At 35.4% G+C, this 72,089-nt stretch overlaps 1 protein-coding gene across 3 annotated transcripts; it reads left to right on the forward strand.

Moving 5' to 3' along the window:
- Positions 1-30,576: 30,576 nt before the first annotated feature.
- Positions 30,577-53,825, forward strand: LOC145685964 (barrier-to-autointegration factor-like). 3 transcript variants are annotated; one of them, XM_081758758.1, is made up of 4 exons: positions 30,616-30,729; positions 34,442-34,652; positions 47,989-48,123; positions 52,152-53,825. In XM_081758758.1, exons 3-4 carry the CDS (start codon positions 47,998-48,000, stop codon positions 52,296-52,298), a joined length of 273 nt encoding a protein of 90 aa, XP_081614884.1. In that variant the 5' UTR covers positions 30,616-30,729; positions 34,442-34,652; positions 47,989-47,997; the 3' UTR covers positions 52,299-53,825. The 3 variants fall into 3 exon arrangements, with proteins under 3 accessions (XP_081614882.1, XP_081614884.1, XP_081614883.1); XM_081758757.1 differs by having other exon boundaries at positions 34,442-34,643; XM_081758756.1 differs by lacking the exon at positions 34,442-34,652 and having other exon boundaries at positions 30,577-30,729.
- The last annotated feature ends 18,264 nt before the right edge of the window (positions 53,826-72,089 follow it).

A 72,089-nucleotide genomic window follows, 5' to 3' on the forward strand; every position in this document is an offset into this window, starting at 1 on the left:
GGAGAAAAATTTTCCTACCCGGACTTTATTTTGGGATTCATTTAAACATATCTTAATTAATTTAATTAGCTTTCTCGGTATTCCAAGTTCTGTAAGAACGTTGTATAATGTTTCTCTCCTAACCGAGTCGTACGCCTTTCTAAAATCAATAAATAGTTGATATACCGGTGTATTGTATTCCCAGTTTTTTTCGAGTATTTGGCGAATGGTAAATATTTAGTCGATAGTTGATCGATTTCGTCTAAATCGGCACTGTCTAGTTTATTCTTACTAGAACATAATATTCATTAGTGAACCTCTTTTAACGTTGTACGAATCTAGTTAGTTCTTTAATTTCAGGGCTTGTCATCATAATGGTTACCGTACTTTGCACTTCAGGGCAGGATGTAATGGAGGGTATACGCGGATATACGGAGTATACCCACCTCTGATTTTTGGAAACTACCGTATAGCCACGTAACATTTAGGAAGTACGCGGGTAAATGCTATATTCGATCCATGGTATAGTCACTTCATTGGAACAAACCACAACTTCTTTTCATGTTCTGTATTTCAAAACAAAAATTCTCACTAAACAGCTGGTCGTCAGGATGTTGCTGCGAATGATGTCTAAATTCTTTTAAAATGCGTTTTCGGGGTGTGGAAATCGAACTTTCCGAGAATACCTTCTATAAGGGAAAACAGCACTCTGAACCTGCAGTGTTTTCCCTCAAGATGTTACATGTGCTGTCCCTATCTCCTGAAAGCTGATCTCTGGTATTATAATAAAATAAAGCCAAGCTGTTTCCTAATGTTTTTATTGGAAGCTCTTTTGTTTCTAAAGATCAGTGAGAGATAAGAGTTGAGAGGTGTGGAAGGAGGAGAGTAAGGAATAGGGCCTATATTCATGTGGTAACATTGAATTTGTTCTGTTTTGACATAGCAGTGACACACTGTTCACTTCATCTTTGATCCAAATTCAAAGTTTGCCAATTGGATACAATTAGAGAAAAGGCATTACGGGATGGAGCCTGTTCCTTTCTAATCGCGGAAGGAGGTTCCAAAAAAATGTGCTCTTCACTTTAGTTCAAGGGTTAAGAGGAAATTAAATGAATATATTTGAGCCAAGAAATCGTTGAACTCCACAAAAGTAACAAAACAGGTGACCTATCGTCGGTCTAGTTTCAAGTATTCACCATCGTTCCCAATACCATTAACTACAACGCTAATGTTAGTGTTGCAGCGTTGCGCAACGACCAAAGTATTTCAAGAAAAAATATTATTAGCAATAGTAGTAAAGAACAGAAGAAATACTTTCTACTCACATATATACTTTAAATAACATTTTTTTTTACTTCTGTAACTGTCCGTTTCGCCAATCCGTTTAAAAAAGCGAAAAATAATCCGTCACAGAGTCTCTAATTTATATTGTGTTGCAGCGAGCATACAACGACCAGATTCCTTCAGCGCGGGAATTGGAGCAAATGTTAAGTCTCCTTTCCCCTATTTCAGAAGTTAAAGGGTCTGGTCGTTGCAGTGCTTCTGCAACACAGCAAGATTTCCAGTGAATGAGAAGATTTTTTGCGCTAAATAAGCTTTCTGAATTTTATTTCACTAGCAATTAACAAATGGAATTTGTTTTTATGCATTCATATTTTTATATTACGGTACTTATACTGAAGCAAATCAATATAATGACAATTAAAAAAAAGTGATAGCAGAATTACAAAATAAGAAAGAAAATATTTAGTAAAGCAGAAATCAAATGAAAGTAGATCCGCATTCACAAGTTAATTCTTAGCTTATATAGATAATGAAGGTTTCTTCTACAGTAATTTGTGAACTAAATATTAATAAGTCAATATGCAGAATTCCCCACCCCTATGTGGATAGTATTTCAGTATATACATATTTCTTTTATAAAATAAGTATATTTTATACTCTTGAACTGTAAGGTGGGGAACGCCACATTGAATTTGGAACTAGTTAGCAATGCTCAGAGGCGTAGCCACGAGGGGGGTCCACCGGGTCCGGACCTCCCCAAAATTTCGAAACTCAACTAGTATTTGTAGACTTTCTTAACGAACTATATTTGTTTAACAGAGAAATGATTGATGTAAGCTAAATACTTTATTTTACGCTTCATCATGTACTTTTTCTTTTCTTATAGAAATAATCGTTCTATCATTTTTTCTAAAAATATAGGTGACAGTAATTAAGAACTACTTATCTTTTCGGGTACAGTAAAAGACAGGTTCGTTATTAAGTAGACGTATTAGACCTTCCTCAAATACTTTGGACCCCTCCCAGCTAACATGTTGTTCCTATATCTGTCGGGTTTCAAGGTTGCTTTCCAGAACGTTGATAAACATTATTTCGCCTCATGTGAAAGTATATTGTGTTCATCGTGCATTGCGTAACAACCAAGACGGATGATTTGGAATGTAGTTTTTTTTCTTTTACGCATGTGTGTGTGTGTGTGTGTGTGTGTGTGTGTGTGTTGATATATGAATAGGGTTGAAAACTCCGTAAAATAAAAAAACCGGCACTTTCTCAAAATTCTCTATGATATAGGTCTTAGCGTGAAGTATCTCTGTTCGGACTTATCCATGGAAAGGAAATGTACTATCGTGAACGAAAGTGCATTAACACATATATTCTGTATGTCCTTAGAACTTTCACCAATAAGCTTAATAGATACATTGTGCTATAAATGAGAAACTGAAATTGATCGATCGGCATTGATCAATTTATTGTATTTACCAGTAACTACCATTTCTTTAAAATTATCGAAACAGATGAACAAAAGTATAATAATCTTTATGTGACAATTTTGGATTTGGAAAATGAAATTCACTCTTTAAACATATAGTCTCTATTTCAACTATAGGAAATTGCTTTAAGAAGTCCTTTTCCACTCTTAATAAATGTACAAAATTCCTTGAAAGTAAATTTCAAATTTTCCCTGATACAGTCCCTATCATCTCTCTAAAATTTTCTAAACATGTGAACAAAATATATTAATCGTTGATAGATGGTGAAAAGTAACAGTTTTGAGTTTACAGAATGACAGCTACTTTTCAATATCTACACTTCGAACTAGATACAAATTTGAAAAAAAAAAAACGGTTATAGAGGGGCTGGTGAGAAGTTTGGATCCGTCACCGGCTTTAATCAAAATAACGGCAATTTTTCCGGCCAGGCCAATGAAAAGCCGGCCAGTTGACAGCCCTATGTATGAATATGTGACATTCGCAATTCATATACTAGTATCTCTTTTGTATCAGCTGTTTTGGTTATTAGTTATTAGATTTAATTTTATTGTATGTGCTTTAATTCTGTACATAACCTACAAATTCTGAATAAATTGCATATCATGACTTCTGTAAATAACTTACAAAAGATTACCCAGCTTTCAACTGAGGAAAAACTTACAATTAAGGCTTAGGCAAAACAAGCAAAGTGCAATTCAGGAGAGTGCTCGAAAAAAAAAACCGGTTTAAGTTTACTGGCCATCTTATGGCAGTAATGTTGTATGCACTAGGTACATGTCCACAATTTATTTGAAATTTTCCTAGATAAATTGTAAATAAAGCGTGTTCAATGTACATTTTTTATAACATTAATCTCTGCTACGGACTCTCTTCAGTCTACACTGAAGAGGAATTCGGATCACTGTCAGGGACTGAGTTTGCTTGAATGAATTGTTCACAAAAATAAAGAAAAAAATATTTAGTGAATCTACAAAGCTTCTGCAATTAATATTAACTGTACCTATGGCGTCAGTAAAAGAAGAAAAATTTTTTTTCACATCAAAAAGAATTTACACTTTCAAGAAATTGAATGTCCCAAGAAAGGTTATCACCATTGGTTATGCTTTCCATCGAAAAAGACCTGACAATAAGAATACTAGAGTTCAACCAGCATGTATTAGGCAGATTTTTTCCAATCAAAGAGAGAAGAATGAACTTACTAATTAAATAAGGTGATTAATCGGATTAAATGTTCTGCATTTTTTATTTTTAAAAACACAATTTTATTTAATTTAACATGTCACATAGCATTTGCATCTAAAATTATGCTGATTAGTCAATAATTATGCTGATTACACTTTATATCTTCTGTCTCCGATCGTTCGTACTGCAACACCCGAAACCACAAACCACCGGCCGCCACTGCTACAACAGCGAATCGCGGATTAGTACTGCTCATTTGTAGCCACAATCAATGGCGCCGATTTCTCTGTAACTTTAGGGGGGGCATTATAAAAAATAATATAACAATACATATAACAAGAAAAATACATATAAAAATACATATTCATAAAAATACAGGGGGACCCACATGAGCTTTGGGGGCGGCCCCCCAGGATCGGCGCCCTTGGCCGCAATTGACATCAAAGAAAGCGGCGATTGATTTCGATAAATATTCAGCAGCTAGTATTAGCAATAGTGTTTCCGCAACCTACTGGGCAAAAAAGGGAGGGGTAAAAATAAACATTTTTCTTTGTTTTTTCGTTCAGATAAAAATATTTGAACAAAATTTGTTAATAGAAGAGGGTAGAAAAGAAAAGTCAGAAAAGATTTGTAGAGTATGAGCATGTTATAGCAATCTTTGATCATTTCAGAACAGCCGTTACTTCCAAAATATTTGCTTAGTAGTTTGGATTGACCAATTAAGATTTGATTTATTTATTTCATATTATAAAGGTTGTTATGGCATCTCCAGCTTGATGACGAAGGTATCAGAGGGATAACATCTTTCGTTAAAGGTATTAGAAATGAGGCTACTTGAGACCTGTAAGTGAATTATCATTCTTATATTTGTCTGGTGTGAATAAAGAAAAATTTCTCTTAGGATACCTGATCTGCAGAGGCTTTTTCACATCTTCTTGACCGATTTGTTATTATTATTATTATTATTATTATTATTATTATTATTATTATTATTATTATTATTATTATTATTATTATTATTATTATTATTATTATTGGAATTTACATCTGTGCGAACGCCCCAGGTTTAAATCTCGCTGGAAACAGCTGTTCAAGTAATTCTACTTTTGAATAAGTGGCCAGCCATCCTCACTGGTCTATCCAAGCTTTTCTTTGACAGATTAAGTGAATCCTGGAATCAGTTGTTGAGTTGTTGAGTTGATTTTAGTTTAGCGTCCCTTTCAGCAGCGAGGCTATATGAGACGTGGACCTACTGATTAACGTGGAATCCGAACCACATGAGCTCCCGCCGGGAATCGAACCCGGGTCTCCCGAATCCTGGAATCAGACATCACCTTATAAGTCCAGGCAGCGTCCCTTTCAAATCCTTTTGTCTGACAGCGTGCTCAAAATTTAATAATTTAACAAGCAGTCATGAAATATCTTTCAATATCTGAGAAAATGTCTAATCACCGAAATTGTAATCTACCTAGAGGAGCTAGACTTGCGGGTTTTCTTATTTGCTTCCTCAGTTTTAACTTAAAAAAAAAAAAACTAACTTAAAAATTCAAATTTGAATTTATAAAGTGGAAAAGCTCCAATTTTTTAGTTTACAATTTTTATTTCTTTTAGAAAAGACTTTTAGGAGGAACGCGTTTTAATCTTTAGCGATTTTTCCTTTTCTCCAGGGTGAGTATTTGTTTTATTTGATTTTACTTTATTTTCATCCATAAATCATACATAATGCTCGAAGGAAGACGAGCGTATGAATCGAACACATCAATAAATAAGATACAAAGAAATAGTTATTACATACTAAAAAAACAATAACGAGACAAAATAGGAGACATGTTACATGAGACAAAATTACACTATACAATCTACAAGCTGCATTTAGCAGACAGGTATTCATCCACTGAATAAAAAACAATTGTCCAATATATACTTCTTTGTAATTGATTTAAATACATTCATTGATTGAATGTTACGAATATCTGTAGCAAGGTTATTATATAATGTTGGACTTAAGTAAATGGGACCGTTCTCAAACAATGTTGTGTGGTGATTTTGCATGTGGATATTTTCCCTATATCTAACATTATGACAGTTTCCTTTATAGACAAAGAATGTATTAAGATTCTGACCCGTGAAAATTAATAACTGTAATACATAAAGACATGGCAGTGGTAATATTTGTTGTCTTATAAAAAGTTTTTTTACATGGTTCGTTTACTCTCGCATTGGCTAATACTTTAACTTTTTTTTTTTTTTTTTGAATACGGAAGATTAATTTCCTTCTTGAATCATTTCCTCAAAAGATAATGCCGTACATTAACAAAGATTGAAAGCTACCAAGATAAATGCTTCTAGAGCTATTTATATCCAAAATATTTTTAATAACTTTCAAGGCATAGAAAACATTATTAGGTTTTTGTGCTAACGACATTATGTTGGTATTGCAAGTAAGGGTATTACTTATATGAAGACCTAAGAAATTTCTTGAAGTTACATACTTTAAGTCAGAATTCATGATTGCTACATTTATGTCATGAGTAGAGACCGGATGTTAGGCAAAATGCCTATTATTTAATATTAAACATATACTCAAAAATAACATTTTAAAGTTTATATGGGAAGTTATAGTTTCGATTTAAGCTAATTTTATTTTGCCTATTTTGCCTATTTCGACTTTTACTGCCTAAATAATTGCTTTAGTGCCTAATGTTGCCTATTCTATGCACTTTCTTCAAAATAAGCCTTCACTGTGAAAATATATAATTTATATATCATAAATAATATTCACATATATACGTATATTAGGTGTTTGTAAACACAAGCACGTTGTACGTTACAATATATGTTACATTATGTCATCATCAATATATGGTGTCACAATATATATATACAGGGTGAACATGAAAGATGTGTACATACTTCGGGAGGTGATTAATGATATCAAAAGAAAACAAAAAGTCATCTTGTAATTTGTCGAATTCCATGTCTTGTACGAGTGACAGTGGTGCCAACATGGAATCGAAAATCGAATCTTGACAATTGGAACGGAACAGATAGATGTGCACATATTTCGAGAGGTGATTTGTGATATGGGAAAAAGACAAAAGTCCTCTTGAATGTCACGAATCACCTCCCGAAGTATGTGCACACTTTTATGTCTCGTTCCAATTGTCAGGATTCGAATTTCGATTCCAAGTTGACCCTTTGTCACTCGCACACGACGTGGAATTTCATAACATGCAAAAGGACTTTTTGTCTTCTTTTGATGTCACGAATCACCTCCCGAAGTATTTGCACATCTTTCAGGTTTACCCAGTATATATGAAATGCATAAAAAGCTTCGTTTTTATATATATAATAAGATATTAACAAACAAGTACGTTTCTATATTCTTTGAACATTATCTATGACTCTATGACTTGAATCTATTTTTTAATGATATTTATCTTCATTATTTCGAGTTACATTTTAGTGCCTATTTTAGTGTCTATTTTTTAAATTTTTAGTGCCTATTTTCCGGGTTTTTAGTGCCTAAACATCCGGTCTCTAGTCATGAGTATGTTTGTTTCGTAAGTGGTGAAAGTTCAAAGCCACCGATTTTTCTGTATTTACTTTTAAGAAGTGTAAAGTAAACCATTTTTGTAATTGATTGTTTATGTTTTTTTTTTTTTATTATTATTTCCTGTTGCAACGTGTCGTAAATTTCGCCTGTAATGAGAATACTTGTATCATACGCATATAACGTTGACTGTACTGAGTGAATGTAGTTAGGAAGATCATTAACGTATAGCAGAAAGAGGACAAATGCTTAAAGTGAGCCGGTTATGCATCCGAAAGTTAGAAAATCGGCTGGTAAAAATAACTGATTTAACTTGTAATTTGAGTGTAAAAAATACACATAGAAATTAGTACGACGTTAGCATTGAGTCAACAAATATATTTTTGTATTATCAAAGATTTTATTACTGCTGCTTCGAAAGTAAATAACAGTTCCCTATCACCCTATTTAATGTCATAATTTGTTGCTCCTGATATTTTTCAGCATTTGTGCGAGCAATTCCACCCACACCCCCTCAGAAAATTATAACTACCGTACCGCCCGCCAAAAATGTTTAACCTGGATCCGACCCTGGCATTGACACAACTCTTTTTAAATTCAAAATTAATCTTTTCACGTTGTATGGACTTCTGTAGTTACAATTGTAAGAAAATTAGTGTTGACCACGAGACGAGACGAAACCAGAAGAAACTTTTGAAAATGGAAATGAGATAGAGACGAGACGAGTGTACCTACAGAGCCTTAAAAACGAGACGATAAAGCATATGGCCATATATTAGGCCGCGTTAGATCATTATGTTATTGTAAATGCAATATTTAAGTAAACGTATCATCCTTCTTCTTTCACATTTAGATCACCGATATGCTCAAGCAAAATCTCACGAAAGCAAATCATTTATAAATATTTATTTCTGCTGGCGGATGATAGTTGGAAGTAAAACATTTAAATATTAGTCCTCCCTCTCCTCCCCCCCCTCTCTCTAGATTTTCACGTCAAAAATGGTGCAAAAATGTCAGGAGTAGAGATGCTCTTTAGAGTTCTGTCAGAATTACTGCTTTAAGTGGTCATATTTGTTCCATACCGTCACCTCATCTGATGTCACTTTTGGCACCTAAGAGGACTTTTCCCAAAACCGAGCCCTGTGGAACACCGCTTAAAACTGGGTTGGAATGTGACAAGAAATGACTACGGGATGACGTTTCTTTATCCTTGTATATTATTTCGACTGATTGAGTCCGGTTTTCTAGATAGGATTTTAACCAGTCATTTACTATTCCGCGTAAGCCATGGACTTTTATTTTCTCAATTAGCATATTGTGGGGTACTAAATCAAAAGCCTTTGACAAATCAAAAAAAAAAAATACCTAAACATTTCTTTCCATTATCCAATGCTTCCCGTACCTGTTCAATGTAATTATACGTTGCTGTAGTTGTTGATTTCTTATTTTGAAATCCATGCTGCGATGTAGAAATAATGTTCTTGGAAAGAAAAGCAACAATTTGGTTAAGTATTGCAGGTTCAAATATCTTTGAGAAAGGAGAAACTGTTGAGATTGGTCTAAAATTATCTGCATTCGTTTTTGTGCCTTTCTTAGGTGGAGGTTTAATTTTTGCATATTTTAATGTCAGGAAATTTATTGACTTGGAAAGACAAATTTATTAAGTAATGTAACAGCTTTGCTAAATTAATACTAGTTCTTTTTACTATGGACATTGATATTTCATCTAGACTCGTGGACCATTTATTTTTAGATCATTTAATTATTGTTAAAATTTCATTTTCCGACACTGGACGGAGAAACATTGAGTTATTTATTTTGTTAAACAATAACTGCTCTGAAGGAGACTGACTATTTGGATGCATAGTTTTCTGAATATTTATTTAACAATCATTATATACCACTCAGATGCCATTTTATGCTGGATATCTAACAACAATAACAATGGAAATGATTTGGGAAGGGAAAAATGGAATCTTTGTTTTACATCCCACGATTCTGACGGCTAGGATAAAGGATACGGTAATAATGAGAAATGAATGAAAATTGATCCCAGCCTCCGCCAAGTGAACTTTGTGGTGGACAAACACCGTGCTCGTGGGTTTTCTCGGGCTTCTCCCGTTTCCTCCCACTTTCTTCATTCCACCATTTCACTCATCTCTCATCATCACTGTCTCCTTTAGCCTAACCGGTATATCCGTGGGACGTAAAACTCAAATATTTCATTTCATGAATGAATGAAAATTGTGAAATGAAGAAAGTGGGAAAAAACAGGACAACATCGAGAAAATCACGCACATGGTGTTTGTTCACAACAAAGCTCACTTGGCGCGAGCTGGAATCGAACCAAGGACCCTACGCACCAGAGGTAAACGCTCTACCACCGAGCCACCGCGACTCCACAATTTGGAAAAATATCGGCCAGCCTGTTTAGTAGGTGCTATCCCGGCATTTGCCTGGTAGAACTAAGGAAAACCCTAGTCAGGATGGTCGACAGTGGGAATCGAACCCGCGAACTCCCGAATGCGAAGCCAAAACTCTAGCTCTTGAGCTACTTCGCTCGATAAGATTGTCGTTTGTGATGTTTTCTTTTTGAATCGCGGCAGATGGAAAACCTCGAAACGAAACAAATTATTGAACTAAAGTTTTAGATGCGAATAGCGATACTACCCGACTCTAACTTAGCACCATGGCTTAATAAATTGGCCTCGAATTAGAAGTACAACCACTTCTACAGCCTGACGTACTCAAAACAGAAAGCCAAATAAGGTCTTAAATTAATCTCTAATACTGAAGGTAATCTTTTTCTTAGCCTCTGGTTGATAGGTTAAGTGGTTCGGTAACTATTCTCCAAAATGCAGATTTTCATCAAGATTTTTATTCTTGTTACCTCATACACATATCCAGGTTGTTATGCAACCGATACACACAGAAGGCCAGTGTGAGTTGTCTATAAACAAGGATATTTCATAACTTCTAAGATATAACTATCTGATAACTATAAGGACCGATTTTTCATTAGTATTAAATGAAGAAACACTGAATGGTAGGGCAACTTAAAAAAGCATAACAGAATTTTTTACTCATGGTTGGTACCTTATTTCTAGTTTTGACAGTTACTTATGTGTATGCAAGTTTGATATCTTTAAGAGCATAATAAAGGATAATGTTCCAAAATAAAGCATAAAGTTTAATGCTTTATCCCTTCATTTGAGAACTGTGTTCTCAATTACTTTCAACAAAAGAAAAGTTTATTTAAAATGACCTTTTAAAAAGAATGCTTCAATGATAGAAACCACCAGAAGACACGAAAACAAGCTGAAAAGTTTATTACATCGAAGTTGAAAGCTGTGTCATTTCAGAGTTATGAGCGCGGGAAAGTGCAGAAATATTTAACTGTGAGCATTAACAGCGCAAAGACTGATAATGTTAGAAGAAACAGTGTGGTGAATTTCAGACGAAACACATTTGTGTTGTCACGAAATGCGAAGTTCAAAAGAATGGGGAAAGTAGATGCATAATTTCACAAATTAAGATGTCAAAACTGATTGTGGATTGAATGGGGCATGGTTTAATTAACACTTGGACCGCCATCTCTAATTTTGAAATTTTACCATTTACGCCATGCATGTTAAAATTAAAATAAATAAAACGTTTAGCATAAAAAAGGTTCTCACCTTAAAAAGTACCTATAGTTTTTTTCTCCGGGTCATGCGTGATGCAATCATGCTCCACGCCCCACCGGTCAATCTGAACGGAAAATAAGCCTACAACTATGACCACCGGCCTTATACATGTATCCAAATGAAACCTTCAATTCTTCAAACGCCGGTCACATATGACAGACGCGGCTTGAGCTGAAAGCTCTATGCCGGGCCCAGATGACCCCCATGACAGACAAAGTTGCGCAATTTTCCGAATATCTTGAATGTGACATTTTTCGAAAGTAGAAGCAGTAGCGTAACAAGATAGGGGGCAAGGGGGCATTCCCCCCTCCTAAGATCTGGTTGAACTTATTGGGGGCCCCGAAGGCGCCTAATGATTACTTTGCCTTTTTTAAAGCCGATTGAAGAATGAAAAGTTTATGTACAAAACCAGTGTTTTGTATGCACTGCCAAATCTACAAAATATAGAGTGCTTTTTATTATTATAACTATTGGACATTTTTTCTGTTCCTTTTGGTGTTGATTGTCTAGGGCATCTTTCATACAATAAAATAAAGAAATAAAAATTACCTATATGAATAAAAAATAGATAGAATAAAAAAGAAACAATATTGCGCCGAGGGTTGCTGTAGATATATTAATTATTCCTTTCGTCGCCCCTGATTGTATAGGAGCGCCTTTGATAGAACAAAAAAGGATGTAATATTGCACCAAGAGCGCTGTACATATATTAATTATTCCTTTTGTCGCCCGTAATTGTATAGGGCGCCTTCGATATAACAAAAAAGGATATAATATTGCACCAAGGGCGCTGTAGACATATTATTATTCTTTTTGTCGCCCCTGATTGTATAGGGCGCCTTCGATAGAACAAAAAATGATAAAATATTGCACCAAGAGCGCTGTACATATATTAATTATTCCTTTTGTCGCCCCTAATTGTATAGGGCGCCTTCGATAGAACAAAAAAGGATATAATATTGCACCAAGGGCGCTGTAGACATATTATTATTCTTTTTGTCGCCCCTGATAGTACAAGGCGCCTTCGATAGAACAAAAAAGGATATAATATTGCACCAAGGACGCTGTACATATATTAGTTATTCCCTTTGTCGCTCCTGGATGTAAAGGGGCGCCTTCGATATAACAAAAAAGGATGTAATATTGTACCAAGGGCGCTGTACATATGTTAATTATTCCTTTTGTTGCACTTGATTGTATAGGGCGCCTTCGATAGAACAAAAAAGGATATAATATTGCACCAAGAGCGCTGTACATATATTAATTATTCCTTTTGTCGCCCCTAATTGTATAGGGCGCCTTCGATAGAACAAAAAAGGATATAATATTGCACCAAGGGCGCTGTAGACATATTATTATTCTTTTTGTCGCCCCTGATTGTATAGGGCGCCTTCGATAGAACAAAAAATGATATAATATTGCACCAAGAGCGCTGTACATATATTAATTATTCCTTTTGTCGCCCCTAATTGTATAGGGCGCCTTCGATAGAACAAAAAAGGATATAATATTGCACCAAGGGCGCTGTAGACATATTATTATTCTTTTTGTCGCCCCTGATTGTACAAGGCGCCTTCGATAGAACAAAAAAGGATATAATATTGCACCAAGGACGCTGTACATATATTAGTTATTCCCTTTGTCGCTCCTGGATGTAAAGGAGCGCCTTCGATATAACAAAAAAGGATGTAATATTGTACCAAGGGCGCTGTACATATGTTAATTATTCCTTTTGTCGCCCTTGATTGTATAGGGCGCCTTCGATAGAACATAAAAGGATATAATATTGCACCAAGGGCGCTGTACATATATTAATTATTCCTTTTGTCGCCTTTGATTGTATAGGGCGCTTTCGATAGAACAAAAAAGGATATTATTGCACCAAGGGCGTTGTACATATATTAATTATTCCTTTTGTATAGGGCGCCTTCGATAGAACAAAAAAGGATATAATATTGCACCAAGGGCGCTGAACATATATTAATTATTCCTTATTCCTTTTGTCGCCCCTGATTGTATAGGGGAACCTTTGACAGAACAAACAAAGATCTCCTCAGCTTCCGTGCAGGAAACAGACCCCGAAAAGACTAGAACTCTCGCAGACATCCGCGAAAAATTATCAATTCAACACCGCAGAAGAGAAGTTACATGCAATCTATTATGTATGTTTGGACGATATCATTTGCAAAATTGAGTCGATTCCATCAGCCTGGAGTGAAGAAGTGTCGTGCAAAAAATTATGCAATTCTGGAAGATAACTTTTCTCAAGACATTAGTGACATTTTAAACGAATACCATGTCAATCCGGACCGACTACAACTACAGATGCAACAGTTGCTCACCACTATTCCCACCTCAAAATATCTGAGAGACCTGCTTGGGAACTTCAAGAAACTCTGGAGAAAAAAAAAAAAAGAAAAAAACAAGAGAGTTGTTTCCTGAAGTGTTGAAAGTCCTTCGTCTCCTCTTTGTCATCCCGGCAACATCTGCAACTGTCCAGAGAAGTTTCTAAATGTCGCGGCGTCTCAAAACTTATCTGAGGTCCACAATGACTCAGGCAAGACTGAACCATTTTGCAGTTCTTAGTGCATACCCAGACAGGCTTGACTCACTGGACGTGAAGAAACTGTGTAGAGAATTCACAAATAGCTCCTACCGTGCAACAGTCTTTGGAAAAGTGTGAATTCTACTCTTTGAACTGTGCAGTTTTTGTGTCGAAATGAGCTATAAGATCACAGAGGCTCGTTATTTTCACATTGAACATTTAATAAAATTGAGACTATATTATTCCGTTGTTGTTAAATCGATATATTAAAAGTGGGATGTTACGTACGCAAGGGTCCAAAAAGCGGTTTTTGGAAAAGTTTTTCCACCGCTTTTATGCCTGTCAAATTTTGAACTTTTTAAAAAATTATTTCAACTTTAATGAAGAAAGTACTTTCCACCTTTCTTCCCCATTATTAGAAGAAAATGAGACTTAATTAATGCATTCTGAAGAAAAATAAATCTGAGAACTTCAATATAATCAAGGATAATCTATCACTCATAAGAAAAGAAGGGCAAATATATTAACGCTTTGGGGACTTTTGGTACAGATCTGAACCATCCATATCGTCGACCTTCGGAATTTGCTTTATAAATCCCTAATAAAGCTTTTCACACGTGTTTTTTGCATTCATTCAAGCGGGGAAGCATCAAAGAATATGTTTCATGGGCATTTTGCAGTTACGCTTGCGATACCTGGGGGCATTGACGTCACAAACATAGACAAAGGAAAATAGGATAAATTTTAGAGCTCTTTTTTTTTTAAACAAAAATCCTGACACTTCGCTATTAATCTTATGATCATGGTCCGTACCTTGTTGTGTTCGTAATTAGGAAATGTTTCAAACTGTACCAGTCAAATTTCCCTATTATGTACCAGAAGCGGGAATATCCTGTTCAAAGTGGAAAAAAGGGGATATTTCAGGATTTTTTTCGGGAATTCCTCCCCTGAGGGAGATGTGAGGGGTACCGTTTAAAACCTACCATCATTCCAAACAAAACAAGATACAAACTACGACCGTAGAGTAAATAGTGATTTTTCAAAAAGTTCTGATTTTTTTCCCTATTACACATTTTTAGTCAATGTGCTTAATAAAGTAGCTTCAGTGTCATCCCTATTTGGCGTAGGATCATGGTCTGTCCCTCATCTTGTTCGTAATGACGCAACGTTTAAAACGGTACCACTACCCCTGCGCTGTCATGTACATAAGGAAATAAATTTCCGAGAAAGTTAATTTTTGAAAATTTGAATTTCCCGCTATTTCTTTATACATTTTGGGCGGGAATTTCTCACCTCAAGTAGATGATAGAGACATGGAAGTGGTACGATTGAAAACACTAGTTCATTACGAACAAAAAGGTACAAACCATAATCCTAGAATAAATAGTCTTGGTGCTAGAGCTGATTTACTAAATTTCCATCCCCATTTTTGGGTAATAATTACTAATGTATTGTTATTCAATAAGCTCTAGCGTCAAGAGTATTCATTGTAGGATCATGATTCGTACCTCATTTTGTTTGTAATAAAGTAACGTTTCGAACTGTACCACTGCCGTGATGCTAGCATGTATCTGGCGGAACAAATTCCCGAAAAAGTTATTTTTTCCTGACAAAAGTCTCTTTTCCCAATTTGAGAGGGATTTTTTCACTTCTGGTACATAATAATGAAATTTGAATGGTACAGTTGGAAACATTCCTTCATTACAAATACAAGGAGTTACGAACTATGATCCTACGATAGTCTTGACACTAGAGCTTGTTGAATAACAATAGATTAGTAGATATTAAGAAAAAATGGGTCGGGAAAAAGTAGTAAATGAATTTTAACAGCAAGACTATTTACCCCAGGATCATGGTTCATACCTCGTTTTGTTTTGAGTGAAGCAAAGTTTTTTTGGTAACATTCGCATGTCCATGTTGTGTACCAGAGAGAAGAAATTCGCAGGAAATGGGGACTTCTTTAAAAATTCCCTTTTTCCAATTTGGACGGGAATTGTATTGCTTTAGGTACATATTAGGGAAATTTACAAATTAGGAAAACACTGCTTCATTCCGAACAAAACGGGATATGAACCATGACCCTACGATAGATAGTCTCAACGCAATAGCTGCTTGACTGAAAGTCTAAAATTTATCTGAAAAAGTGGAAGTTTCAGAAGAGTTAATATATAGGATTTTCTAGTTCGAACGAATTGTTTGTACAGTTCTTGGAATAATGTTTAACGACAAAAAAGTTTTAGTGAAAAGTTAGTGGTGGGAACAATAACTGTTCTGAATAGTGATCTAAGGTCTTGGAAAACAGACTGCTTAAAAAAAATCCATGCTTTTTTGGCTTGGGATTTTTTTTCTTTTAATGTTTCATATTTAATGCATAAATGACAGTGACAGTGAATAAATGACGGTTTTGAAGAGTATCTGAAACAATAGTTTAGCGTACGCGCCTTTGGCGTGGGAGAACCGGGTTCGATTCCCGGCGGGAGCTCATGTGGTTCGGATTCCACGTTAATCAGTAGGTCCACGTCTCATATAGCCTTGGTGCTGAACGGGACGTTAAACTCAAAATCAACTGAAACAATAGTGTTTCCGGAACGGCGATGATACTTTTTTCTTGTATGCCAGTTTGACTTTAAGCAACCCAAACAACACACATTTCAAGATGTATAAATTTCAAGATCTTGATGTCATGGTAAGGCAACCAAGGTGGCACTTCTGCAATGCTCCACTGTAAAAAAAAATCGTTGTTTTATTTCAACAATATGCCTATGTGTTAACACGATTGTGTTAAAATATAACACAAACAAGTTGTTAGAACAACTCACTCTCCATTTGGAGTTGTTTGTCAAATGGAGTTGTGTAGTTGAAATAACACACAGCCACTGTGTTAAATTAACACAAGTGTAGAATCTTCGGTGTTGTATTCTGAGTGATTGCCAAATATGTTGGGCATCTAATTATAAAGGCTTATGAATTGAAGCTACAGACAAACACAGTAGAAAGAAATACTTAAACAAATCCAGGTATACGCAAAATTTCAAAATGCAAACCTCGCGATGTGTTTTCAATTGTTTTACATAATGTTTCTGAAGAAACCCTAACAGCACAAGATGTGCTAGGCATGTGCCATTTAGGTGTTCTAAATTCATCTCCCACATTTGATGAATTATTTGCTTCTTTTTTAAGCGATTGTGTACTAGAAGCAACAAACGCATCAACTTTATAAGATGGCAACTGGCGCCGATCATTTGAAAGTGAATATGGAAGAACTATAAAATAAAGTAAATATACAGTCGTCCTTTTGTAATAAAATTAGGTCTACATGGCGAGCAGATTTTTATCTTATCCCGAACGGTTATCGTAGAATATACGCGGCTTAAAGGAGCACTCTGATTAGCCAAATTTAAAAGACCTCAACAATTTATCCCTCTACAAGCGACGTTTTCTTCATCGCCTCCGTGGCCAAGTCGGAAGAGTACGCGGCTAGTAATTGAAATGTTGGTGGTTCGTGTCCACCCACCACTGGAGTAATTTCTTTTTTACTTGTTTAAAGTGTTTTTTTTAGACTCAGCATAATGTAAACACATTACGCATATAGACGATTTAACATTTTTGGGGGGGGGGGTAATTTTGTGGTTCATTAACGTTTACGGCACGGCTCAACACCGGTTGTGTGTTAAAGACGTAACACACCTCCTGTGTTAAACGCCAACACCGCAGGGTATGTGTTGAACTAACACCGCATAGGTGTAGTCACGCTGGAACCACTGCCGTGTGTTAAAATTGAGTTGAATTAACACAACCATTTTTTACTGTGTAGTTGTGTCAAAAGAGCGAAAATTTCCATTTTCTTTCCAAAAGCCGATTTTTTAAAAATGAAAATAAAGCATGTCTAAAAAATTCGGCTATTTTGAATCTCTAGTCAGGTATACGAATACAAAGTGCAGTACGGTCTATGTACTGAAACGTTTGAAGATTAATGTGGTGTGAAAGTAAAATAAGGAAAGTGTGCTTGTAGGTGTAAGAATCTGTTGATCACTGCAGAAAAAAATCTTTGTGGTTGTGATGTGTCTTCAGCCTATGAGTTCTGGAGAGTGAGAATGTGGTTTTGGTGCCGAACGTATACGGAACAATGATGTACTATTTAGTGATTAGTTAATAATAAATACACATCCCGACGGAAACCAAATGAGGTCTACTAGTTTTACTAATGTGCAACTCTTGTGTTGAATGAATACATTGGGCGGGTGAAGAAGCTGTCTTTACTTCAAGTCTACTATTTTAATTTTTCAAATGTATAGTTTTTTCGTAAATTACAACTATTTTCCCACACACATGCAAAAAAAATTACAGTAATACTGTAAAACTTAGTGGAATTTACGGGCTGTGATGGGGGGGGGCGCTCTTGAGAGAGAGGCGCAACAAAAAGACTTGCCCCCTCCTATATTTGAAATGTTGCTCGGCTGAGTAGAAGTATGGTTTCGTCTGAAATTCTCCATATTGTTTCTTCTAACACTATTAGTCTTTGTGCTATTAATGCTCGCAGTTCAATTTTCTGCACTTTCCCGCGCTCATAACTCGGAAAGGACGCCACATTTGTTCTTGCTTGTTAAAAATATTTGTGTGTGTGTGTGTGACAAGGGATGGAGCGTATACTCACCTAAAAAATTAGCATTACATCACTCCTTCAGGAGTAACTTTGCACAAAATATGAAAAGAGTTACACAGTCGGTAAAATAATGAACAGTAAAGAGAAAGTTTCAATTGCCGCCGTAAGAAAGAACATCTAACTGTATTTTGGCTATAATGCTGGCGGTTAACATCAGTTCTAATTACTCGGAGGGTTTGTTATTGTAGAGGTTTGGAAAGCAGCCACTGTAAAGGCCGACGAAATTTGAAAGATATCTCCTACAATAATTTTCGTCAAAGTTAAGTCAGTTTCGTAGGATACTACTGTGTATAATGGGACTTTGAAGCAATAGTTGAAATTGAAGTATGAAATGTTTCAAAGTCATAGAAATAATAAAGCTGGGAGAATGCGGTTTCAGCCTTCGGGGTTACTTTGCATCAGTTCAGTTACCCCTTAGATAGGAAATTATATTGTTGGTACCACTGCCTTCTAAGTTTAGGTAAATTTCCTATTTAGGTAGTTGCCGGAATGGATTTCTTGTTGGAAAATAAATTACGAACAGTGGCGGATCCAGTAAAATAGTTTGAGAGTTCCTTCACTCAGAAAGTTTTTTTTTCTTTCTTTTTTCTTTTTCTTCCTTTCTTTCTTTTTCTTTTTTTTTTAGAAATCACTAAACTTTTCGGGGGAAGGGGCTTGAAGCTTATACACATAGGAATGACTGACATTAGATTTTTTAAAAAATAAGTCCTGCAATTTGAGAGGGCATCAGCCTGAAAGCCCCAAACTCCGTAAATCTTCCACTGATTACGGTTGGGATGATTGGCCCTATTCTTGGACATAAAGAGCAACCAAGGCAAATCAGTTCAGAGGATTTTTTTTTCTGTTTCTGGTGTGACATTTTTGTGGGACATATGTTAAACTATCAGAATGGTTCCTGTGCCAGTACCAGAAAATACATAATTTTCTTTACAAATATCTATAATTCATAATAAGTACAGATACCGTTACCATCATTCTAATATCAATATTTGTAGACTGCATACAGTTTTGTGTAGGAAGTGAAATGTATGAACACTGAAGGGAAAACATTGCACAGAAACATTATGTTGAACATACTTTTTTGTATGTCGTGCAAAGTATCCTCACCTATGGGGTTACTTTGCACCAAAGTTTATACCTCAATAACTATGGCCATACTGAATGTTTACTAATGCACTTGCATGAATATTTTCCTTACATATCTAGCTGTTATAGGCCTTATGCAGAGTCGTTTAGCGTAAGATTAGCGTCATACTAAAGGCCTGACTTCTGCGTCATACTAAAGGCCTGACATTCAAAAGTCTTAAACGGCATAAGTCCTAAAAATATAGGCACTAGACCTCGATTTAGGAATTGTGCCGTTTAGGTCTTGTGTCTTTCTCATTCACTTGCTTTAGTTCTGAAATTCGCCACTACCACACGAAATTGCGATGATGCAGCAACTAGTAGGCGATAATGTTACGAACGTAGCTAATTCCAACGGTAACAGCTATATTTGTACTACTAAGATTATTATTATCATTATCTGCACTTATACACGAATTACATAATATAATCTATTTCATTCTAAGAATTAATTATATAATTGGTAAAAAATTCGTTTCTTTCAAATGGAGATACGAGAATCCCAAGACAAATTCCTAAAATAAATAAATAAATATGTTTAAAATCATATTTTACCAGGCTTCTGAAACCAAGCAAACATTCAGAATTGTAATATACACTATGTGGAGTGCATTTTATTAAGAGTAGGATAAAAATCCACCAAAGTTTACTTAATTAGAACAAAAGCTTACCAGACATTTCACGAGTGAACATTAAATACCAACTATATACATTAAGAACGCAGTAAATTTAAAATTGAACAAAGAACATTTATTATGCAATACAGTTACTATATTTCACAGTGTGTTTTGATAGAGTTGATATGTATAAGCAAAAAAGAAAAAAAATCAACAAATAACGATAATACAATACGTTTGCAGAAACCACTACATAGTCATTTAGGGGTGTAGCCTGCAAATTTTTTAGGAGAGCAGGCTTTTTATATATTAAAAGTAAACCAAAATTTTATTTCCAGATTACGAAAGCTTCAATAATTCCCGTTCTGCCTAATCTTTGGAGGTGGGGAATTCTGTACAGGGAGGGATTTCTTCTAGGAATTTTTTTTCTTCTTAATTGTAAGATATTCTGTGAGAAGAATAACTATTTCTTCAATTTTCATAGGACTAGCTCAGGAGAGTAATGCTCCCGGAAGTAGGAACGGAAAACCAGTTCTGATTGGTTGGCGTTATTTATGTCTTGCCACGTTGCATTCAAATAGCAGAATTCAGACGGTTGTTGTTGTCGGTCCTCGTGGCAGAGTGGGCTAGTGCTATATGCTAGTAATGAAAATCTCTTTTGGCATGAGTTCAAATCCTGCCCGAGGAAAGTTTTTTTAAACATTTTATAACACTTTTTAAATTGAAATAATACGAAAATAATACTCAAAAATGTGATTTACTTACTTTTGTGCAGATAAGTAGTAGTAGGAGGAGGAACGGGTTAGAAGCCCCGCAGGGCTCGTTTTGTTGCCCTTGTACTCCATGATATAAGGCTCGTTTTGTTCCCCTTGTACTAAATGATATAGATTTTGTGACCAACTTAAAACAACTGACTAGGATAGCGCGTAAAACAGCTGGCTAGAGTAGCGCACGAAAAAACATACTTCCGGGAGTATTAAGGCGGATTTTCATGCCCGCGTTAGAACGGAAGCATCACATGTAGCGTATTCACCGTAAATTATTTTCGTTTTCATGCATCCGTGCGTGTATTGCGCCAAATTACTACTCCCTAGCTAATGCGCATGCGTAAAATAGAAAGTTTGCGACTTCCGCCATGTTAGTCAGTGAATACAATAGTGTACGAGCGCTACTTCCGTCAGAATTGAACAAATTTCTACTCTGACGCGAGTGTAGCGCGCCATCTCCGATGCGTGATTTCATTGGCTGTTTAGCACAATCGCTCGCAACTCACGGAGGTAAAGGACACATGAAAATCCGCCTTTTACTCTCCCGAGCGGGTCGTAATTTTCATCATAAATTTTAAATGTTATTCTACTTGTTCTTCTCGGAAAAATGAGTAGATACACTTTTGTTATTAGCAGTATTATTCATATCTATTTTAGTAAAAATGAATGTGATTTTTTTTTTAAATACCTGCAGAGAAATGGAAAATTCATTAACTCAGTTGCAAGAAAGCCGTTTGACATTGTAACTGGAACAAACATAAAACAAACTTAATTCGGTCTAATACAAAGTCATTTCAAAACGAAATTTTTTTTAGTTTTCCAGTAATTCATTCAGGCCCGTATCCAGGGGGGTCTAGGGGGGCCGGGCCCTTCTAAGTTTTCGCTGCCCCCTAAAATTTTCAATGTAGGCTTGCAAATGCACTATAATATGGTGATGAGCTATAAATGGTTGGATCGGGCCCCCCTAACTTCAGCCCCCCCCCCTACATTTTTGGGCTGGCTACCGGCCTGATTCCTATCCAACATGCTAAGATTAGCAGTAAATAAAACGTATCATATTTCACATCCCCAAAACATGTTTGGCCATAAAATAAACAAATAATCAAAGAGTGTGCATAAGACGACCCTTATCCCCGATCATCTGCTAAGGGCTTCGGTTGGAACTCTTTAAAAGCATACAAGTATTTGAATGTGTGATATTGATATTTTGCATTGGTGCTATTTACAAGCTTGTACATTAACAATATAAATATAAGAATAGAAATATGTTATCGCATATAGTATAGAATTATGTATAGAAGACAAATCAGCTGATAAGGTGATGCTGAAAAAGGAGTTGTGATATACAAGACTAACTGTAAGACTCTTAAGGTCCTCCTTATGCATTCTCTTGCATTGTTTACTTGTGGCCAAACATCTCTTGAGGATGCGAACTGTGACACATTTTACATAGTGAGAGTCTTAGCATGTTGGACATGAACTTCTGGAAAATTTAATAAAATTTTGATGTGAAATGACTTGATATGAGGCCGAATTAGGTTTGTTATGTGTTCGTTTCAGTCACAATGACAGACGGCTTTCCGCAATTGAATCAATCGATTTTCCATTTCCCTGCAGGCGTTAAAAAAAATTACATTCATTTTTATTAAAGTAGATGTGAATAATACTGCTAATGACAGAACTGTATCCTAGTGATAGTTTCCGAAAAGAACAAGTAGAAAAACATCTAAAATTTATGATGAAACATGAAGATGTGGTTATTCTTCTTACAGACTTTATTAGAATTACCGTATTAAACAGATTATTACGAATACAGGACAAAATCCAAGACGACAAGTCCTTGAAAATTCTGACAAAATGAACTAAAATTAAGGGACAGAATTAAGGCGCACCCTAATAAAAGGATGATTATTCTTTTCTTCAATTGTCACACACCTTTGACAGAGGGAGGGAGCGAAGGACACTAAAATTAATGCACGATATCAAAACAGAAAAATCGTACGCGAAGAGAAAGAGGTTAGCGGAGGACCGTGGAGCATGGAAGCTTCTTAGTTGCAGCAAGTGACCTGCCAATAACAGCAGAATACCTATGATGATGATGATAATGTCATGCACCTAAAATGTTATTTGTAATTCTTCACTTTATTGAAGTAACCATTTTAAAATACTGAAAACTCAATAAAACACGTAAGACTGTTGTACAGTAGTAAGTATAGACTATATTTCACATTTTGATCTCTGCTTAAAAAAAAAAAAAAAAAGTATCTTGATCAGTATTTCAGAATTCAAATAAATAAATAAATATTTATGCAACGCTCAAAATAAGACTCCTATATGCTATGTCATGAAGACGAACATTTAAAAATAATCAAATAACATCACAGTTAGTTTTCACAATTAAAATGAATAGTTTAACAAAAACATGCTGAACGTATTTCAAATATATTAAATGTATAATAAATAGGAGTACCCAGAACTTTTCATATGGGTGGGTATGAAAGTAATTAAAGCCAATCTACCCTTTTATTATATCATTTTTAGGAATAAGTTCTATTGGGTCTTCCGTATTTTAAAAGAAAGAAAATGTGACAATTGAAGGAAAAAATAATCATATAGGGCGAGCACTGGTAAATCAAGCTGTCCATAGGATTTTGTCCGCCTTGTCAGAATTTTTCTTGGATTTTTTATCGCTTGGGTTTTGTCCCCGCTCTCATTACTACATCCATTATATACACCTACATGACTTCCGATGTGCATAAAATCACGCTAGGAGTCAAGTATTTTGGTGCTACATTTCCCATTAATAAATCCTTCCAGCATAAAATTCCCTGTTTCCAAAGATTAGGCAGAACACTAATTCCCGTTCTGCCTAAATATAAGATCATTTAAAATATTTTCTACAAAGTGCTGGGGTGCCTTTAGGCAGAACAGAAATAAATCATGAACTCCAGGTTAAAATTTATAACATGGAGACGTGTTTATATATATATAAAAAAAGGACTATCCTTTTTTCTACATTAATAAAGTCCAGAACACTTGAAATTTTATTTTTTTAAAGATGTGCCAAGTATATAGGAACTAGTAAATTTGATGAAAAACTTGCATAATAAACTCTCAACGGGGATCGAACTTGAGACCGTGTGCAAGTCACACGCGCTAGCAACTACACAAGCAGGGAGTACTGTTTCAAGTAAAAGCTTCACCCTCTTCCTACATAAGAACTCCTTTGTAATTCACTTACATATAATACCAACATGTAACACTTCCCAATGGTAATATTCTAATTTTGATAAAATTTGGCAGGTAGATACTACACATAAAATAAACGAATCCGTGTTTTTTACTTTCTGCGGAAAAACGGTTTTAGAGAGCAAAAGTTCCCACCCAAATTTTGAAAGTTGACGCCCGAAAGCCAAGAAGAAGTGGATCGAAGTGAATGAAACTGTGCACAGATATTGTAGACGTAAAATGAAAGAACACGTGTTTCGTATTTTTCTGAAAAAAAAAAAAAACGGTTCGGCGGGGCACGGACCCCTCCAAACCTTTGATCACGAAATATCAAAAGTGCTAAATACAGTACCTTGTGAGAAGCCTAAAGGACAAGGACGCCCGTGTTGTGTTTTCCAAGGGGGAAGGGGGCAAGTATAAGCGACATTTCAAATATAGTCTCAAATTTTGCGGTAACTATTCTAATATATCTATTGGGTTTTCGATCTTCCGAAGCATAATTTCCTCTAATGGGGGCTAGTGCCCGACCTTGCCCCCCTGATGGGCGCCCTTGCTAAAGGACATGACGAATTGCAACGAAACTTTGTGTAGTGACAATATGCAAAAAATAAGCGAATACGGTTTTTTTTTATTTTCTGCGGAGAAACGGAGTTAGGGGGCAAAAGCCCCAACCCAAAATTTTTAAAGTTGACGCCCAAAAGGCAAGAAGGAGTGGACCGAAGTGAATGAATTTGTGCACAGATATAGTAGACGTAAAATGAGGATATTCCCTAATGTTACGTCTACAATATCTGTGTACAATTTCATTCACTAAATACAATAAATGAACGGCATTTGCATCCTTCCTGCGTGTTATCCCATCTATGGGCATTGAGATAAATTTGTGTCTCTTTCGCATACGGACAACATATGCACCCAAAGCAAAAACACGTATTTTGTGTTTTCGTTTCTTCTTTCTTCCCTTTTCGCTCATTTCCGTAACACATTGTGACAATGTTGTACACGTGATTGGTCCATTTTCAGATGTTCTGCTCTCTTCTCATGGGTGCGTTCTACCTCATTAAATTGCGTCCGACTATGGGTACTATTTCATACATTTAAACTTTTCCGATATCTCTTCTCGTTCTCGCTATATTCCACATAATATCGTTTTGACCCCATTTTTATGCCCCTATTTGACCCTTTCAATGTGCTTGTTGGCCGATAAAAAAAATACGTGTCGCTTCTTTTTCGATGTTCTTTATGTCTGTGCAATCTTATCACACGGTATGTTACACCTGGGTACCCTGCCTTGTAAGTTTCTCATTAATTTTAATTAAGTTGTTTTTCAAAGATCCTCTAAAATTTCAGTGACGCACTACGGGCTATAAGCCATTAACGTCTGTGGCCACCCTGCTACAAACTACAGATTAAATATTCGATATAGCATTTCAGTAGTAAGTAGTTGCCTTAATACTATTATGAATGTATTTAATTTCAACGGTAACAACTATGTTAATAATGCTAAAATTATTATTAATAATGATAACGAGTAAGAAGTAGTTAATTACGAGTATGATAACTATTTGTTACAGAAAGACTTGAATACAATAAATATATGTGTAAAAATAATTTACTTCAAAACAACACAAGGAAAGCAAAATTTATGACGTACATAACTAAAACACAATATTATGTTACTAATATGAGGTCAATGGTGTGGAAATAGAGAAAAACAGACATTATGAGAGATCTGGGAATCAAATTTGGTAGGAAGTTAAAATTTTGTCACCATAAAAATATATCATGGAAAGAGCAAGAAAGGACAATGGGCTTCATTTATTTATTGTTTTAGAACGATAAAATATGTATTTATACAAATTACTTCTAAGAACTAAGGTTCTGTAATATGAAACAATATATCTAAAACTTTGAATAACAGATTTGGCAGTATTCTTGGCACGGACGCGATGGTAGCGCCACAAGAGACTTTTAGGTCCAGCGCCGTTTAGGACTTGTGCTGTTTAGGACTTGTGACACGAAATGATTTTTAGAACTTGTGCCGTTTAGGTCTTATGCCGTTTAGGTCTTGTGTCATTTAGGACTTGTGCCGCGTCCCCATACCTACAAAGTCTTTCCACGCTTTGTTTTCTATGGGATTCAACAGCTCTGCAAACTTGTTGTCATCCAGTAATATGATTTGCGGCCCAACAAATATTCTTTCTTTCAGTTTTGCGACGCTGACTTTGGGAAATTTAGATTGCAAATACATGAATGCAGGATAATTTTTGTCAAGTGCTTTTACAAAATTTTTCATAAGGCCCAATTTGATATGCAACGGACGGTGGTAAGTACACTCGTTCGGGATTCAACAATGGGGTGAGAGACACATTTTTGATCCCAGGAGTAAGAGTATCACGTTTAGGCCATTGCTTCTTAATATAGTGCGACTTCCTATCTCTGCTGTGCCATTCACATAAGAAAGAGCAAAATTTTGTGTATCCCAGTTGCAAGCCAAGAAGTAAGGCTAGGCTATGACCTTTAAATCACCACAGATATTCCAGTTATATTTTGTGTACTGGAGTTTATCTAACAACAATTTCATATTCTTATATGTCTCTTTCATGTCAACTGCATGGGCCACAGGTATTGAAGGTATTGATGGTAATTCGTTTCCATTATGCAGAAGCACCGCCTTCATACTAATTTTCGAGGAGTCTCTCAACAATCGCCATTCATGTGGTTGGAGTTCTTGTTCAAGAGCCTCCACAACTGCAGTAACATTACTACAGAGCACGATACCATCCTCTGTCGAAAGATATTCTGGCTCACTACACGATCACGAATGTCTTTCTGCTAAAACAGCTCTGATCTTGATCGACATTTACCGTGTTGTCAAGCCCACAAAAACAAACACTTTTGCTCCATTATTTTCCAATTTTTTTATTGCACAACGAAGAAACTTTCGGAAACTCGAATACCTATAGGCCTATATCAAGTGGGTCTCATAAGCTATGTAAGTTTATAACTTTATCAGCCGCCATTGAGGTGCCGCAGAAGGTAAGGGGGAATTGCACAATCGAAAAAAAATACAGTTCCACAATATTTACCTAAATTCAATTACTTCCCACCCCCGCCCCTCATGACATTGATGACACAAGTCCTGCACTAGATGAAAGTTTTGTTCTTTCCCAGTAATGTGCCACTTAAATTATCCTTTTACATTAATAAACCACTGCGCTATGCCGATTCAAACATATGGATGTTTCATGAAAATACGTTTCATTTCGTATATAAGGGCGAAAAATCAAGTTAACGGTGCCTAATGGAAACATTTTGATTGCATTTTTAAATTCAGGAGAATAAACTACTTCAGAATCAGCAATCACTTCTTTGTAAAAGAAAAAAAAATGTTGACCAATGAACATTTGTCAGTGCATTTAGAAGAAATAAAGGAGATTTGAAATGGCTGAAATGAGCCAGAATTGAGAAAAATAGCTAAATGGAATGGAAATATGAGAGAATATTAGAAAACATGAGATAAAAAAGTCATAAAAGAGATATTGTAATTATAATTGCTATTTTACACGTTTAGTGTTACGTTATTTCTGATTTTTTTTTTTTTTTTTTTTTTTGCAAAGTTTGGTATGAAATAAGGCTCTTGAGTTTAAACTCTTTGGAACTTCGTGCAAAGTTTTTTGTTAATAATAATAATAATAATAATAATAATAATAACAATAATAATAATAATAATAATAATAATAATAATATAATGAAAGTTCCTAATTGGGTTAACGTACGTAATGGCCCTCTTTAATTAGGGAGTCTCATTCATAGTTGGAAAGAACTTTATATCCGTTAGCATCGTAGTCTTGATTATGTTTCACGTGATCCTCATGGAGAGGTTGGTTACAAAAGGGGGTAAAAGTAGATCTGAAAAGGTAGGGAAACGATTGACGGCACACCGTCCCCCATGACTATATTTGAACGTTGTTTTTTTTTTTTTTTTTTTTTTTTGAAAGTGGGGGACGCCACATATATTTTCTGGAAGTCGGGAGAGGGAGTCCCCCATGTGTTTCCCCTCACTTTTACCCCTGGTTACAAAGAAAAGAAGCAAATGGTGGTGGTGAGCACTTGATATTGTTAATATCGTAGTTCTTAAGGGTTGTCCTTTAGGTAGGGCGTTGTTTTCCTTCACTAAGCGTTATTTTTCTTCCCTTCATTAAGATATTACTGGAGTATCAATTCGGATATTTTTGGGGGAGGGTTGAAAAGATAAAATTTCTAAACTTTTTATATCGAAGTTATGCAATGATTAACAATTCTCTAGAAGTTAAATTTTAAATTATAATCATTAATACATAATAGTATATTTTTGTGTAGCATCTATAAAAACATCGGTGTTGTTGAATCGTCCGCATCCTGTTCAAACAACAGAAATGCTGCAAAGTAACTATTTCCTTTGGCTTACGGATATTTATTAACGCAATGTGATAGGCATCATCGCGTACTTCACGTACTTAACTATGGATGCGACTACATTAGGTTTGCCATTCGTCTCGGAAAATCCGGGACCATCACGAAATCGAAATCAACGTCCCGGAAATTATTTCTGGAGACGCTTAAATGTCCCGGATTTCAGCGAAGAAGAAAGGAAGGGAATATTGTAGTTTGTTTTTTTTTTCTTCTCAGGATTAGGTATATCATTATTCTCTTCAATTTCTGAGCATGGCAATTCAAAAGTTGAAAAATAAATTAGTACATAAAACATGGATTTAATTAGGTTCACGATTTAACTACTTTGAACGAAGTATTTGTGTTATTGGGCCAGGAACAAAAGGTTCTACTGCTAAATCTCGTTATCTTTAGTATTATGTTTTAATCTGCATCGTGCTTCTGAAATATTTCAATCAATAATCCCTGACCGATATTTTTGGCAATTTTCCGCTGACAATTCGAGAAGAAAAATATATTGTCTTAATTAATTAAACTGAACAGACAGCAATGGGAAAATGTTGGAGTATTAAAAAAAATAGAACAACTCTATTACATTGCTTTTATTTTATATAGGGATTGATAATTTTTACATACCAGTTATTGTATGAACTATCTATTGCTCCCGGTAATACAACTAATTAACTACACAAATATAAAAGTACTAACCATCGATACCAATATTCTCAACAATTTGATGCCATGCTTTTGTCCTTAATACTGAGTCCTTGTATTTCGGATGCTTAAGGTTGTACAAAATTTCGTTTTCTCTTACTTGTTCTACAAGCAGTTGTTCAAACGTTGTTCTTACCTCCGCCATGTTAGTCAGTGAATACAATAGTGTACGCGTGCTACTTCCGTCAGAATTGAACAAATTTCTACTCCGACGCGAGTGTAGTGCGCCATCTCCGATGCGTGATTTCATTGGCTGTTTAGCACAATCGCTCGCAACTCACGGAGGTAAAGAACACATGAAAAACCCCCTTTATAATTGAGAACAAACTAAAGCGCAGGATATGCTTTGCCTTGGCGCAAACTGTTAGAACATGTTATACATGTCTCATTCCATAACGGATAGCGTCTCTACAACAAAAAATACAAGTTAGTTTTCTACAAGACATAAAGCTATAATTGGGTTTTACATTATTTGCCTTCTATTATGCGCCGCATTTTTGGTGAAGATTGGTACGAAATGACGCCCATAGTCGTTATTTTACATCCGTAAAAACTACTTTCTTCAATTAGATAGAGTTCTATTTTTTTTAAATACTCTAACATTTTCCCAAGCGTTTCAAAAATACTCGTAATTTAGGAGCGTCCCGGATTTTCACTTTGTAATATGGCAACTCTAGATTACACTCAAGTTTTTACGGATGTAAAATAACGACTATGGGCGTCATTTCGTACCAATCTTCACCAAAAATGTGGCGCATAACAGAAGGCAAATAATGTAAAACCCAATTATAGCTTGTATGCCTTGTAGAAAACTGACTCGTATTTCTTTGTTGCAGACACGCAATCCGTTATGGAATGAGACATGTATAACATGTTCTAACAGTTTGCGCCAAGGCAAAGAATATCCTGCGCTTTAGTTTGTTCTCAGTGGTCTTTGTAGTGCGTTGTATTACTTTTTTTTTTTTTTTTTTTGTAAGGGTGGTTCGGTATGGTGCCCCTTGTCTGGAAGTCTGAACGTACAAATGTATTAGTTATTTATGTATGTTTAAAATAATGATAAAAACTGTATAAAATGAAAAGAGTAATAACAAATATACAATTTAAAATTATTTTTTTAAAGGTCGCTGATATAACGATAGCAAAGTTGAAAAATTCTTTGATATACGTCTTGTAAAATGTTTTTCGTTGCAAAACCATAATTTGTTAATATTTTAGCTGGTTAACAACAATTTTAATTAAATATTGACTAAAAAGCATCTATTTGGTTGGTATTTTAACGATGAAGCTGCCAGTTAGTGATTTTAATATTGACTTTTGGCATGGGATACATTACGTTACCTGGCAATCCGTGTAGTTTGGTATGTTCAGTGTAAATTTTTCGCTGTGATTCATCCTGTGGCTCAACGTATTCAGGAGAACGTTAAAAAGTTCACAATTAGAAATCATTGAAAGGATAAGATAGGTAATTAATATATACATTAAAGAAATGTGTTGGGATGTATGAGTAAAAGTAATCATACATATACTAAAATAAGGTATGATTTGAATTATTGGTATATATCAATTGTTTTAATGGCGGGTTTAAGATGCGTTTTCAAACGTAAAATATATTAAAATCTAGATTTTTAATCGTTAATTGGTGTAATTTGGTGCAACGTGTACTTTGTGAGCAAATTTGAGAATATTATGTGCTCTTTTTGTCGTTGAATTTTGAAACCAAAATTGATTAATACACGAGCTCGACTTAACAATTGTTCATATCGCAAGGTGGGATTTGTTCTTCTTCGGACCTGAAGTAGAAGTTCTGTTGTGTATTCTCACTTAGTTCACTGATACATGCAGGACGAGGTAATAGTATACATGAGAACCCCCTGATCTGCGTTTCTTCTGTGTTCTATTACCACTTCTACATGAAATACCATAAATTTTCTACGTAGTGCAATAGTAAAAAGTATCCATGTGCACAAGACATGCGATATGCGTTAAATTCCCCCCCCCCCCAGACACACACAGTCCTAGATAAAGTACAAGGGCATTACACATGCAGATATAAAGTACAGGTACGTTCTTTTTTATTTTCGTATCAGTAGATAAGTAAATAAAAGTAGCTTTGTTACCCCCTTTATAAGTTTTTACATACTCAATGAATAATCCCTAAAAGTATGAGTGTCCTGCTCCTTCGGGAACTGATGCAGCTTCATGTATACTCTATCCCAGGAGGGTACTACTTTAGATATATTTTACCGAATGGATTGCTTATTGGATCTTTTCCTGGAGCATCAAAAGAAGAAGAGGGAGGAGTATAAACAGGATGAACGGCGATTGATTTTAAAACTTGTGCATGAAGATTGATGGCAAGACTATTCATAGCTTTGGATTGATTATTTTAACAAAAGAAACACTGACCAAAGCTTAAAACCCACTGTATTTTAAATTATAATATGTAACTTTCGGATATCTCTCGTTCAGACATCTAACATATGTATTTTCATTTATGTTAGATAGTGTCTGAAGAAGGATATGTTAGATATCCGAATCCGTTACATATTATAATTTAAAATACAGTGGATTTTAAGCTTTGGTCAGTGTTTCTTTTGTTAAAATGGAGATGGGTACCGCTGTGTTACATAATTTCCTGTATGTGACTGCTAACATTTGGTACTATAAAGCCAAGAAATTCACGTCAATGCGCGTTTGCTTTTAACGTAATTTCCTTTGTGACTACTACCATTCGTCGGTGTAAAACAAACCAATTCACGCAAATTAACCTTTACCTTTACAAGATTATAGTCGTTTCCGAGTAAAGTTTGGTATTCGGTGGTTGGCTCGATGAAATGTATAGACAGAATAGGTTTCGATCAGTGTAATAAGTTTGTTAACAATTCTTAACTCAAAAGATTACCCTTAATAATAACAGCTTATAGTAAACCCAAAATACTTCGATCCATTGCCCGAATTAGAGATAATTTGCACATATGGACTTTCACGTAAACAAATCAATTAGAAGGTAATCCTGCAGACAAGCGTCTCCAATTAGAATCTAGTTACGGGCAGCCAACTATTGCAATCCTTAAAAAAAAAAAATCATTTTTTTGATTTAAATCAAATCTTGCTCCTCGTATAATACAAGTCGCGAACGGAAGATAAAGCATTATAAATTAGTACTAAATGCTAATTATGCCATTTAAGTGAAAGTATTGATGTTGAATTTTGAATTACCCCAATCGTTAACCTATATCAATCCCAAACAATGTTTCTTAACCCTTTTAAATTATGGCTCTTTTTAAAGGTAAATTATTGACTTTCAGTCAAGCAGCTACAGCATCATCCCTATTTATCCTAGAATCATGGTACATTATCACTCTCTTCAGAATAGAACAGCTTTTGAACCGGTAACATTCACATTTCCCTATCATGTCCCTGAAGCGGGAAATTTTGAGAGAAATCGGCATTTTTTAAACTTTTTTTTTTAATTTTGATCCCCTCTGGATTCCCCTGAGTTAACGTGCAGATCTCAAAATCAACTGGGAAATACTAAGGGGTTTACTAAATATGTGTACAAAATTTCAAGCTTCTATGTTGAGTAGTAAGGGTGAGGAAACTATTTAACAATGAGCTAAGAGCATTCCCAGAAGGCCCCAGATGACCCGGATGTAATATAAAAATTTCCTGAGACATCCCTATTTATCCTAGGAGCATAGTACGTACATCATTTTCTTCAGAATAGAAGAGCCTTTCAAACGGTACCATTCATATGTCTCCATCTGAGGCGGGAAAATCACGAAAAAAAAAAAAACTATCTTTTGTTAAAAGCATTTTTGCCCCTCTGGACCCCGCTGTTTCCACAGAGAGATCTGAAAACATCTGAAAATTATTAAGGAGTGCACTGAACGAGTGTGCAAAATTTCTATCGTCTGGATGCAAAATGTAACACGCCAAAAAATAATAATAATACACATAACAAAGAATATCTTTTTAAATTTATAACTTTATCACACACTATGCCTCAACGCAGAAAGGCGTGAAAGCATATGTTCTAAAATGCCTCCAGTCTTGAAGAAAACTAAGTAAAAGCCTTATTGGTACTTTTTTTTTTTTTTAATCGAGTAATGAAGATTCTACCCTATCACCTAAAAATAGGTGATATATTTTAAAAGGTTAGGCATTAGGGAAAAAAGTACAGTAACGTTTATCAAAATGACATTTTTTTTTCACAAAAGTTACTGATATTTGGCAGGGATCTATTTTTAATAAAAGCTTAGAACTACATAATTTTGCGGCATGAAATACATAAACTTCGCCTAAAGTTATAAAATTAACTTTTTTTTTTTTTTTTTTTTCCAGAGGGGATATGACCTCTCTAAATACACCTTGGAAGAAACAAAGGCACAAAGAAGAATTTTCGTCTTAAATGTCGATGGTGATTTCCCCGTTGGAATAGTTAACGATTTTAAAACCAAAAACCAATGTTACGAAAAGAAGAAAGCAGGATTGCTCCGTTACTTGTTCAAAACGGGATTTTCCCTAATGATCCTCTGCATGACACTTGTTTTCATACTATACTGTACATTTGAGTCTCATTGTATTATGATTATTAACTTCCATATAATCGAAATAACAGAACAGAAACGGGATTTTACTTATTTTCACTTTAAATTAATTTATTTCGGAATTCGATTTAAATCAACGATTTTTATTTAAAAAATCAAGTGATTTAAATCATGATATAAATCAAACTGATTTAAATCCATCCACCCTGCAATCTACTAATCTCGAAACTTGCGTTACCAACAACTTTAAAATACTAAATGAAAACCAAAAACCATTTATTTTATTCACACACTACGTCGTGTACAATATGATAATTTTCTTGCAAGCACACACAGAAAATTGGCAGATCTGTCCTATCCTCTGAATCTATTACAAAACACAAATTCGTGACAGTAGAATTCGAATAACATTTTACTTATTCCAAATTACTTCGAGTTTTTCTTGCGTTTATTCACAAGTTTTGTTCAAGAGGCTAACATGAGAAGATATTAGGTCACCAAAATTTTCTTCATGAATGATGTAAAGATGGATTTGTGCAGCTATTCTATAAATAAAATATTTATTTTTTAGTTGTTAAGAAAATATGTGAAAAAATGCTGTTTTCTTGTTTTAGGTTATTTTAGGCTTTTAAAGGTCAAAAAAGGCAAAAATAGACGCAAATACCTCTTTTAGGCCTAAATTTTCATAATTCGTAATGATCGAAAGTTTTATTGCCGTACTGTGAAACGAAAAAAATAAGCATTTGCCCTAAATTCCGAAGTCTAGTCATGTGAGAAGCGAAGCAGGAGTTGCTTCTGTAGGGAGCAGACGCATCAGCAACGGTGGGTATGTGCGGTACGTTAGGTTAATTCTTTTCTTAACACATTCATTGTGATTATTTTCATGTATGGGTTGTACAATTTCAAGACTGCTTTTAGGAGATATGGACAACTGAGACTTTGTGGTAGAAGACTCGAATAACCTTTATACATAACCTTCCATGTTTTTTAAATACCATCAACACGATGTTCACATTTTAATATTTAATTGTTCATCCATTTCCTTATTTTCCTTCATCCATTTATCGTACTTTGTGCTTAATTTCGATTATCCGTGCCTCTCCACAAAACATAGTAACTCCTCATCCTCACCATATTTTCTTATAAAACTAAAAATCAGAATGTCACATGAAACTGTCACCTATCATAGGGGTGACTAATTTCTTTATTACACGTTAATGTCTGACGTCAGTATGCCCCTACTTAACCCTAAAACGCATATGCAGGGTCTGACATACCCCATAGAGATAATTAAAGTGCTCATCTTTCGTGACATCTAATATCTAAATGTGCTTTTGCTTGCATCTTAGGTAATTTTAGACTTGTGCAAACAACAATTATTGAGATTTCGGTTATTTTATATAAGTACTCCAAGTTTCCATAGCTGAGGTCTCTGAGACCCCAACAAGAAATAACTCTTTTATAATGCTATACATGAATGTTGTTAGATAAATGCATATTATTGTCATATAAATGTAGACTTAAGTTTTTACAGGTGTTTCATAAATTTAATTTAGAATTAACTTTATTTTAGATCGTAATATACATCTATCAAACGAAAACTCATCTGTTTGTCTATAAAGAGAAATCGTTGTATTTGTTTTACCATATTCTCTGTGTAGCCCTTTTACTGTAAGTTTCCCAGATTACAAACTTATTTATGAACCTTGCTAATAATAAAACTCTTTTATTCATAATTTTAATAACATAGAGTTACTTTCAACTCCTAAACCTATAAAGCAGACTTGTCAACACAATACGCCTCACACATAGACCAGCACGCGTCATCAAAATAACTACTCCACAGGACGTATGGGAGTATTTTATTACATAAGATATGTTTGATAAAATTTTACATTGTACAAATTTTAAAGGGAGAAGCATAGTTTCAGAAAAAAGGAAAACATGGTAAAATGTTATTCCTACGAAGCTAAATGTAGATAGATAGGCGAATTCTACGCTTCTTATAATAAAAATATCGAATATTTTTGCTGTCAAAATGAGTGTTGGTATGTAAAATATTAATACTGGTAGCACTTAATGACTTTATGTTGTAGTGATCGAAACATGCAATTATAATTACTTCCGACTGAAATACCCGAATGGGATCTCTGAACCCCACTTATGTAGAATTGGTAAGTTTTTTGAGTACTAGGGTTAAAATAGTACAAACAAGACGCAGCGTTTAATGTCAAAACAACACATTAAACTTTAGTTTGTAAGAATTACTCGAAAAATAACCAATTCACCAGTTATTTCCTATAAATGTTACTTAAATTCTGAACGTACTCTCTGGCACTTAACCCTGTAATAACTTATGGGTCAATCCATGTAACTTATGGGTCAATCCATGCTAAGTGATCGAGCAAAAATAAAATTGCCGCTCGACCTTTTCAAAAAAATCGTATTTTTTCATGAATGTTTGTCCTATATCAGGGTACTTCAAAACCACAATTATTTTTTACAACATTCCATGGCGACTGCCGCCATTTTGCGTTTTTTTCGATTTTAGGTGTTTGTGTTTTGTATGTATTTGTCCTTCCAAATTGAAAATTGCTGGCGTCTCCAACTCGTGCAGGCCTAAACTTTTTGATCTCTTTAACATTTTTGCCTAAAACCACTCGAAGAGGTGAAATCAGGGCCTACAGTAGCAACATTTTTGGACATGTGCAGAAAGAAAGAAAGGAACCATTTTCTCTTATATAGGAAGAAAGAAAGAAAAAATTATATTTCACAGATAGCAAAATAAAATATTCTATTTAATTACGCCTTGGCCGTGTGTGTTTCAAAATTGTTCAGAATGTTTTTCCTAAGTTCAATAGGAAAATGATGTAATAAAAAGAATTAATTCACATAGAAAAAGAAAAATATAATTACACTTACTAAACAAGAACAAGATTAAATATTTCAGTCTGTCTTAGCAATTTCAAATGCTTAGAACTTTTTTTTTTTTTCTGCTCGTGAACACATCATATCTTCAAACTAGTATTAGTCTTGAACAAAACGCTCTTCAATAAGCATAAAAATCTTATAATTTTAAACCTAACGGCGTCTCCACGACCCACGAGTATCTACCACCGCATTCATTCGAGGAGGCATGGAATCAGTTAGTGACGGAGGAAGACAGGAATGGGAAAGGAAGGAGGTGAACTGGGACCTGTATGTTAGGTGCCATCTCGGCATTTGCTTGGTATGAATGAGGAAAATTGAAGAAAAGCCTCACTCAGAATGGCTGGACTGAAAAAGCTGCTACACCCTTTCGACCAAGTGTCCCCGTACACATAGTGAATGAAACATCTTATTTCTCAACACTTTCAATCAACAGTTTTGTTGAAGCGTTTTATATGTGATCTGATCCTTGATTATTTAATGGATGATGATGATGTTTGGGTCATTGTCCATCCGAAAATAAAATTTTTCGTTTGGTGTGGGCTGCATAATATTCAACTAAAATTTTTCTTATTTCTGTTACGTAAGGGTCTTTTTCCTGTTACCTATATATATATATAGGTATATATATATAAACTACTTCCTTCAAGACCAAGCACGATTCTTCCTTAACCTCCTAATCTCATTTATAAAGAATTTGTGATCCAAACTTCCCCCTTAATAAAGAGAAATAATGAAACCTGTTGACTTAAACGCTTGAAACAATGTTGGTGAAAATTGCACTAACATCAATTACGCAATAGATGATTAGGATATTTAAAACACAACCTATACGATAGTAGAGATGCTACAACTATACAATCTTTTAATTGCAATGTATGACGAGTAAACCAAACGCTATAATACTGAAACACATGCTATTTACTCATGTGTGTGTTATTGTGTGCAGGAAGTAGTGTTGCTGAGGAAACGAAACAAGACGACATCGTCCAACAGAAATAATTAAACCTTTTTGAAAACGAAATTGAATTTCCATGATAGTTCACGAGACGAGAGACCCCCTCCCCCCTTCGTGAACAACACTAGCAAAATCACGAAGTTTACGTCGTTGTTGATAATGGTATGTATGCATTTCGAATGTAAATAACCCTCACAACTATTCTGATGTAATTACAGTTCTCATTCTTGATATCTGAGCATTTGAGATCAAGAATTAAACGCTTAACCCTGTAGATGTAAGAGGTTCTAAAAACAAAGATAGTTAAAAATGTACTGTTTCTGGGTGTAATTGGGTAACATTTAATGTTGTCTGGGTTTAACAAACAGTTCTGCGAACTAAAAACACTTTCACAACCGGCTCTAGCGAACCGGCTGAATAGCACCACTGCACCGTGGGGAATTTCCTCGTAATAGTTAGTACTCATTTTCGACACGGGAGACCCGGAATCGATTCCTGGTGGGAACTTATGTGGTTCAGATTCCACGTCAAGATATGGGTCCACGTCTTAAATTGCCTCGGCGCTGAACAGAATACTAAACTCCAAATCAAACCACCACCCAACCAATCGACGTCGGAATCGGGACCGTCTTTCCGTCACAATTAGAGTATGGTGGTTTCAATGATAGAGCGCTCATTTTTGGTTTCAAGGTTATAGGCTCGATTCCAGGCTATACTATGTAAGTTTGTGTTGAACAGCATTGTGTCCATTTGTTTCTCCAAGAGTTCTTTGTTGCCTTCCACTTCATTCCTCGGTTCCTTTAATTCATTTGGTTCACTCCTTTGTTTCCTTTAGCCTCCAGGACATAATCGTGCGATGTTAAAATTCCCATTTCATTTCAAAGTATTAGACCAGTAATGCAGTCTTGAATTTCCGAAATAACTTTTCATTGTTCACACCTCAATTACCTGTGAGTAGATCATGAGTATTTAGATATCTAAATTAATTATAATAGGTAATCTGGCACTTATAAACTACTATGCATGAGTTATTTGTTTTCCTCGAAAACAAATTCAAGTAATGGTTTTATTCTCTATCCAAAAGCACTAAGCTTAGTATCAAAAAGAACATTGTTTTTCAGCAGACACTGGATTTACTTGGGACAGCTGCTTACAGATTTCACGTGAAAGCAGTAAGTCTCTCAGAGAAGTTAACTCACGTGAACAGGGTTGGGAATATTTTCTGCTCTTGCCGGCTGACATTTCTTTCGTGACTGTACTTGCTGTCTTTAATGACCAATTATTTGGTAGGATTTTTCTCCCACAAAACAAAGAACTGTTTGTTCCTTGAAAACATGTATAGTTTGCAGAAAAAAAAGTTTAAAGAGTATCGGAGGTGATGGTACATGCTGTTCTTGAACTGAAATAGATCTCCTCGTAACCATCAAGTATTTCTTTATTTAGCAATTCGCAGTGAAATAGAAGACTGGAAAAAGGGACGTTCAGAATTTGCTTTTCAACTTACCGTAAAATAATGTTAATTTGTTTCCAGTATACTGAAAGTAACGAATGATTTGCAATTCCTGTTTTGAAGTTGACGTTTTCATGCAATCCGTGTTTTAGAAAATAAAAATGTAAATAGGATCTGCATCATATTCCTATGTTGCTTTTTGATACCTTGTTTTCGGCCAAAATCCTTAGATTTTGAAACTAGGGAAGCAAACAGGTTCATTATGCCGTTATATTGAATAAGGGAAATTGATCCATGCGATCAATCGTATTTTAGATTGCGGATTTAGATTTGAAATACAATTTTGGTGGCGTAGTTGGTAATGTGTTCATTTCTGGGGCCAAAGTTCGTAGGTTCAAACCATTGGTGCCCGATACGGGTTTTGTGATAAATAAATACCGAATGGGCGGTTTTATCAGGATTCTTCCGCTTCTCCCCTATTCACATTATTTTCGTTCTTACATCATTAACTCAGTAATTACTATCTCGTTTATGTACACTCATGTCCAAAATGATTGTCGCATATCTATAACTGTCTTCTTGTAAGAATATAAATTGATAATGATTTTGCAGGGTACTTTTAATACTGATACTATGTTTATAATCAGGAAAAGTATATTTGTAGTAAATTTCATGGGTAAAGAATTATAAATACGAAAATTAGAATAAGTAAAACAAAATGTTGCTAAATGGACAAGGAAGTTTTATTTTTGTTTCATTGTTCTTATTTACTGCTGTTTTGACATGAAATTTGTCTCACACATGTCTTTGTCGATTATACACATACTACTAACATTGTAAAAAATACCGAACGAATTCGTTATCAAATTATATTCCTACAACAACATATTTATAGACATGCGACAATAATTTTGGACATGAGTGTACGTTAAACTAATGCTTTAATATGAAGTATAAATATTAACCATAAAGAGTCTTCGGGAATATGAAACTACTCATTTGCTATGATTGACATCTTTCACCCGTGTAGATAATGTTCCGGGTCGCGATGTTATTTTTCGTAGGGAAAAAAAAGTTTTCTGGCATGGAAATGTAGTTTACTTTTGCGATAGTATTCGTTACTGGAAAACAGAATTGTAAATATTCAAATGTGCGAACCTAATAGGTAATTTACAAGAAATATTGTATACGTGTTCTAGTCCAGTATTTTCATTTCTTATCTTAGAAACTAACAGTGGTTAAACGTATAGACTAAACCTTGGCAGTATCTTTAAAAAAATAAAAATAAATAAATAAATAAAAAAAGGTTGCAATCGCCAGCAACAGGTTGTATTTACAACTAGAGATGCAAAAACGCCGGCTTTTTTGAATCGACGGTTTTTTGCACGTAAAAAGCCGGCTTTTTTGGAAAAAAAACGAGAATTTTGGAAATTTTGGCTTTTTTCATTTTCATGATTTTTCTATCTAAATAGCTTTCTTATAGTATATTCTATAGTTAGATAAGAATTCCATGACCTAAATAACATATTTTGCTCTAAAATTCACCATCAAGATGGATGGAGCACATGTTTTACGAATTAAAGCTAACATGAAGAATGTAGTATTTGAGGGCAATTTTAGAGGCTATTTAACTTTATTTTAACTTTTGAGTTATAGACATTTTTTTCTTCTCGGGATCATTTCAGTTTGTCGTCTGTGTTTCATTTCTAAGAGCTTAGTACTCTAGCTTCTAGCGCAAAAGTTAAACTTACGTTTTTCTATATATCCGTCAACGCGTACGTTTTTCAATATATCCGTCTAACCGTACTTCCACGTTTCTGTTATACTGTAGCTGTGCAACGATTTAGAAATAATTTTCCGGATACAACCTTGAATACTAATTTATACAAATAATCAGTAGCGGATTTAGAAACGTACTTTGGGGCGGGTTTCTCTCATTGTTTCGTTTTCTAAAATGTCCTAATTTTATTTGGGAGGAGCTTGAAGTTTATGAGTACAGGCAGTGGTGCCCACCCCCCTCAATTGTCTATCCGTAGGTGTTCTTCCATGAAAAAAATCTTTTCGATTAATTTTTACACCCCCTCAAACATATTTATATAGATTTTTACCCCCCCCCCCCCAATATTTCAATGACGCACTTTGCGTCATAGCTCCCCTTTGTGGGCACCCCTGGTACAGGCATAACTAATACTGTATTTCGTTTCGTTTATATATTTAGAGATAATCTTCCGGATACAACCTTGAAGATCATTTTATACTGAGAATCAGTGGCGGATTTAGAAAAGTATTTTGGGAGGGTTTTTTCTTACTAATGTTTAGTTTTTCTAAACATTCGTAATTTTTATTTGACGGGAGCTTAAAGTTTATGAGTAAAGGCATAACTAATAGATATTTCGTTTGGTTTAGACATTCCGTAATTTTGGGGAACAGACTTCAGTCCGAAAGATCGTCCCCCTAACCTTCGCAAAACCGTCACTGCTGGTAATTAGTAATAATAACGATTTAAAAACAATAAAAAATGAAGTCGGCCAACTCACAGTACACGCACTATTTCTGCTTCATAGATGGAATGAAGAAATGCTTTGTCAGGATGGTCGAATGCTAGACTGAATCCGGGACTTCCCGATAGAAGCACAAAAGCTCCACTCAGTTATGTTTATTGTGCAGTTGTATTTATCTTAACTTAGATATATTCCGTAGTTTTTTGGTGGTGATGGGGTGGGGAGAGTTCCATAATGATATGAAGCAGGGTTGGCTGGTTTAAACCATGGTTTAAACCAAAAAACAAAAAATGTTCGTAAAAGTGTAAGTGTTTGTAAAATCTTGATGAACACACAATTGTGGGTTATCACGTTTCACTCCCGTATATTATTCGTATTATTTTCAGACCTAAATTCCCCATTCATTACTCAAAAAAAAAATATACTACAAAAGCAGCTTTTTTTATGTTTATAAATGTTAATTTTGTGATTTTTTTTTAGTTGTTGTTATTATGTAATTGCAATCGAAGACAAATTCTAAATATTGTTTCGTTTCAATGTTTACTATTGATAAAATACATCGAAAATGACGTACTTTTTTTTTGTGTGTGGGGGGGTCATACAGACCCCACGAGAGGCATTTAGTGAAATAAGTATCTTTGGTATCTATTTATGTATAAATGAGTCTGAGCCAAAGTGGACTCAAATAATTCGTATCTTTATTCACTTTTCTTATTGATATGCAGATTAAGTCGGTGTATTTCTTTAATTTGGACCAATAAAAGTCGTTGTTAACTAACTTGAACTAAATTAGTTCTGTACTCCGTAGTACTTTGAAATTGTTCATATGTGATTCTATGGAATGGTTTCACTTGTGCAACTGTTTATCTTTTAGTCCTTCTGAAATGACTCTTGACAGTTATATTAAGAAGCATGTAAAGATCAGTACAACGTATTTTTATCAGGATTCCTTCGTGAGTGAGTCGGCAGACGTATCGCATTTGTGGTCAATTAGTCCTGGTTCTGAGTTCAAATGGAGGACAATTTCTCTCGAATGTAACTTGAGAAGCGGTTTTTATTCCGCTTTAAGCTCATGTGACCCCTTCCAGCATAACCCGGTTGTTGCATAATAACATCAAGGCGAAACAAACTTATTTCTGTCCATATATGATATGAATATATAGAGCAAATTATTTAAACCATAAAAACCTGGTTTAAACAAAAAAAAAAAAACAAAAACAAAAAACGGTGTTTGTGTGTTTTTTTTTTTAAATAAAAACCATGGTTTTGGCCAACCCTGATATGAAGGGTGTGAAACAAGAACATGGTAACTAACAAATTTTCAATTGCTGAGTTATGCAGCAGATAGACAGCAACGCATACCGCTTCGTTTAATCCTTCATGTATAGTCTTATGTGAAAAATCAATTTTCCGACTTTCAAAATGGATTGTGCAGCAGAAAATTTCTAATTTCTTAAAATAGTAAAATTGTGGGTTACCATGTTCTTACCTCACACCCTTCATATGTTGAATCCCTCTTGTTAAAAATACAGAAAACTTGAGAAATGAGTAAACCGTGATGGTGCTTATATAAAACTGTAGAATTCAAGAATATACAAAAGCAAAAGCTCTAGATGTGCAGCCTTTAAGTGTATCATATAAATGTAAGTATTTTTCTTATGTTTTATTTTAATTTTATTTTGTTCCAAAAAGAGAAATAAACACACTGCTGAACAAGACTGCACTTATTTAATATAAAAACACATTTACACGTGACGTTTCGATCTTCTAGCCAAAATCCTTATCAGACGTACACTCTGACATCCTCATCAGAGGATACATCAGGATACATCAGACGTTCTCATCAGAGTATACGTCTGATGAGAATCTTGGCTAGAAGATCGAAACGTCACTTGTAAATGTGTTTTTATATTAAATAAGTGCAGTCTTGTTCAGCAGTGTGTTTATTTTTCGCATTTTATTTGCAAGACGTATGACTATGATTGTGTGTCAGCCCAAAAAGAGGGTATGGAATATTTTGAAGTAAAAATACTACATAGAATTTTGCTACTTATTTGAATATTTTTTTAAAGAAGTATTTACTTTTAGGGTTGGCTGGTTTACACCAGCTGTTTTTTTCTTTTTTTTTTAAAAAAAAAAATAAACAACTGGTTTAAACCAAAAAAATAAAAAGAACGAAAAATGCGAATCGTGTGAACTTTATGGTGACGTTTCCACACATCAAACCATCTGCATTAGTTTTATTTCCTTTTCACCTTTTAATCAAGGTGTCCCATGTTCAATTCTCGGTCAAACCACAACCCTTCTTTCATGCGTAAACAAAGTAGCGGTTCGGATGTAACTTCAAGCGAAAGTCTTCTCCTTGATAACCTCGGTATTATGTAAGGATGTTAAGCCTGAACATACGAAACGAAACTAAATTGTATATTTCCGCATGCCTGAATGCCTGTTGTTATATAAAGAAGCCAAGGTTGCTTAAATATATTGATATAAATTGGCAAAATTTATGGATTGCCTACGTAGCTTCCAACATTAGCTTGGATTGTACTTTCAATGATATGTACATACTAAATTTGTAATTTAATACCTCAGTTTTAGCGTACTGATTATGATACGTTGACCTTTAAATTTTACATGCAAAGCAATAACAGGATTTTTCCATTATTGTTTTACATTTAGAATAATGACGGGATTTTCCCGATGGCTAGGGCGGGAGTTTCTCAGTTTAAGAAAATATACTGACCGGACTTCTTTAAGCTTATGTGACCTCTTCCAGCATAACCCCGTTGTTGCATAATAACACCAAGGCGAAACAAACTTATATCTGTCAATATGTAATAAAAATATATAAAGCAAAATATCTAAACCCAAAAAACCTGATTTAAACCCAAAAAAAACGTAGTTTAAACTCCCCCCCAAAACGGGTTTTTTGGCATTTTCAAAAACAACCATGGTTCTTGCCAGCCCTGTTTACTTTTGTATGTAAGAGGTTTAAAAAATCTTATTATATACATTGGTTAATCCTTTGGAATTCATAATGTAAATATGTTGAGAAGTAAAACTGTTTGAATATCTTTTCGAAATTCATGGTTTATTTTCGAGGTTTTATATTATTATCGGCATCAACCACTAATTAAATGACTTTTTGTGTTATAGAGAAGCGAAACAAAATCTGGTTTATCAATTTAAAGCAGGATTTTCAAAACAGCACAAAATTTCCCAAGCAAAAAAGCGAAGCAGAAAAAACTGAGTTTTTTCCAAAAAAGCCGTTTTTTTTCCGAGCCCTTGCATCTCTATTTACGACAGCGTATTGTTACAGAGAAAGGCGGTCGAGGAGAGGGACAGGGTGCATAGTAATAGCTTTTTGCTGGTTGAGCGTGGCTGTTCAAGTTGCAGATGCAGGATCGAAAGGGAAGAAATGTAATGTTCGACTATCTTTGTATCCGGTGTTTCTGACAGATAACGAGTAAGTCAATTTTCAGGTATTGCAAGACCACGTTCAATCTTTTCTGAAAGATAATTCTTCATCATGGATTCGGTAAGCACCGGGTGACAAATCTTGTGCTCGCTGCAACATTTGGTGAAGCGTCTTTTAGCTGAGTAACAGGACGGCAAGCGGTAGCAAGTCACATGAAAGGTAAAATGCTTATGCAGATGGCCGTTTCCATTTCCGTCCATTTCAATATTAAAAACATTTATGCCTTTGTGAATCAAGAAGATAAGCCAGTACCTTGGAGTGTTGACCTATTTATACCTCATCTGTACAGAATTTAAAGGTTTCTGGTGACGTTAACGTGTTCAAATGTTGATTCTGCAATGTAAGTGGGTACGAGTTCGGGAACGAAAGGAAACAAACTGGTTTACAGGGATTCTGAAAGATAGCATTATATAATGGTGTGTTCAAAGTGTAATGACCTACATCAATGCGCACAGCTTCTAAAGATGTGCAAGTGTCACTTACGTTTCCAAACAGTGAGATTGTCGGGAAAATGCAGCTTTGACCTGACAAAATAGCATACATTTTAGTTTATGGCTCATCAGTATACTTTGAGTGAATTAATTCAGTCATTAAACTAAACATAAATGTGCATTTCTGGAGTTCCGTAAAAGACAAGTGTATGCGTTATTTGACATGGTCGTTTTTAGGGAATTGTACAGCTTATGATGTTTCAATCACTTTCACACTTGAATTTAAAAAAGATTATTCTAAGTTCAGTGAATGCCCGTAATGTTAACTTTACATTCACATCTTCAAGTCAAATATAAAAATTGCCGTTGATTCTATAATACTTAATATAGGAAGCTGTGGGTTACTTAAGGGTGCAATTAAAGTAATGAATTGAAGAATCGTTGAATTTCTAAGAAATCTGCTTAACTTTAAGAATACTCTTAACGCCAAGTATACCCTTATAGGAGCTCAGAAAATTTTCCAGTGAACTTTTCTGTGTTGCCTAGCGAGCCACTGACATTTAACCGCATATTCTGCTATATATTCAACACAGTAGGACGGATAAGAAAGTTCCGAGCTCTTCGAGGTATCAGATTGTGTCAAGTACGTTGGAAGAAGATAAAATGCTCATTCCTAAATTTACATTTTTTGAAGGACTCTTCTTATTGAATTTCAGACTGACTCTCTCTGTGTCATTATTGGACGTGATAAAAAATGTGATGCAAAATAAGTTCTTAAAGTCAGTAGTTTTTAGTTCTTTTAGTTCATGCAAACGAATGCAGAAGTCACCTTTAAACTACAAATTGACTAGAGCTCTTTCTTGTTTGAAACTTAATGTTTCTGCTGGGTTTAATATTGGAGTGAATCGCATGAAATATGTTTTAGCTGAACTAGTTGAAAATAATAGAGCAGGTAGTTCAGTGAGTTATTCGAGTCTAAATTGTAGAGCCGTATTCTAGGTATTGGTTAGTGTTTGGATGACTTTTGGCTAAAGAGTTTGGATGCTTCAAAGTAAAATGATTTAAAAATGTTAAAATAGTCTTGATTTTCTCTCGTAAAATCAGGTCTAAAAAGAGTATTTTCAATCTATGCAAATAGGAGGCGCGTTCGGAAAGTAACCTCTGATTGGTCAGTGTGAATGAAGTAGTGGGGACAGCGCTACCATCTTTGCACAGACATGCGCGGTAGATCAGTCAGCGAGAGTGAAGGTTGTTTGATTACTAATTCCACTTTAGTAGGGTCTCAAAATGTGTGCTGCAATAGAAAACCCCGCAAAGTGCTAGGTGAGAACTTTTATACGTTTTCTTACAGCAAAATAATATTTGGCAGCAGCTATTCATCGGGAATTTTGTGTCGTGTATGGACCAAGTGTGATGAGTGAAGGGGGTTCGTTCATTTAAAAATGGACGAACAAACATTCTTGACGAAGAGAGGAGTGACAGGCCATCAGTGGTCACTGATGAACTCGTTCAGAAAAGTGATGGGGAAGTTCGTGAAAATCGACGTTTCACCATCTCGGAACTTTCCGAGCTAAAGAACAGTCAATGATATGGGCTCATGAAACTCCATGATGAGGAGCTGATAGAACAAAGCAATAGTTTTCATGTGTATGTAATAAATTATTCTTATTTAGTTTCGTCCTTCTTTCTTTTTTAACCAATGTGAGGTTAGTTTCCGAACGGCCCTCGTAATTTAAAAGAACAGTTTAGTAGAACTCAGACTTGTGTACAATTCAGTAATATCATCTTCAGATAGCCTGGAGGAACTATCCTTAATGAAATCCAGGATTCATTGTGCACGAAATGCTCGTACTTGTTTTACAGAAGCAACAATCACCCACGAGAGGAAAAGAAGAAAAAAAGTTGCTGAAGACAGGAAAATAAAGATCATCCTAAACGAGCTTCAAGCTAAGACTACTAAAATAATGGAAGATATTTGCAATATTCAAGAGGAAATAAAGCGTTTGGAGAGCTAAAATGAAGTATATAGTATTATTAATTTTTTCTAAAAATAAATTAATATTCTGCAGCCAGTTTTGTGTACATACATCCACCCTTTTTCAGTTAGTGTCTCACTGTGACCTTAACCTTTCATATGTAACGAAACTTTCATACAGTTTATTTTCGTACTTTGCTCAGAAATTTTTATTAGATAAGTTTTGTGTAATTTCATAAAATATGTTGTATTTGTTTTTTATAGCATTTATTTTTCTGTTTCATTAGGAAAAAATGTATCGTGTTATATTTTCTTGGTCTTGTTTTTTCAGCAACCTGGGAAACTCTGCATAATTAATTACATATGAGGGGAATTTCGAAATCTGTATATATTTATTGACGTGGTGTGTGGGGCTGATTTTTAATTATTGCTCTTTCCTTTTTCTTCTAGACATAAAACATGACTAGCACTTCACAGAAGCACAGAAACTTCGTGGCCGAACCTATGGGCGACAAACCCGTAACAGATTTGGCTGGCATAGGAGAAGTATTAGGAAACAGATTAGAGAAACAAGGATTTGATAAGGTATGTTGTGCGCGTTAACATTAAGTAAATTTAGGAGAAAGTACTTTGTGAGTGTGTGTGTTAAATTTGGTATGTGTAGAAACTACCATTAACCCCAGGGCATATTGATTTTATTTTTATTTATTTATTTGTTTAATCGAAGATTTAAATCAACAAATTTTATGTAAAAGTAGGAGTAATGTGCAGTATTTCGAAGCATTTTGTCTTAATTGTACAAGAGTGAGTAGTATAAATTTTGAAACATCGACATTGTACGTATTTCGCGATTCAAGCCTAGATATTACGGGTATCGATAGTTTGTTTGTGCCCTAAAATGTCATGCAGTGTTAAGATCTGTGTTTGTTGCACTTTCCTCTTTGGGTTGTCAAATCAGTCTTATTTGGGAACTGTAAGTTTACGAGTTCGAAGTGGACCATAACATCGCGGAAGCAACCTGAAATATGTATTGCCCTACAGTAACTAGATGGTTCAAGAAATTTTTCTTGGATTGCAAGAGCTTCGCCGATCTGCCAAAGTTAGGCCGAAAACCATGGATTCCGAAGTTGAGCCAGGCCGAGGGAAACTTGACCAACACTCGAAGGTTATCAAGCAAGTTCGATATCGTAATCTAGTGTGGATCAACATCTTCACGGCCTTGGTAAAAATATCCAGAACCGCCGAATTGAGCTTCACTTATTCTAAAGAACGCTTTGAAAATGATCATATTCTGTAATATTGCTGACGATGTCATTGGTCGCTCATTTCACAATTTTCGTTCGCTGAATGCATTTAATTTGAAATACTTAATTCTTCTACGGGGCCTTATGATGATATAAAACCTAAAGAAAAAAAAAAATCTTTTAAGCACACTTACGAATAAAATTATGGTTATTAAACTTAATGTAAATGTTATTTCATATTTTCTAGATAAAAACATTCCTAATTAACCTTGAAAGTGAAGGGATAGATCTTAGTTTGTCACCCACAGAAGCATGATTTTTGTTTTATATCTTTATGCAAGAGTGTGATTTCGAAAGGCAAGTTATGTTTATTAAAGTGGGATAGAAGCAACTACTCGGAGTTTTATCCGACACTACGTATCGCAACAGGAACAAGTCAGATTACAAAAAAGTGAACGCGGTAACCTGAGGCTGTGGTGTATTCACACACTACTAAAACTAGCTGAACTAAACATTTTTAAGACTGAAGAAATATTGATCTTGAACTCTACTTACGCATCCGTTTTATTAATTTATTCATAGCTATTTCATTCACTACGTACTATTTCATCAGTACGTGATAATTAAGGAATATTTGCATTGATTCGTACACTCACATGATACTTGTAAACAGCAAAACCAACTGAAATTTTTGCTCCCGTAAATCACTTGAAGGGTTGGTGAATTCCATGTCAGACAATCATGTCCTCCTTGTTATATCTGATGCAATATCTCATGAATGAGGAACTCTCTATTTTGATTCTGTACTCATAATCGTAAGAGCTTACGGTTAAATTTCTCGAAATAAAATAACTTAAAATACCATTCTTTGTTGTAAAATCTTTGAACTTTAGTGTCCGTTATCCGATGGTATTAGAATACTTTTTGCATTTTTTTAAACGTAGAAATCTCTCCATATTATAAAGTCCTGAGTGACTGATTCACTGATCAACGCACAGGCCAAACCGCTTAAACTAAAAACGTGAAATTCGGACAGTGCAGGATTTGTGTTGTAAGGTACATTCATTGTCCAAAATTATTGTCGCATATCTATAAATGTTGTTGTTGTAGAAATATAATTTGATAACGAATTCGCCCGGTATTTCTTATAATGTTAGCATGTGTATAATCGGCAAAGTCATGTATGTGTCAATTTTGTGTCAAAAGAACAATAAAACTTTCTTGTCCATTTAGCAACATTTTGTTTTACTCATTCTAATTTTCGTATTTATAATAATTTTCCTACGAAATTTACCACAAGCATACATTTCCCGATTATGCATATAATATCAGTATTAACAGTACCTTGCAAAATCATTATCAAATTATATTCTTACACGAAGACAGTTATAGATATGCTACAATCATTTTGGACATGAGTGTACCACTAAGGAAGTATTTTTGGAATTGGAATCTCTGAAGATTAAAAATATGTAATTTGGTATATGGATTTCTCATTTAAAATGATTAGATACTTGTTCCAGCATATTTTGATATTTAATCTAGGAGGAGGGAAAAAGGGTGGGAATAAGAGTCCTTAACTCAGAATCTTAAGATTAGGAACATGGAATTCGATATTTGGGCTTCTTATTTAAAATAATACGACATATGTTTCAGCGCTTTTGATATTTGACTAGAACGGATGAAAATGGGGTGGCCTTTTTAAAACTGGTGAGATTACAATTACTATAATAAGAAGAGCATATTTTGGAATATCTTAACATTAGAGACACTAAGCTTGATATTTTAACTTTTTATTTAAAACTATTAACACATGTCATAGTTTTTTGATATTTGGCCTAAGAAGAGATCTGAATAGAAAGAGGGAGGGGGGATTTATAATAAAATGTCTCCATTTCGAAATCCCCTAACGTTAGAGGGATGAGATTTGGCGTTTGGATCCTCACTTGAAATAAGTAAGTACGTGTTCAATCGTTTTAGATGTATGTCCTAGAGTGGAAGAAAAAGAAGTGGAGGTACTTCCCTAAGATGCAACAAATGCCTGCAATAGACTTTTAAAAAAAATCATCACTATTTCCAATTATGAAAAATAACAAAAAAGAATACTATCAAAATTTAGATCTTTGAAACGTTATATATGAGTGTGAAATTGCACAGCCAATGACATAATACTGCTTGGAATGAAATTCCAGGTGGGTTACGAAAAATGTGAAACAGAGTGAAGGAAGGTTAAGGCCTTTAATGTTAAATTGGAATTGAGTTAAAATAAGGAAAGTCCAAGAGAAAATAATTGTAGAAAGTTAGTTCATTATTAAAAACTAAACCTACCTTAGTACCGGATACTTTTTTCCGAGTTTTTGCTCTGTATTTCAACTCTTTCGATATTTTCTGCTAGTGTGAGAACACTAACTTGGCATTATGTACTGTTTTCTTGTTCTTACTCAAGTATTCCGAAAACAACATAGTATTTTATACTTTAAAGTTGATATTGTAATATTTTATAAATTTGTACTTTAAGGCTGGTATCATATCAATCCGCTAAGAAAATTGAAGTAGTTCCATCAAAACTTTTGTTCTTGTTCTTGTTCTTGTTTAATAACACTCTAGCTTAATTTTGTTAGTGGATTAATATAATAGCAGCCTTTATAGCGACGCACCAGTTCGATTGATTTTATTTATTTTATTGTAGTATACATACTTATTAGAACTTATTGCTATTTACTACGATGGTAATTCAAATGTTTAAACACTTTTTTAATCACTTAAGAGCAATATATTTTCAAATAATTGATATTTGCTTCTCAGCAGTTCCATACACTTCTAACTTACATGGCGTCTTTCTGAGTTATATTATATGTATTTATAAATAAAACCTTTGTAACGAGAACTATTACCACAGCAACCGGATTACGATGGATAAACAACGTTTACCTCTAATGGCAGTAACAAAAAACATTTACAAATCGTGATTATTCATGACCATTTTATATTTGTTCTTTTGACTCATAGCTATTACCAGATAAAATAGTATTTTTACCCAACATATTAAATAAAGTAAAAGTAGTAAATACATGTTTTATCGGTATACCTTAAAGTGTAAAATATAAAGTTTTTTTTTTTTCTCAGAATGTTTCGGTCTTTTCTCTTGTACAGAACAAGGAAACAATACAGGACGCCAAATTAATGTTTTCCAACTAAAGGAAAAAAAGAAAAAATCCGTTCAAAACCCTGAGAGGATTGAAATATAGAGGAAAATACTCATGAAGGAAAGAAGTACCTCGTACTAACATAGGTTTAGTTTTTAGGTTAAAATGTACCTTACAGCATCTATTAGCAATTATTCGTTCATTAATATTATTATTATTTCAGGCTTACGTTGTTTTGGGTCAGTTCCTGGTTTTGAAAAAGAATAAGGAGTTATTCGTGGAGTGGTTGAAGGACACCTGTAGTGCAAACGTCAAACAAGCTAGTGATTGTTACCAGTGTCTTGCCGATTGGTGTGATGAGTTTCTGTGATTTGTTGAGAACTACCTTCGTTCTAGAACTTTAATATTGTTTAAAAGATGTATCTGTGAATTCGCTGACAAGAACAATGTAAAGTATTTCGAGTTAAAATGTTATAAGAAACTACTTGGAAACGCTAATTACTTCGTTGTTGTATTTCTGAGTTTACATTTCTGCAGTAACCTAAGTTTAAAAAGGTCAGTTAATCATTTAAAGCAGCAATAAGATTACTTGTAAGGGATCAGGTGTTTTCAAATAGCGTCATTTAAGATTCTGTCCTCAAAAGATGGAGACTCGGTCATGTAGCGAAAAATAGTTGGGATTATTTAGTAGAAAGAAACTTCTAACATAAGTATGTATTAAAATGAAATATTATAAAACGGTGCACATTTAATCCAGTGAATAAAAGGAAGAAGTAGATTTGTAAAAATGTTTTGTACATATTTTTTTTCTTACTAAATCTTGAACCACGCCATGGATAAAATTATCATATAAGATGAATCAAGTTTTACAACATACACCAGTGAGTACGAAATGATTAAAAGTATATTTGTACGCGTTGAATAGGTAATTTATTTAATTTTTAAATATTTAGTTGGAAAAAGTTTTAATTGTAACATAGGCTTACATAATGTAAAATAATTCACAAAACTATATAGAACGCTTTTCGCCGTAAGTGCTACACGATTCAGTCACGCGGATACCTTAACTTCTCACTTTCTTTAGCTAAAAATACGATTTCTTTGCTTTAATTGAAATATTATTTGTAAAAAAAAAAATGTTCATGAGAGTATAACAAAAGTTTGATATTTACTTGTCTGAAAAAGTGTTGTAAAATAATTCCTACAGAAGGAAAATAGTAATTGGTATTACAACTGGCAGATAAGAAAATAAAGTGTTAAAAATAGAGACCACATTTTACTGTCAACTTATTTTTCTTTTATTCTCTGTAGCAAGTATTAGAAATATTTTGTTTTTTGTGATCCACTAAACGTAATCTGCTTGCTGTCGTATACACATACATAATATGTAAATTGAGATCTTGTCAGCTCGATAACAATTTTGAGGACTAACAATGTAAACTAATGAAAATTATGTAAATTTCATAATAAGTCAGTAACACGCAGATTATTTGAGCTGAGTTTCGTATTTTAAAATTTTATAATCAGTGAAATAGCATGACAACATAGTAGTGATAGTTGAAGCTTTTTTTTTTTTAAACGAATCAGTGTTTTTAACGCCTAAGTATTGTTGTTAAATACGCTAACTTATTAGTTCTTCCATATTGTTGTGTTGACAGATATTTTCCGACAGGTTGAAGTAAAGAGATTGGTGATTGAAAGTTGTCGGCTGCTAGTGAAACAAACAGTATCATCTTGTGAATCGTGAATGTAGGTGTCTTTCTTTATTTTTGATACAAAAATGTATTAAATTTTGTAAACGTTTAAAATCTTCAAAATCTTTGTAATTATAAAGTTACCAGAAACTTGAACATGTTTGTACTGTACCTAGTAATATATACTTACTTACATTAAATTTTCCATGTTTATTTTATTTCCCTTTGATGTGTTTGTATTTTGCTTAAGTATAAATTTATGTGATGAGTTGATTTGGATAAGGTCTCATATACAAATCTGAAATTTTAAGAGAAAGTTTTTTTATAAACTTTCCGAACGGGACGAATAGAGATCCAAAATAACTTTATCGGCATGTACGTAGTGTGAAGTGGGTAAATCCGTGAACATGTCGAATTCAGTTAGATTAAAGTGCTTTCAAAACTAGAAACAAATTGACAACTTAAAAACAGATTTGTTTTGAAGAAGGGAATCTGTTATATAGTTATTGCGATCACTCAGGGAGGGTTGAATCACAAACGTCATTTTAGCAACAGTGGGTGGGGGGTTTTCTTGGTAACAGACTTCAACATTCCAATGTTGTCGCTAGTAAATACATGTTTTCAGAACGAAAGAATCTTTCGTTTCTTTGTGCGTGCAAGTGATTAAAAACACACACTGCCCCTTCCCCCTTTCCAACATGCACAAACTGGGACGACAAATATATCCTTTCATCCATCCAAACAAACCAATATTTAGAGATTTTCCTTTACGTTAAAACTCTCAGGACAGTTTCAGTTGATGACTCACTATAAGCTCACGAAGTGGCAACAGCGTACCACGTGCTTCTCCAAACGTCAATTTGTTTCTAGTTTTGAAGACACTATAGTAGTACTAATTGTTGCATCCGAGCCTTCGGCCCGCGTCTTGAGTTAAAAGTTTCTAATTCTTTACTTATCTTAATAATAAACAAGAAAGTATGTTCATATTCAGCATAATTTTCAGTTTTCAAATCATTAAATTGAATCAATACAATATACGTATATTGTAATTAAATGGTCACAATATATCACTCCAGCAATACACAACTTTTAATGTTCAAATTTAAATAATGGTAACGGCCCTGGTTCTATTTTCAAATCATCAAATTTAAAATAATCCTATTTTTTAAGTTGCAAATTAGTTTTAAATCTAGAAATTACCTGCACACTAACGGCATCAGGCAGGCAAGTAACGCAAGTAGTGACACCTGTTAGCTTTACTGTGTACTAGTAGGAATTAGCGTTACACAAACTAACAGGATTTAATAATATAAATAAAAATATTGTTTCCACAATCTTTTCTCCGACTGCCGTTCGAAAATAAAGTGCTACTTAAGTCTTTATCCAAGTTAACCCTTCGTATGTGAAGGTTCATCAATTTGTTTCCCCTCATTGATCGAATTAATGTGACATATCAAAAATTATACCAGTTGTAGAAGAATAAAATAAGCTCTACTATATTGAAGCAATATGCAAGTGCACACTCCTTAATTTGTCACCTTTCTCTCTCTCTGCTTGTTAATGTGAATAGCGGTGGTGAATGCAGTGATTACTAAACTTGTTGAAGTGTATTTGTCATTTTTCTATTGATGAAATATACCTTCGACACGCCAACAGTTCTATGCAACTATTTTAGACACTTCTGCAGTAATGCGCACTGACACGTACTATACTATAGTTTACGTGTGTGAAAACTAGATTATAATAAGCGTGGTAATTTTGCTAAAAGGGGGATAATGGCAGTGGCGGAGCCAAGGGGGGCCAGGCCCCCTTGCTCAAATTCTTGCCCCCCCCCCCACACACACACAAATGATGCTATTATAGGTCGACAAACCGTGAGTTGCCACTGGCTATAAGTGAAACTATTTCCAAAACATCTCTCGACAACAAAGTTACGAACTGCAGAATACCGTTGCGTTCCGAATAAAGTAGCTCGACTCGTTTTAGTTTGTAGTACGGGAAGATCTAATTCACGGAAATTTGTGGGATGCTTGCATTGACCTCGCCTCCTGGACATTCATTTTAACCCCTGCCCATTATCTAGTTATCTCCTTTGTTTTTGACAAACAACCAGAAAAATAGAAAATCAGTCGGCATTCTCATTCGCTTCAATGTTGAAAGTCATACTAAAATATGATATACATACTTACAAATAACATGCACTGCAGTAAAACATTACACTTGTGTTGGACGAAAAAAGTCTTCGTACATTAAGTAATTGATTATGGCTACATAGAACAAATGCATAACATCCATTAAATAATTTAGCATTATTATTATTATTATGAGTTTATCTACCAAACAACTATTTATTGATTAATAAAAATGATTACTCAATTATATATAGTTACGTATGGTAGATAACTTCAGATTATATTATTTACTGACCGACAGTATCGCACGCTGTCGTATCTGTGCATAAGAGGTAAGTTCTAATCTTTTCTTTGTAGAAGTTAAGTAAAAGAACCTGTTTTACCTCGAAATGCTTAATTACAATTTTATTTACACAAAGACAATTCTAAGATACAAGATGATATTAACGATACTATTTGCATATACGAGTTACTTGTCACAAAAACTAATTACGCTAGGGAACTAAAACTATGCTCAAACTGTCTTTCTTAGCTAACTTTTACAAGTGGTAGCAATTGAAACTCACATGAGTATATGGTAACCTCTCACCCGATATCCAAGGTAGCCACCCCTCACTCGACGCCATGTCTCTTTGCACATGGCTAATAAAAGAAAAAGAAAAAAAAAACTTGCCTCCGTTTTCACTCTCCCCCTTTGCCAGCCTGAATCCTCATTATATTACCAAATGTTATTAATCTTTAATTTCAAATTAGGTGCTTTGTGATTTATTTTTTTTTTCAATTATAAAGTCTCATTAGTTTCTATCACCGTTGTCCCTTAGGACAAGTTATTATAACAAAGGAAAAACATATTAATGGTTCCTCTTGATTACTTTTCAAGACTTTTTCTTATAGTTCACTAAAGCACTATGACTTTTTTTTTTTTTTTTTTTTTTTTTTTTTTTTTACAAATTATCATATCCATTTATTCTTTTTTTTAAATCATAAAATCTGTTTTCAACATATTATCATGCGGTATTAAAACAAATCTGGAACTTCTGATATTTATTTACCTCCATCATTCCATCCGGAAAATTAGTGTGATCTGTACACGAGGGAATGTTTTCGGGCTGCTAAAATTAAGATTACTGGTGCCATGCTATAACTTTGAGTTTCGCCTTATCTCAAGTAGATGCAGACATGTCAGAAGATTTGATCCTTGTAGATACACTAGTTTAAACGCTGTCCAATATGAGGCCTGGTAAATATGACTCTCAACGAACAATATTCGAACAAATTTATCAAGAATGTTTGGAGATGTGCGAAGAAAATGGTCTCGAATTCCAGAGCCGGAAACAAATATAATATAGGGGTTCCTCGTGGAAACGAACTAGACATCCGCCATCGAAATATCACAAATTCATTTTGGATGAATCTTTTCCTTCATTGGATGCAGAAAACGAATTTTCTGAAGATAATATATCTATCAAGAGATTTTTCTCCCTACTATTGATAGACAATCACTGATATGGAAAACAGCTTTGTATCATGTTGCAAAATCATCAGATCAATCACCATTCTACATCCAAAAAGTAAAAACTTTTTTAAATTACAACATTGTCGAGACTATAACCCAGCATTATGGAGTGATCTGCAAACATTAAAGTGAGAACTCAAAATCCTCCCAAACACAATTAATAGAGCAACACAAAAGCATATAAAGCATAACAGCAATTTACACATATGGTTGGTACCTTGAACATGATTGTGATTGTCTAAGTGTCCAGAAGAAACTAGTTTTAAAAACATAATTTTAGAAAATGAAGCATAAAGCATAATTTAAAATATATAGCACAATTCTTGGAAAATTCTCTTTAACTGAAAGTTTAACATACTGTGTTAATATTTTTTAAAACCAATATTTACAACGCAAAATCATTGAGAACATAACAATGCAACATTGAAAAACCTTATTTTCATTTCTGTAAACTTTTCGGTGTAATCCTTTGATGTGGAAAAAAGAAAAAAAAGTAAACGAAGAAATTTTTCCGTAAGCAATGAATAGTACGCAAGAACCCCATACTATATTGTTATGTTTACTTTTTGAACTTAAGCACTTTCTGTACTTTTTGGTGGCATCTTTTACTTTCCCTTTCTGTATATATGTACCTGTAAGGCGCACACAAATGATAGAAAAAATTTATTCGAGCAAAGCACATCTCTTTACAATGAATTAAGTAGAAAGTTCATTAAATATGAGAGAAACTAGTTGCAAAAAATATCAATAAATAGATCAAGCTATTTAGAATATTTAATGTATAATAAATATTATACATTATACACGATTAATGTAAAATAGTCATTGAAATTAACAATAAAGCATAATTTAAAAAAAAAGCATAATTAAACAAGAAATAAAGCATAATGTGGGTTGCTCTAACAATTAAGTTGTATGAAGACGAGAAGAAAACCAAAGCTGATTCCTTAACGAATTTCGTTGATCTTCTTTGTGTCTACAAAAACGCATTCCTAGAAACCTACAAGCTAGGTATCTCTGTGATTATATCAGTTTCTAGTGCTACATGTGAAAGACCATTCTCTTCTTTGAAAAGATTAAAGACTTGTATACGCAATTCAATGACTTATGATAGGTTGAAAAACTTAGTGTTACTTTATATTGAGAAGAAAATTGCTAAATCATTAGATCTTTAACAAGTTGTGGATATGTTTGCTGCTGCCCACACGAATAGAAAGATCCTCTTCAAGTAGAGGCATGAACCTATAAGCTATTTTCGTTACCTGTAAAAGTATGTTTGCTTGCACTTAAGTCAACCAGCTACACATATTTTAAACGCCATGATTAAATAACTATTTACTTACATTAGAAATCAATTGCATGTTTTGGAGTGAAGCCACTTGTCTCCAGCATATTATACATTCCAGTTGACAAAGTGGAAATTCATCACCTGGCGGAGGGATTGGAGATATGGAATGGTATCTACAATAATGAGACTCCCGCTGTATTGGATTTACAACAGCATTGGGATAAAATTATATTAACAACAATAATTGATAAAGAATTGGTTCCTGAAAATGCTTTGATATTGCCCGTTTTAAATCCTTACAAAGGAAAGAATCTGGTGTATGGCTACACCGTCAAGAAATATTGAAACTCTCTTAGACAACAACACGTTTCAAATTTGTGTCGCTCTACGTCTCGGCTTAAATATCTCTCATAGTTTCAAATGTACATGTCAAGAACAGGTTGATGAAAAAGGCTTACATGCACTAAGCTGTTCTAGGAGTAGAGGTCGAATTTCTCGTCATGGAGAGCTGAATAATATAATAAGACGAGCCCTTGCCAGCATTGATGTTCCAAATATTTTAGAAGCATCTGGAATGTTCAGAGATGATGGGAAACGACCAGATGGAGTGACATTAATCCCTTGGAAAATGGGGCAACGACTGGTATGGGACGTCACCTGTGTAAACACATTTGCACCTTCCCATTTAGCTTCATCATGTAAAGAGGCCGGAAATGCTGCTGAGACTGCCTGTAAGCGGAAACACACGAAATATTCCAAATTAAAAGATCATATGTTTATTGCCTTTGCTACGGAAACCATGGGAGCTTTTAGCAAGGAAGCTAGGGAATTCCTAAAGGAAATCGGATTGAAATTAAATCTGAAGACAGGAGATCCAAGAAGTGCACAATTTTTATTTCAACGCATTAGTCTAGCAATTCAGCGAGGTAATGCAATTAGCATTTTAAGTTCCTTCCCTTCTTCTAAAACGGAAGAAATTTTTTTATTTGAAATGAACCAGAAATTATGAACATTTTGGACTGAAAATTTTGTAAACTATTTAAGTTTTGTTAGCTGCATGATATTTCTCATGCTACTTCCAAAGATGAGGAAGATGTACTTATTCGATCTTCTCAATTATGAATAGCCTAGTTTCTAGATTTTACATTTCAAACAAAAAATTAGTGTAATGTATCTTCTGTCCATAATTGTCTATGACAACAATTTTTTTCTGTGGCAATGAAATTGCATTAATGAATCCTAGTTGTTTGAGGTACTAAATTCTTATATTTTCACTGTTTTCCAAAGAGTAAAATCATGAATAACAAAGATGGAAACATTCACCCTGAATACACACAACACACACACACACACACACACACACACACACACACACACACATAATATATATACAGGGTGCGACACGTAAAACCGGCCCGTAAAGTGAACACATAAAATGAAATGTAATGTATTGAATATGATTAACTACAACACATAATGAAATGTAATCCCTGGTTGACTTTCGAGGATTTCTTGTCATTATCTCCTCCACCTGCATCTTTAATTCAGGTGTGCAGACAGATGGTCGTCTGTTCCTGGGAGCATTTTGAACCGATCCTGTACGCCGCCATTTTCAATCAATTCCTGAATGGTGCTTTTTGCTGGCACAGAACGTCCTGGAAATTTCTCCCGAAACAAATTCTTTGTTTTCACAAAAGATCCAGTGAGAATGAACCCTTCAACAATGGCAATACGCTCGGGTATCGAATATGGCATTATCACACACTGACACTCACCCGGCTTAACACAACGAGGCCTTTTTCTCAACTGGTTTCGACAAGTTTCACTGGCTGCGGCTGCACGTGACTGCTGCAGGTCACGTAAGTCGGCCCGACCTCGACACGCCATCTCTTGGTAGGAAGGTAGATTATTTAAGTGTTGCCAAAAACACAATATACCAGAATATTACGACGGGCCGGTTTTACGTGCCGCACCCTGTATATATATGTATATATATATTGATTGGAGATGGCCTCCTCAAAATCTTCTTGGGCCCTTCATTGCCCCCCCCCCCTGAAAAAACTAGCTACGCTACTGGATAATGGAAACCGATAACTTGTTGGACAACTTCTCAAAAAATATCGCTAAAACAGTATAGTTAAGAGTAATGTTTTATTGCCAATTTGGCCACAGAACCTCCCATCTAGTTCTCCAAAATTTTGTTAATCAGCGTTTGCACTGACTTTGAAAATCAGAAAAAATAAATCTAATCAGGACATGTCAGTGAAATGCCTCAAAATATCCCAAAACGCGGAAATTGCTATATTTCACAAGAGAGTCGGGAAAATGCAATCAGAATTCACGAAAGAATTCAAGTTCCTATTACTCAAACGATGTTAAGAATCATTAGAGCTGCTCGCAGATTATTTGAAGATCACCTCAAAGAATCTATGGAGATTCAGAAAATAAGATAAAAGGTTATAAACAAGATGATAATCTTTAGAAGTAAAGAAGCTTGAGAAAAACCAAAAGATGTTCGAACTGTGAAAGGAGGATAAATAAAGAAAAGGTAGTGCTACAGAAGAATAAAAAACTGTTATTAGTTTTGATGATTGTAAATAATCAAAGATAGGTCAAATTATGATATATGTATGTTTACTTCTTTATGCTTATGAGTATATTCAGAATGCAGAGATATTAAATAGATCGTTGGTGTACAATTATTGTTTGGCCCTATGCTTTATTGCTTTCCAAAACTACCGTTTGACTCATCAGTATCTACAGTAAGAAATTATAGTAATCGTTCATGGGGTTTGTTAGAAAAGTATCCAATCATATTATTTTCGAAAATTTGATGGAGTTGAAGCAAGCACGCTTGCACGAGCCGACCTTGAACCTTCGTGGGCATGCGTGAATTTTTTCCCGCCTGTCTATATCGTCAGTTGCGGGCAAGTCAGGGGTGTAGCCATGGGGGCCCATCGGGGCCAGGCCCCCCCAAATGATTTCCTGGCCCCCCCAAATGACAGCTTTTAAAACATCATCGTAAGATTACCTCGCTTCAGTCATTTAAAAATAACAAAGGTAACACATCATTAATAATTTACGGTAAAATAGTATGCAAAAATAGTTGAGTTGAGTTGATTTTGAGTTTAACGTCCCTTTCAGCAGTGAGGCTATATGAGACATGGACCTACTGATTAACGTGGAATCCGAACCACAAGAGCTCCCGCCGGGAATCGAACCCGGGTCTCCCACGCCAAAGGCGCGTACGCTAACCGCTTAGCCACTATGCAAAAATAGGATCAAAAAATAGTATAGTACACTTTTTTGTGACAGCAGATTACACTATTTGCTGCAATTTGTATTTGATAGTTTGAAGACAAAAGTTTTAACAAGCTAACCAAATAAATATAAAGCTAACCAAGAAAGTACTATAGCTTTTTCACCCACCACCTACGAACATCGATAGGTCACTTAAGACGTACCTGGAAGATAAAAAATAGTTCTGTAAGACCATGGATTCCATCGCCGTAAAACTTGGTGGGCCGTGAAGCGAAGAAAATATCAAGAGCATTTTGCACCTCCACCAGGGATTTGAACTGGCATCCTCTAAGTTCATTGTCCAAGGAATGGAACATGTGATAATCGGACGGTGCAATGACCGGGGAATATGGCGGATGTAATAGTGTTTCCCATCCAAGGCGTAGAATGGTGTCCCGGGTCATCCTAGCCACACGAGGCTTAGCGTTCAGAGTTTTGAGTTTTACATGCAAACGGCTCAACTGCTGACAGTACACAGTTGCATTGATGTTCTGACCAGCTGGTAGCAGCTTCCGATGAACAATGCCGCGAGCAGTCCATCAAACACTCAGGAGGACTTTCTGGTGCAGTGCTGGTTTCGGCTGTTTTGGAAACTGTTCATGGGATGCTAACCAATATTACGGGGCCGTGGAGCTCCGTACAGAACCCACTTCCCATCACATTCAACACCCTCTCCAAAAATTGCTCCTTCCACAGACCAGACAGCAAAGAACAGCAAGACGCTCTTGGAGGTCTCGTGTTCATTCTATCCATACGCAAGTTGACGGTGTAACTGAAATGCCAGGTAGTATGTTGGATATACCCACACCAACAACTGACCTTTGTCTTATCTTCATTCGCATTGAACTCGCCGTGTGAGGGGCCAATTCAACACATACCTCCACAAAAAGCGACCAAACTTTCTTGGTTACTTTCATACTACCATAAAACAATGGTTTTCAACTAATTATTAAGTAGATTATATTTTTATATGCTGTACCTAGTGTTTTATAAACTTTTTTTTTTTTTTTACCAGATGGAAAATTTGGTGAAAATCTACATTTTTGAAAGTATTCTTTTAGTATTTCATTCGCTCTTTTTAACGCTACTTGGAGTAAAGCAGTAAGTGAGATACATCTGTTAATAAAACAATTATTTTTTTAGTTACGAATAATAAATAAACATTTTTGTCAGGAAATCTTAAAGAAATTAAGTGCAATTTCAAAGAAAATCAGTCTTATGTATAAAGGTAACCAAGAAAGTTATGTGTTTTTTGAAGACTGTGTTCCTTTGGCCCTCACACCGTGAGTTGAATGCGAATGAAGATACGGCGAAGGCCTGTTGTTGGTGTGGGTATATCCAACATACTACCTGGCTGTGGCAGTTCAGTTACACCGTGAACTTGCGTAAGGAAGAGTGAACACGAGACCTCCACAGAGCGTCATAAGGGCGTGTATGCTGTACTATTTCAAACTGGGGTCAAATGCTGCTGCAACGGGGCGGAAGATATGCCAGGCCTTTGGTGAGGGTGTCGTGACTACGCGTACAGTGCAGCGGTGGTTTAACGAGTTTAAGGACGGCGACGGAACACTCAAAGACGCACCATGTGTCGGAAGACAAAACACGTGTACATAATGAAGATTTTCAGGCAGCAATTGAGGTGAACAGTGGCCAGACATGTAAGGAATTGGGTCTACAATTCAGTGCGAGTGGAGAAAGCATTCGACAGGACTTCCATCAACTTGGGAAGCACTAGAAGTTGGGTCGATGGGTCCCATTGATTTAACTCCGGACCAGAGGGCAACGCGAGCAAACACCTGTGTTTCTTTGCTGTCTCTTCTGAGGAAGGAGTCATTTCTGGACAAGGTGTTGACATGTGACAAGAAGTGGGTCCTGCACGAAGCTCCACAGCGCCGTCATCATTGGTTAGCATCCCATGAACAGTTAACAAAACAGCCGAAACCAGCACTGCACCAGAAGAAGGTCCTCCTGTGTGTTTGGAGGGCTTCTCCCAGCATCGTGCATCGAGAGCTGCTACCAGCTGGTCAAAACATCAATACAACTGTGTACTGTCAGCAGCTGAGCCGTGTTCACGAAAAACTCAGAACTCTGGAGCCAGCAGGGGTCCTCCTGTCACAGGACAACGCTAAGCCCCATATGGCTAAGATGACCCGGGATACCATTCTACGCCTTGGATGGAAAACTGTTCACCATACTTCCCGGACATTGCACCGTCCGATTATCACCTGTTTCATTCCTTGAACAACGAACGTAGACGCCAGTTCAAATCTTTGGTAGAGGTGCAAAATGCACTTGGTATCTTCTTCGCTTCACGGGCCCACCAAGCTCTACGGCGATGGAATCCATGGCCTTCCAGTACGTTGGCAGAAGGTAGTCGATGCTGATGGGGACTACTTTTGATCTTCTAGGGACCGATACGTCTTAGCCGCAGGTCACCTATCGTTGTTCGAAGGTGGTGGGTGAGAAAGGGATATAACTTCCTTTGTTACCTGTATAGATAGGTTCTGTGTAGGAGGTCTTAATTTGAAATAGTTACGCACAAAGGTATACAGAATGTTTGGTCCGGGGCAATAGTTCTTGGTTAAACATGATAAAAAACTACCTGTAATATAATTTATGGAGAAAAAGCAAAATAAATAAATCTATATATATAAAAGAGAACGCACAAAATCCTTTGTCCGCTCATCACGCTAATACGGCTGAACCGATTTCTTTCATTTTTGGGGGGTTGTTAGGATTTGGACCCTAGATGGTTTTTATCATATCACTTTAATTTTCAATTAGCAGTGTCTTGAGATAATTGACCAATCAGGTGTTCATACGTAGAAAAAATCCTTTGTCCGCTCATCACGCTAATACGGTTGAACCGATTTCTTTCATTTTTGGGGGGTTGTTAGGATTTGGACCCTAGATGTTTTTTATCATATCACTTTAATTTTCAATTACCAGTGTCTTGAGATAATTGACCATTCAGGTGTCCATACGTACAAATCCTTTGTTATTAGTTCATCATATAAAAATAAACGTACTTATATGCAACCCGCATGACCCTGTGACTCGGCGGGTTAACATAAATGACAGGCGCTATAAATCACTTGAAAGCGAAAAAGTAAAAATTATCTAAGTAACAAAGTTTATTGCGTTCCGGGATGACCGCAGCGAAGCGGGGCGGGTTGGGGTGACCGCAGCGAAGCGGGGCGGGTTAACATAAATGACAGGCGATATAATGTTAACATTAGTGCAATCTTCTATGGTTTTTATCATATCACTTGAAAGCGAAAAAGTAAAAATTATCTAAGTAACAAAGTTTATTGCGTTCCGGGGTGACCGCAGCGAAGCGGGGTGAACGCTGCTAGTAAATAATAAATAAATAAATAATAAAAATAAAAAATAATAATTATAATAAGCTAAAAACCAGTGTTTTTAGATTTCCGGAATTAAACCAAAATTTTCTGGTGTTTTCGGGCCTCAAAAACACGAACTGCAACACAATTTTTGTTTTGTTTTGTACATTGTAGCTGGCCCCCCTTAAAAAACGACGCCCCCCTACATAAACCTGCTGGCTACAACCCTGGGGCAAGTAGCATTTCAGTGAGGTAGTGTGTAGTGCTCGCGTCAGTTTTTCAGTGCAAGTGAAATAACGGAACGACTGGAGCAGCGCTACTGCATCAAATTTTGCCAAAAGCTGGGCGACAGCCAGATGGAAACCTTTCGAAAGATTCAGACGGCTTTCGGGAACGATGCTATGGGCGTCACACAGGTTAAGGGGTGGACAATTGGTTTAAAGACGGTCGAACATCAGTGGAGAGCGAGCCACGCTACAGTCGCCTATCAACATGCCGAAATGATCAGGTCATTGCTAACGTGAAAGATGGTGGTGATGCCGGACCATCGTGTGACTATCCGAGAAAAAGCGGAAGAGGTGGGCATAAGCGCTTTTCCGGCACATCACATTTTGAACCAAGATTTGGGCATGACGAGAGTGGCGGCGAAATTCGTACCGAAGCTGCTAACGGCGGAACAAAATCAACTTCGTGTTGAAGTTACACAGGACATGCTGGACTCTGCAAACAGTGACCTCGACTTCATAAACACCATCATCGCCGGTGATGAGTCCTGGGTGTACGGGTACGATCCGGAAACCAAATTCCAGTTGTCACAGTGGGAGCATTCCTCGTCACCAAGACCAAAGAAGGCCCGCCAAGTGCGCAGCAACGTCAAAGTAATGCTGACTGCTTTATGAGACTCCGGCGGTGTGGTACACCACGAGTACGCATCACAGGGTATCGACTCTTACTTGCAACTGGATTGTTTCAATTCAATTATTTGAAAGTAGGATAATTTATATAGTGCACAGCGGACCGAAAGTTTGGGCGTAACAACTAGTTACTTAGATACCACGCAATTGATTCACTTTTAAACAGATAAATCGAATGCTTCCTTCGTTGATTGTGTCTGTAAATTTGAGCCACTTATTCTGCAACCTTGTTCACACTTGCACGAAGATGATAATCACTTTATAAACAAATTTTGTACTGTTGGTGCAAGAGTTCTAAAATTGAAAAAGAAAAGAAAAAAGAAACATTGATAAACTAGTTGTTACGTAGATTTTTTTTCGGTTATTTTTTGATAAAAGAACTGCAGATTTTAGGGGAAGGTAGTCGAATTCTGCGCGGTGGATAATTCTGCGCACACGTGTTTCTTCAACTTGGAGATTCTTTACGACACATTGGTTGCTGCTGCCATGAAGCGACCGTTACTAGTAACTAACATTAAAGGAGGAAAGCCAATATGTTAAATGTTTAGGCTGTAAGTGGCAGTTGAATTATTTCTTCCCTGTTGATGTTAAATTGTCTTTAAGAGAATTAAGAAATACATTCTATATTTTATATATTTCTAGATCGTTACTTTTATATTCCACTTATATTGTAAATGGACATTATAATTACGGCAATTCGTAGTTCTAATCAATTTTTAATAGCTCGTAGTTTTGTGTTTTTTGTTAAATGGCGGAGTCGGGTTATTCTGCGCAAAATCGATGGGTTATTCTGCGCAGTGCGCAGAATTGCACCTCAAGAAGTTGTATGTTAATAACAAGCATACGTAATAGATCTGCAAAATATCGTCACTCTCTGATTAAAGATACAGGGAAGAATAGAAAGAGCAACTACGAGAGGTATGCAGAGGGACAACTAAGAGAAGCTATCAGTGCTGTTAAAAGTGAGTGTGCGATTCGAGAAGTTGGAAGATTGTACGGAATAGCAGAATCTAGAATCTACTATTCGTCTACGGATGAAAACTGGAAATATGGAACATGCTACTCTCGTAAGTGTTCTCGCGAGAACAAAACACGAATTGGTGGACTATGTGATAAGCGTTGCAAGCGTTTGGTATCACACCTATAGACCATCGGTGTTTGGCATACGAATTTGCTGAAGCAAGTCGAATTGCGCATAATTTTGATGGAACTACCTAATTTGCTGGAAAGGACTGGTTGAGACTATTTCTTTAAAGAAATCCAAGAATAAGCCTAAGGAAACCTGAAGAAGTAAGTTTGAATAGGATAAATTGATTCAATGAAGAAGCGGTGACACTATTCTTCAATAACTTGGAAACAGTAATGAAAAAGCACCATTTTCCCCTAAGTAGAAATTTCAACGTGGACGAAAGGGGTATTTCGAACGTACAAAAACTTGTGAGAATTTTAACACCTAAAGGTCAGAAACAGGTAGGAAGTGCTATGGTGTGCGAGCGTGGAAAGACAGTCACTGTTGTGTATGCTTGTAGTGCATTTGGAATCTTCGTCTCTCCCATATTTATATTCTCACGGCGTCGCATGTACGATCTCGCCAGTATTTTCGATGAAGCATACGTCAAAGTTCCAACTATGGACAAAGCCATAGCTGGATTTAGGGCTGTGGGAATAATACCATTAAACCCTGACAAATTTTCAAAATCAAACTTTCATGATGTCACTATGGAGGAACCTAACATAGTCATTACTGCTGGAGATGATGAGGACAGGTTGGTATAAAACGTCGAGGAAACTAGTCGTGATTGTAGAATTCATACTTCAACAGAACATAGTTTTAGTGTCACATCTCAGAATCACATTGTTCTCCCTTATCATAGCACGCTTATGATTTCAATACACTCAAAAATATGTAATATTTTGTTCAGTTATAAAACAAGTAGAGAATAAAGTATAAACTAAAACCTGTAGCCCACCTTGTCGTTCTTTTTCTGAACCCATGTCATCTACATATCTAAGTATGTTATATGTTATGAAAATGTTTCCCTGCTTTAAACATATATATTTGCTTTGCGCAGAATTACCCCATATTACGCGCAGAATTACCCACCTAGTTGGGTAATTCTGCGCAAACGTATAGTTCAGGTTTTTTGTCTATTGTCGAGTACTGGTATGAGCTTTTACTCAAACTACGTATTTAGCTTGTCTACTACACAGCAAACAATGGCTATGCAAAGTTATGTCGTGATACTTACAAAAACAGCGGAGAAATAACGATTTTTCCTTAAGTGCGCAGAATTCGACCACTTTCCCCTAATTACACTTTTGAATACACTAACAGTGTGAGGTTTTCTAGTTAGGTAAGACTATTAGGTACGTACGACTTCATATTTGCGCAACGAATGAAGCTTTAAGAATTATTTGCTCAGCAAATAACGATACCTTCACTTGTATATGGTCATATTTTACGACACAACTAGCTATATATACGTACGAGTGGGACATCCTGTATATATAATACATTGTATATATACGTATTACAAAACAAAATATTGAGAATTCACCCCTGTTGCTTACTTAAATTAGGCCTACATCAAGGGTTTCAGATTTTGCAAAGTCAAGATCTTAAATACTGCGCTGTTGAATGCTGGGGAATGTTATCCTAATCGCATAAAATAAATTAAGAATTGACCTCACTTCAACGAAAAATACAAACTCAATGTATGCAGACGCATAAATTATGAAGCAGGCGAAGAAATCTCACACGTTTCTTATAGGCTCGTGCTGACTTCATTACACGCTCAATTCTGTGATGGAACAATTACAAACTACTAGAATTATGAGGTAAACGTATATGCTCCCTATTCATAATAAACTTCTGACCAAAAAGATGATGATTCTTAAATATCAATGTATTATAATTCTCACTGAACATGAGAAAAACCCAGAAATACAATTGGTATATTTAATCAGCAACTCGAACTATGGAGTCATTATGAAGTTATTTAATGTCTTTGATAGTTACAAAAGGATAAACTGTTGGTGATTTTGGTTTGTTAGAGTTCAGCATTCTTTTTCGGCATCCACGCTATATAAGACGTGGATCTATAGTTTAAGGTGGAATTCGTACCAGCGTAGTGCGTTGAAATTTCACATGCAATCGTATCCGGGACTCAGTGTACCAAACGCGCTGTCGCTAGCAACCAAATCAGGGGGAATGTCTTTGTTGCTGATTGTTGCACACAATATTTTGCAAAGAATATGAACAGTTTGAGTGATATGACCGAAACTTGTAGCTTGTGTATGGGTAAACTGACATTTGAACCACTATGTACAGGGTGTTTATTAACTATATTGCCAAACTGTAAGAGGTGATTCCTTACATCAAAATAGTTCATGTGGATCTGTGGGAAGAAGTACATAGTTTTAGAGTGAGAGCTGTTCAAAATCGTTGAAAAGCCAAATTTCAGCACGTGCTATTTCAAATTCAAGAAGAGACTGGGATAGTATACTACCCGAGGTATTGGGTTTTATCCAGATACCAGCTAGTGAACCAAACAGTTTGAGGTAAAAGCTAGATGTTGGCTGACTGTTCGAAGAACAGCTTTTAGCCAATAAATCTGATAAGGAACAGCTAAACTAATTCTCGAAAGGTCGGTCGTGCAAAACTAATCGCAAGCTTTAGGCGAGGCACGACTCGGAAGATGACTCGTTATGCTCAAAGGGGCCCCTAAAATATCCAGCTACAAGCGGTATGTCAACCAAATGGGTACTCCTGGCATTCGTTGTGCATCCAGTAAGTGATTTCTGGACGATTGCCGACGAATTGATTTGGAACCTGCGGTTTTAAAGTGCTCAGGTGTAACGGGTGCAGAGGCAGACAATTCCGCGGTCACAGTGTGTATACTCTGAGTGCAAAAGTTCAGGGGTCGAACGAGCGTACGGAGTCAGAATTCCTTCGAGAGTGTCGAAGAAGTGTGACGATCTCTGGATTAATTTTTATTGGGTACGAGATGATCCGAACTACAGAAGTTCCTTCGGGTATCTTCAGAATGAGTCTTCCGATATGTATCAACTTTGTGATTAGAACACGTCATAGGAAGCAGGCGACGTTATCAGGAGATGTAACCTGCTCCGCCTGCGTAGTGATTAGTTCGTGTGTGTTCACCTCTATGGATATTTTCATACGGTGTATTATTACAATAGTTGTATACAATATTCACCAAGTTGATTATACAAGCCAGAAGAAATGTAGATATATCATTATCCTTTAAGCAAGAATACAGACCAATGAAACATTTTATCAAAAACAATGTTTTAGAAACAAGAAACACTAAATCCAAAGACTAAAGATGAAATACTTTTACAATAATTCCAATAATATTACTAGTAATTATAATGACTAATAAATTGTCATTGAGACATCCAGTGGTGCTATTCTAATATTTTAACAACCAGTTCAAAACAACACCGACAACGTTCGGGAGGAGATTTCTGACAGCAAGATAGGGCACAAAATATAGACCAACCTGGGTGCACAAATGCTTCCCTTCGGAGTTATAGGTTGCCAAATATATGAAAAAGTCAACTTTAAAGATCCATAGATCCAAAACTATCCAAACCTATGGAACCTACCGTAGTCGGGCCAAGGCTTCATTTAGAAACTAGGATCTGCCGTATCAAAATATCCAAGTTTCAGAATCCTGCGGTACTTCCGCAACAACTTTTATAGAGGTAGTTGGTGAGTACTTCAAATTATATGCCAGTAGCCAAACTCCCTGATTCTGAAACATGTATTTTTGGATAGCGCATATATTAGTACCTAAGTGAAGTCTTGACCCGACTACGATAGGTTCATATTTTCGACAGCCCCATAACTCCGAAAGCAAGCATTTGTACACCCAGGTTGATGTCAGGAATCTTCTCCCAAACGTTGTCGTTGTCGTTGTATATATATATACATGTATATCCAGAGGCATTGTAGAAGACCTTACGTATGGTTTCACACCTTCCTACGTCGAGACATAGGTGATGACGTCATAATTTTAAAATATATATATTTTCTTTTATTAAGCCTATGTTCATTATTTTTGGCGGTTTATTTTTGCACGTAGGAGATTGAAATTTTGCACAAACATTCAGTCCACCGAGTAGTATTTACCAGTTTTTTTTTTAGATTTCTGCGTTAAAACATGGGGAGGGGGGTTCAGAGGGGCAAAAAGTTGAAAAAAGGGATATTTTTAACCCGCCTTAAATACATGATGGAGACATGTGAATGGTACCACATGAAAGGCAGTTCTATTCTGAAGAGAATGATTGGCGGATTATAATCCTAGGGTAATTAGGGATGTGTCAGGGAATTTTTAAAAAATATCCTGTATACGGGAATATGGGACATTGTCGGTATATATATATTTTTTGGCGGGCTTACTTTTGCACCTAGAAGATTGAAATTGTGCATAAACATTCAGCTCACCTAGTAGTATTTATCAGATTTTTTTTCAGATCTCTGCGTTAAAACAGGGGTGTTCAGAGGGGCAAAAAAGTTGAAAAATTGGATATTTTGACCAAAAAATCCCTTTCTTTGGTATTTTCCCGCCTTAGATACATGATGGAGACACGTGAGTCGTACCGTCTGAAAGGCAGTTCTATTCTGAAGAGAATGATGGGCGAAAAATGACACTACGGTAATTAGGGATGTCTCAGGGAATTTTTATCAAAATATACTTCTGTACAGGAGAATATGGAGCATTTTCGGTATAATTTTTTTTTGCGGGCTTATTTTTGCACCTAGAAGATTGAAATTGTGTACAAACATTCAGTCCACCGAGTAGTATTTAATAGATTTCTGCGTTAAAAATGGGGCAAAAAGTTTAAAAAAGGGAATTTTGACTTAAAAATCCCTTTCTTCGGGATTTTCCCGCCTTAGAAACGTGATGGAGACATGTGAATGGTACCGCTTGAAAGACAGTTCTATTC

Source organism: Thermobia domestica, chromosome 5, assembly GCF_964235325.1.
Source record: "Thermobia domestica chromosome 5, izTheDome1.hap1.1, whole genome shotgun sequence".
NCBI lineage: Eukaryota > Metazoa > Arthropoda > Insecta > Zygentoma > Lepismatidae > Thermobia > Thermobia domestica.

Bases quoted from the DNA above. Each gene is read 5' to 3' on its own strand.
- LOC145685964 (XM_081758756.1), top strand. From the start codon at position 47,998: ATGACTAGCACTTCACAGAAGCACAGAAACTTCGTGGCCGAACCTATG. The intron at 48,124-52,151 runs GTATGTTGTGCG...TTATTATTTCAG, and splicing joins AGAAACAAGGATTTGATAAG to GCTTACGTTGTTTTGGGTCA.